Below are 72089 nucleotides of genomic sequence, written 5' to 3'. Positions count from 1 at the left end.
TAGTCGTTCTTGACTTCCCATGGGAGGTATGGAGAGATTATTAATTAATTAACTAATTATTGGTCAAGAACAAATCTATCATGTAACGAATTAATAGGTACTCCTACTTACGAACTATGTTTAAGTTTACGCACATCAGTTATTGAAATTTTAGAGCAAGCCCAAAGAAAAAGGGACCTATTTTTATTCTCACTAGGACATAATACAGACATTAGTTCAAAAAGAAAACGTAGAAATATTAATTTTTCTTTAATAGGGAAAATCGCGCGAACTATTTACGGATTATGTAACGTTAATTGTATTCAAAAATTTAATTCCGGTATACAACATTTTTTTAAAAATAGAAAAACTCAAGAAAAACGCAATAACGAACAATTGAAAACTATCGAACTTAAAACAGAAAAAGAATATATAATTAAAGATACGTATGAGGAACGTAATAATAAAACTTTAGGAACCATCGAACAAGAGCAATATAATTTTCTTTTTAAATTCTATACATCCATGAGTCTAATCATTACTCAATATTTAAACGAAATAGATACCTTATTTACTATTTTAGAAAATGCAAAAGTAGGTCAACTTCACCCTTACTTGATAGGACCACAAGAATTACTTGACCAATTTCAAGACATTAGATTATCTTTACCAGAAGATAGGGACCTACCTTATATCCCTACCTTGGACACGGTATATGACATTTTGAAACTATCAGATATTGTAGTATATTATTCAAATGATAACTTGGTATTTGTAATAACAATACATTTAGTACATAAGGATAATTTTATATTATATAATTTAATACCTAAACCTATATGTAAAAAAAATATGAATTGTATGTATGTCAAACCTAGTTATAATTTTATAGCCATAAGCAAAACTAAAGAACGTTATACTACTTATAATAATTCCCATTATGCTAAATGTAAGTATGCTAGAGATTTCCTTTTGTGTCCAGAAATCCAAACATTACATCCTAGAAACCTACGTCCTATTTGTGAAGTCCAATTACTACAAGAACCAAGAGAAGTACCTAACAACTACGAAATACGACAATTTCAACTAAGAACTAGTATTTTTCATAAACTTAAATATCAGAATAAGTGGTTATATGCTACCACTAGTAAAAATATAATTATCAACTGCGAAGATGATAAAGAATCAAGTACACATATTTTAGAAGGAGTTGGTATAATAACTCTTAACGAAATATGAAAGGATACGCTAACAGAGATTTACTAATACCTGGAAAAATCGAAGATCACAATGGATACGAAAATTTCGTACCAAGATCAAATATTAAGGAACAATTTAAAGACACTTCATCACTAAAAATAATTTAACTATACATAATTATTTATTATATTCTACGAACATAATAATAATTTGAATCATGATTATTGTTATTTCGCACCATTTTAATTCACAAAAAGAAGAACGAAAATCTTACAACGAACAAACTCAAGAAGAAGGGTTCAACAAGAAGAAATGGAATCTATAAGATTGGAAGACATAACAGCTACTACTACCACAACTTCAAAAGAAACCGCACCACAGGTACCTACTGCCATGGTTTACCCGACTTTGAGATTATATTAGTGAAAAGAAACCATAGGGTTTCTTTCTTACAGGGGAGGCATGTAGTAAACCACCGGGTAGCTAACATCCGCTAACATTATATCATGTATTGATACTAATGTGGCAAAACCAAAACGGAAACCAATATCAATACTTACTCGTATTGATATGTAGTTCCCACGGAACAGAGCCTATTTTCAATATCACAGAAACAAGCTTCCTTGTTCATATCCGACAGAATCCCCATCGACCTTACTCTTATCCTAAATGGCTGCCTATAAATACGGTATCCATTTACCCATAAATTTAGAATAGTAGAATGAATTAAACTAGTGTTAACTAATTACTCCGCTTACTGCACCGACGCTCATCTGGTCGTGAAGCCCGCGCGCTTTACATCGCCGCCAGCTCTGAGAGTCAATCTTTATTATTCTCGGGCAGAGCTTAATTACTCTGTCCTCACACTTTCAATTATAAATTACTATTTTATTTGTATTAACCACATATTATATATATTTTATTTTATTCATTATTATACATATCTGTATAACTTTAAACCATCATGTTTTGTCATTTAAACACCTTCCAACGACTCTACATCACAGACGTGAACCGTTCAAATATTTATTCATCAACGGTGTATTGCGCCGTCCTCTTGCAGAACGGCCCACTACAATAGCAAAATACAATTAAATTATTTATTTAGAATTTAGATTTTAGATTATATTGAGAAGTAACATTATATATTTTGATTAGATTAAATTTATATTAATGGGATGATTGCGCTTGAATATGACTGCATATGTTATCAATATCTGAAGTAAGGTTTGTTAATAAAAGTCTTAGTGTCGGCGTCACATTCAATCTATTTTGATATTTAGTCTTGGTTGCAGTGACTGCTGAGAATCCACTTTCACATAAGTATGTTGAAGGAAAAGGAAGTAGGACTCCTAACGCCTTTTCACTTAATACCTCATATTCGCTGTGAACTTCTATCCAAAATTTATCTAAAGATGAATTGTTTTTTAAGTTTTTCAACGTGATGTTCGAGGAACGATCTGCCAACATATCCTCTTCATTCGTAGAGTATTTGTTGAGCTATTGTCACTGAATGGATTCAAAATCTATAAGAAACCATCTCTTGGGTCTTGATTTGAAGGGAAATACTCTTCAAATTTAAGAGACAACATATTCAAATGATTAACAATAATCAGTTTAAGTTGAGTAATACTGTAATCTTCATTATTCTCGTTCACCCCACTCATGAACTCCATTAAGGTGCTGAACATTTCAAAACAGTTTTTTTCAATTCTTGTGATCCACAGCTTAAATTTTTTTTTTTTGTTGCCCTTCTATTTTACTGTAACTGTGAAACATGGTTTTCTGTGTTCCTTGAAGAAACAGGTTTAGCTCATTCAAAAGTTGAAATATGTCTGCAAGATAACATAATTTCATGTTCCAATCTATGTCTTTGAAGTACTGAACCAGGTCACAATTTTTGCTTGATAAAAGTATTATTATTTCTTCTCTAAGTTCACACAGTCTTTTTAATATCCGACCTCTCGAAAGCCAGCGAACTTCCGCATGCAATAATAGCGTTTTATGTGTGGATTCCATTTCATCACACAACATTGCAAACAGTCGTGAATTAAGAGAGCTGGACTTAATAAAATTTACTGTTTTGACAGCTGTTGTTAGTACTTGATTAAACTCGGCACTCATTCTTCTACTTGCTAACATTTCTCGGTGTATCAAACAATGTGTGCTTTGAATATTTGGAGCTACTTGTTCCATTTTTGCGACTAGTCCTGCATGCCTACCAGTCATATTAGCCGCGCCATCAGTACAAATTGAGATACAGTCTGACATCTTTAAATCTGTACTTAAGAAACAATCAGACAATGCAGAAAAAATTTCAGCGCCAGTTGTATGTTTCTTCAGTTCTAAGCAGTTCAAGAATTCTTTTTTGATTTCTTTTTCGTCCCAGTCCACATACCGAATATAAATAAGTATCAGTGCTTTATCAGTAATGTCAGTCGACTCATCTAATTGAAGAGCATAGAGTTTTGACCTTTTTATTTTTCTTATAAGTTGCTGATGAACATCATCGCTCATCATAGTTATGCGATTTGAAACTGTATCATTAGAAAGAGGTATTGTTTTTATTTTTTTAGCAGCTTTATCTCCAAAAAGTGTGAGGTTGGCATCGACCATACAAGGCATAATTAAGTCTTCTCCTATGGTAAAATTTTTTTTTGATTTTGCAATGCGAAGTGATATCAAAAATGACGCTTTAAGGGCTAACTCATTTTCAGTTCCCGTATTTCGAATTAGTGTCATCTGAGATTTCAATTCACTTTCTTTTCTTTTAGAAAAATCGATTGACTTACTCTTATACTGCTGGTGTTTTGTTTCCAAATGTCCAACTGTCAATAATGTAGAATAACTAGAGGAACATAAATTACTAGATGAATTTAATGAACCTTGATCCTCTAAAACACAACCGATAACATCCAAAACTTTCCTTTTGAATTGTCTTTTTTGTATGGGGTTCATTTGTTGTATATCCGGTAGTAAGCTCAACAAAAATTTTTGATCTGCACATTCTGGTGTGGTTGACATTTTTTTCTTTTTTTTTTCAAAGTATTCCATGAAACAATTATCAACATCACTTATTATACTATTTACTTTAATACTTTTTCCGCTATGTTCTATTTTATCGTGATCGTCTGCTATATCTCGATGACTGCTCAATAATTCAGATGATCCTGGTACTTAAACAGATTCTATTATTTCACCATTTGATTCCTCTTCGATATCTTCCATGTTAGTGTCCTTTTCCAATTCCGATGATATCGATATATTTCCTTGTTTTTTCTTGCCACTTTTAACAAATGGAATTATAAATTGCATGGCATCTTCTAAATAATATTTTTTTTTAAGACCACCCGATGATCTACTTGGTACTTTTTGTCGTAAATGATGTAGAAATACTGTTCTTATGTTTTTCCATCGTTCTTTACATGTTTGAACTAAAATCATTTAAAAAATAAATTGATAAGACCTTTACAATTTAAATACTTATACAATACATTAGGTCCGTGAAGTTGGACGCACAATGTGAATATTTGTGCTCCAAATTCTGTTACAATATTCTTAATTCATATTACAACTATTTATCATATTACTTTTTTTATTTATTTTAGATTTTTTATTTAAATTATATTTTAAAAAAAAAAATTGTTTATCAATAATATATTAAACTTTTTTTAGGTTTATGGCAACAGGCGAAAGTTATAGAGCTATGACATATCATTTTATGAGAGGACTTACAACAATTAGTACCATTATTTCAAACACAACTGAAAATATTTGGAATGTACTACAACCAAAGTATTTGGATTCGCCATTACAAGAAAAATGGTTACAAATTTCTGACAGATTTTTTGAGCTATGGAATATCCCGAATTGTGTGGGCACTATTGACGGTAAACATTTTCGAATAAAATGTTTACCGAACACAGGATCAACATATTTCAATTATAAAGGGTATATTTTTATTGTGCTCATGGCTTGTGTCGATGCCGATGGATTATTTACGACGATAGATGTTGGTGAAGTTGGAAGAAATAGTGATGGTGCTGTATTTCGAACTTCAAATCTTGGACGTGCTTTAAATTTAGACATATTACAATTACCTCCTCCTAGACCTTTACCTTCAAGTAATAATGAAAATAATTTTCCATTTTATTTTGTCGCCGATGAAGCTTTCCCTCTCACTAAATATTTAATGAGACCTTATCCAAAACGAAGTTTGGATAATAAAAAAAGGGTGTTTAATTATAGACTTTCTAGAGGCCGCAAAAGCGTCAAGTGTGCTTTTGGTATGTTGGTATCCAAGTTTCGTTTATTTGAAGGGCCAATTTGTTGCAAGGAAGAAACTATAAATAATATTATAAAAGCTGCCTGTGTCCTACATAATTATATTCGTATCAAACAAGGAATATTTTCTCATTCTAAAATATTTGACACACAACAAGAAAATCGACAAGTTCAGACTCAACAAAATCACGAGAGACAAGTAAGATCGTTATCAGAGGCACAACAAAACAGAGAAAAATTATGTGAATATTTTATGACACCCGCCGGTTCTATTCCATATCAATGGAATACTATAATTTAATTTAACTTAATTTAATATATATGTCTTATTTGTTATGTGATTATCATTACTTTTAATTTTACTTATTTAATAAATAATATGATAAATCTATTTAATATTGTATCTGTATGTACATTGTTTATACAAGATTAATTAGTAATTACGTTTTTGATTTTTTGACAACATTTTACTTACTAGAATTGTTCATTTTTTTTAAAATGTCGTTCCATGCTTTTTATTTTATGTCTTGTCGAGTGTAATTAGATGATGTTACATCATAAAGACATGGGTGACTTTCTATAAGTTGTACGAATGCCATATTTTCTTCTTGTTCATTTTCCATTTTAAATAAATTATTAACAAAATATGAAATTGATTATAAACCAGAGTAGGTAATAATCAAATAATTGAATTATTCACAAAATCGATAACAAAATCGAACTATTCACACTAGCAACTAGACAAAAGAGACTGACACGTCGAGTTGCTCAAAAATAGTTTTCAAACAGTTGCGTTGTTTTCCAGTCCTGTTGCGACCTGTGAGAACACGTCAATTTAATAATACATGTCGCGGTTGCGCTGCCGTCATCAGTTGCTTTTGGTGAGAACACGGTCATACAATATATGTGCACGTCTAACGGGTTTTCCCACTAGCTGCCTCTAGAATTCTAGCTTTTTTCTATTTTTAATATTTTGATAAAAACACAGCACAGCACTTTCGCGGAACCCTCAAGTGATCTTCACGGAACCCAGGTTAAGAAACACTGCATTAGATAGTATTAATTTTTTTGCTGGGTTAATTAGACGGCGAATATTGATAATTTGGTTATTGACGGTAATGTTTTGGTGGTTGGCTAGAAGATTATCGATTGTATTTTTGTTTGAGAGATATACACAGAAACGACCATTAGATACCCGGGAAGCATATGTAATGTCTTTCGGTGAAATTAATTTGGAAAGAGCGATAAGGTATAAAATTTATGGTATATTTTCGATAGTGTTGAATACTATGGCTAATTCTCTTTTTGGTAGTTGTTCGGAGGCTACTTTTGATGCGAAGCTTGGAGTATTTTTACTTTGTGTAAGTATGGATTGAGTGTTGGTTGACGGTTTATTATGATCGGCCATATTTTTTTTGTCGGGTGATTGAATAAGATTTGATTCAGACATAATACTTAGTTCACTTTTGTACGGATGTACGGTTATCGGGGTAATTATATTTTAATATATATCGTAATATGATAAAACATTATATTACCTGCGGTAGACGTCGGCGTAGAGTTGCGTAATGAATTTGCAGCGATTAGATAAGGGAACAACACTTGGAAGCACGTCTAATCGGTACGGTTGCACACGTAAAAGTAAGTAGTCATATTATAATTACAAATATATGATATTTTTCAGTGTTTTTGTCATTACATTATAATTATATTATTCAATGTGTCAAGTTCTGACAAAGAGTAACTTCTTCTTCTACTTATCCTTTAAAAAAAAAAAAAACGACGTTTGGTGCATGAAATAAACACGAAAAAAGAAACATTTGGCGAATACCATCGGCTTTGTATTGAACTCCAATCAAATGAAGATCGTTTTTTTCAATGTTTTCGCATGTCACGAGAATGTTTCGAGGAATTACATGATCTAGTAAAAGTAAATATTTCAAAATAAACTGCAGAAAACCAATCAGCTCAAGAAAAAGATTAGCTATTTGTTTGTGGTAAATATTAATACATTTATTATAAAATAGATAAAATAATAAAAACTAATTAATTAAACCTTATAAATTTATTAAACTACTTTAAGTTCAGCTTGTATTTGAGGGTGAAATTTTTTAAAAGTGTCCGTGTAACTTAAAAAACAAATGATCAGTACCGTCAAGTTGTATTATTTTTTTTTGTTTGCAAATAATCAATAACTTTTTCAACGTCATTAATTTCATGATGTGAATTCAGTTTTTTTCTGTTTGGGTAAAAGGGGTGGCATTTGTTTGGTACTTGGAGAAAAAATACTTTCTTGTATTTCTGAACTCTGGTGGTGTTTCTAGTCCAGAAGGTGATCCTATTGACATATCAGATATATTATTGTTTGGAGGACGAAATTTGAGAGTGTCATCCAAAAATTCCATTTGGCTACTCCATGGCCATTTATGGTATTTCTTAGCTTGCCCTGTTTCTCCTTTAACACTTTTTTTGAATCTCATATAAGAATCACGTAAATTTCCTATTTAGTTTTGGCCAATTCACTTGAAAAATATTAAAACAATACAAGGTTGCTTCATAATTCAAGGCTTGAAAAAAATTAGACTACATAGTTTGTGTAGTTGTATTGTTACGTCTTTTAACTTAGAAAGGTACAATATTGTGAATATATTATATGGTCTATTTTTATTTATATTTCATATGGTTTTCAAAAGTTTTAAAATATTATAAACAATTACAATAATTTATGATTATTGAAAAATAATGTTTAATGTATTTATCTAGTGTATTATATTAAATTATATGTAAATAATTTTATCGTTTTCTAAAAAAGTATTTTATGAATCTTAATTAATTTTTTAGATATTTGGCTACCGGTGACAGCCACCAAACTATTGCTTTTTCTTTTCGAGCGGGACGATCAACTGTTTCAAAAATTGTAAAAGAAGTCTGTCAAGAAATTTGGAACAGTCTACAGCTTACTTATTTACCTACACCTACTGAACAGATATGGAAAAAAGTTATGGTCGGATTTCCAGAAATTTGGGGATTGCCAGAAACTGCCTAGTAAGCATTGATGGAAAGCACATTAAATTAAAATGTCCTAGTAATAATGGATCAAGTTATTTTTGCTATAAATTTTTTTTTCCATCCTCCTCTTTGTGATAGTAGACCTGTATTACAAGTTTATGGCAGTTAATATTGGCAGCTATGGGCTTCATAGCAACAGCGCTATTTTTGAAAATTCTTCTTTCTTTCACCAGTACATTAATGGAAAAACTATTCTACCTTCGAAGCCACTACCAGGTACCGATAATCCAGTTCCCCATGTATTCATTGGTGACGAAAGTTTTGCTCTCCAAACTTATTTAATAAAACCTTACCCTAAACCACAATAATAAGTGATATAAAAAAGAAAAAGTTCAATATACGACTAAGCAGAGCACATCGTGTGGATGAAAATGCATTTGATATCTTAGCTATGAAGTGATGAGTATTCCTAAGATCAATAGAAACGGATGTTAAAACTACAGAATACATTGTGAAAGCTGCATGCTGCCTACATAACTACATTATGATCAAAAATAATAATGAAATTGAATGTGAGGAGCAAACTGAAACTATTCGAGCTTTATCGGACATGAGGTCGACTAATCGAAGGTCAAATAAGGCTGCATTTGAAATTTGAGAACAGTTTGCGAGTTATTTTAATAAATGAAATGCAAACTATGCTTTTAAATATTATAACTATAATATATTATTATTTAGTATTTTAGTATAGTGTTCTATATTTGTTTCTTTATCGGACATACACTGTTGTTCGGTAATATTATGTTAGATAAACTATTAATAAATTTGTCTTAAGAATATGTATACTGTTTTTATCATTAGCATGTAATAAAAGTAAATACCAAAATATCTTGTTTTTCAAAGCAAATAAAAATAAAAATATTTTAATATAATTGGAAGTACCTAATTGAACTTGGCAATATATAATACCTACTACCTAGTATATATCCTATACGAACATACTACAAAATTGATTAATTTATTTTGTGTACGTATTACTACAAGTAGATGAAAATACAATAAATAATTAGTGAATACCTATTACTTACAAATTACCATAAATACATCGAATATAAAATATAGAGGTATATTCTATTATATTTTACTTAGTTAACAAAAACTACATTTACTAGTTATTCCCAGTTCTTCCGATATCTTATTCCATGCTTCGGCTTTTTTACAATATTTTTGTAATACAAATGAGATGTATCAAATAAGAACACATATTTTTTGACTTCTTCGATTAGCATCTAGTTACCAACCAAGAAATAAACATAATTCTACGCTCAGCATCACCTTTCCGTAAATGTTGAACTAAATCAGGCCTATATGGATGAAATTTATGTTTTTTTAAAATTTTATGAACGGTATTATAAGAAATGCCTATTTCAAAGCCGACATGACGCGTACTAACTCTGGGATTTGCTCTTACGTACGCCAGCACTCGAAGCTCAATATCTTCCCTCAATGCATTAACTTGTATAGGTTGTTGGTTGGCTATAACTCTAGTGTTAGAAAAAGAACCAGTATTTCTTAAATTCCTTTCTAACTTATGGAAATAACTGTATAATGGGTGTTGCCTATCTGAATTTAGAAAAACGAAAAATTGTTTTATTATTTTGACCAACACGAAAAATTATTAAAAGTACTAATAAATAATAAATACATACTTGGGTAACGTTCAGCATAAGCACGTGCAGCCAGACGTGAATTTTTTTCACATTCCCAGTAAACAAAAAGCATATCAACTTTTTCTAAATTATTCATATTTTGTTTAAGTAACAAGCTATTTCAATTATGAAATTATTTATTGTAATTTCACTATCGTTTAATAAACACGCGTGAATTCGTAAAATATGACTGTAAAGCAAATACGAAACAATAGTAGTTGCACTGGCCTATTTGAAATAAAAACAGTCATTTGATCGTTTTTAAATTACCTAATATTCAGATAAGAACAGATATAAAATGATTTAGAAAACCCGTACCTATCACTTAATGGTTATTTAAAATATCCAATAATAGAAATAAAATTGACATGTTTAAATTGTAATGGAGAGAAGTTTGAACAATTCATAAGATAACGAATAAATGTAATTTTGCAATAATAAAAATAAAATAAATTAATATTGTTTTTTTTTTTAATCGCCTGAGATAAACTTAAAAAAAATAGTTGCTTTAGGGAAAGAGGATGTTTTCCAAAAGTAGGTACTAAAAATATCACTAGAAGATATCATGCGGTGCTAAAAGGATTAACTTAAAATTGATGAATAATTCAAAAAAGTCAAAAAATAATATCAATCACTGAAATACCCATAACTCAGCTATTTTTTAACGTAGGAAGTTGGTTTTACCACTAAAATTCATGAAAAAATAAGAGTAAAAATAACTAACCAAAAAATAGTGGGGTTGCCATTTAAAAAAAAAAAGTTGTTATGCGCATGCGCGAAATGAAATGGCATAAAAATTGTTTAATTACTTGATTAAGTTATAACAAACTTTGTTAAGCACCACAAACAAACAGAATTTAAATATCTTTAATATTTGTTAAGTTATAGAGTGTTTCCAACAACCGATTACACACTATATACATATCATTCATATCATTTTTATGACTTTCGTCAGATAATATAGTAACATATCATACTATGGGTCGGGAATTTTAGATTTTATTTCTATCACATCGCTTGTATAATAATCACCGTCTACCGATATCATTTTTATCATCACATTCGTCAGATAACATAATATAATACATATTATTTAGGCCGGACATTTTTTTCATTATATTAAACACTCTAGTTTACGAGGTACGCCAAGAATCATGGATGAAGTTATATTAAGTGAGAGAAATAAAACTATATTTTTAATTGACGGATACAAATTTCGTTTTCATAAGCATTTATCGAAAAACTACCAACGACTTGTTGCAAAAATAACTGTAAGTCATTTTTTAAATTAAATGAATTTAATACTATAGTTGAGAAATCTATATGTCATAACCATGAAAAACAGAGCGAATCTTTGATAAATAGACAGAAAATTAGCAATAGACTAAAACGCAAAGCATTAGATGATCCCGTTGAGAGACCATCAAAAATTATTCATAGAGATCTCAGATTTATTATCTCAGTTTTATTCAGCCCATCCCAACATTTACCAATTTATAAACATTTTGTTGAATATACAATGCGAAAAGTATATAAAAATTAGAAGTGTTCATATAATTAATTCAAGAAATTGTGTAAAAAAAAAGAAAAAGAAATCAGCCATCAAATGCAGCTGTTTCAATCGAACACAATAAGTAGATTTGAATATATACAGTGCTTATCCCATAAATTCTTACCAATATAAAAATGTTATTTTATCATTATCTTCATTTATTTAATTATACACAAATTATTCATATTATATTATACCCCTACATTATTATATATTTATATTATAAAATATTAAAAAAAAAACATTTTTAACCATACCTGTAGAATTTTTTGTTACAGACAGTCCTAAGTCTGTAAAAATGGGAAGGAAAATGTTTTTTTTTTTTAATTTTACGGAACTCAGTTAGTATTAAAACATGGACTCAATTGGTTTATACCCTAAAACAACCCGGGACTCAATTCGTCATAAAAGGTTATACTGGGACTCAGTTCGTAAGCAGCCACCATCAGAAGACAAGAGAAAATAGGTGTATTTGCCACGACGGCACGAACACAATAAATATAATGATTTTACATAACAAAAAAATACAAAAATAACGTTACATAACGAGCAATAATAATTTGTAATTAATTGGAATAATTCACACACGAATACGGGAAACAAAGGAAGTGCAGAACAGATACGATACTTGCGCCGCCGCGCCATTCATTTTATCGCATTATTGTCTTAACAATCAACACCATATAATATAGTTACATATTATAAGTACTGTATCTCCAATACCACTGAAGCAATTGGCGGATATTTTGGTAGAAAAATGGGATAAAATTTCGTTTGAAACTATTCAGGTCCTTTACGAATCTATTTCGCGAATGATTAAAGCTGTTTTAAAATCAAACGTTGGCCCAACACCTTATTTAGAAATCAATATGTAAATATAAATAAATTGCGTATATGTCAGGTATTCATATTATTTTTTCCAACCCCTTTATGTTAAGTATCTTATGATACCTATCTTAGGGTAAATTCAACAAATATAATTCTACAATATTTAATACCGAAGTTGAACGAATGAAAAAAGCATTATGGAAAAAATATTGTCAATAGCTTATTACAAATAAGATAATTTAAAATACATGTTCGTAAATTCCTGTTCTAGCAAGTTCCACCCCTGTATTCTTTAGATGGATAAAAAACAAAGCCAAGAAACTCAGAACGAGAGTTCCGGTAATAAGCTCTACGAAAAAAATCAAGAAAATTTTCAATAGTATCATCGGAAAAGTAGTGCATAGAAAAAAAAGGTGGTTTTTCCATATGGACAATAAAATTATGGTTACGTTGTACCATGTAATTAACGTTTGAAAAACCATTTCCATGAATATTTAATAACTGCGAAACATAAACTAATTTTGGCCGTGATAAATTATTCACATTGCAATGTTTACGATTAATTGTGTTACATATGGCGAATACGAGTATCACGTTGTGTTTGATGAATCCGATTTTATTTCTAATATTTGCTCGTCTGATACGCCGTTTGACGTTAACTAGTCATTCTAGTTCTATTAGACGTATAAATGTTTTTTTTTAATATAGAAAAACAAATGTGAAACTATTTAAGATTTCATAGGCATTTGATTTTTCAGATCGAAAAAATAATATTCTTCAAAGAATGTAACATACCAGGACAAAAAAAATCTTACCTACATGCGCTTCACGTTCCGATTAAATACATGAAAGTACTGATATTGTATATCCATTGCGCCGTGTTATATTACCTATGTGTTCAGCGAATGTAGTCTCTGTTTAAAGAAAGTATGATCCATCGCCGTTCTTATATGAAATCACGTCGTGTTTAAGTACAGAATATTTTAAAAGGCTCAAGAAAAGAAAAAAAAATACTTTGCAGATAACGAACTATATTCAATAAACATCGGACTGCGTTTAAATATCGTATTTATAGAACGTTTCGAAATGAAATTATTTTACTTCCGTCAATCTCAAAATATGTAACACACTTTTAAAAAATGTTTGATTAACTATATTAAAGGAAAAAAGAATGAAATATTAGAATAAGATACATGCTTTTTTTTTTTTTTTTATCAAATTAACATATAATATATTTGTTGTGGTAATAGTAAGAATACCGGAAAAATCTAGGATACACAAAAAAGTTCGGACAAACACCCGAATGATTTTTGTAACGGACTTCTGCAAACAAATTTTAATAAATCATAGGATAAACAATCAACGTTGGTAAAAGTCCAAAATAATTCACGAATTATTATGATATTTATGATATGATATTTTTTTCTTTATATACTTAATAAGTATAATTATATATTATATAAGTATAATAATAAGTATAATTACTATTATTTAAGTATATTAAATTGTCTACTTCCATGGCCTGATGCAATAAGTGCTTTATAAAAAATTTCATACAAATCATTATAAAGAACATAGTGATACATTTTTTTAGGGAAACCACTCATCGGAGCAATTAATTTATTTTTCCAACAATATTAACTATATCAAACCGTTTAAATCGCCGATAGTAAATTGATTTTTTAATATTGACAGATTTTGATTCATTCGCTATAAAACATTGAGTCCTAAATAATAGATGCATGTATATTATGATACATACTGATACATACAGGAGAAAAAAATAACTATATTTTCATCAATTGAATTCAATAACGATACTATTACAGGATTTAAACCAAAAAAATGTTGAAACTGAAGAGATATTTTAATTTTATCTAAATATTTTAATATATTTCCATATTTTTCCTAACTTGGGAAATTTTAGTTCTTGGTTAATATAATAATATAATTTATAATTATTTTGGTGGTTAAATAAGTGACTTAATATGAACGTAAGTATTATCTAAAATAAGTGCGATTCATGTGATTTATAAAACTACGAATCTAATTTCACATTAAGTATAAGTTAATAATACCATGTAAAATTTTTAGAAAGTTTAGAATAACATTTTATTTCAATGAAACAGAAAACGAAATGAACAATAAAGTGATTGAATTTTATGAAAATTAAACATTTTAAAATGATATATTAAAGAAATTACGAACAAAACACTGAATTAAATTGTCAGTTATGTACAACTTAAAAAGGTATTTTAAATAAGCAAAAATTAGATATTACAAAATAGATATAATAGAATTAAGCATGTACAAGACACTAGAAAACTTAAGGTTTTTTGTCAACAAATTTAAAAAAAATAGTAATTAAAATGAAATTATATTCTGTCGTAAAGTTAAAATTTAGAACTAAAAATCATAAGTTTGTGTCCTTTTTTTTTTAACTAAAATATGTTAATTGAAGCGTCATTTAAAACATTTAATTAACAATAATAACGTATTTTATTTAAATGTTAAAGAAATAAATATATGTAAAACAAATACTTAAATATCAAGTGCAAAAACAGAAAAAAAAATATTATTTTCATGGTTTTTAATAGCGAAGATATTTAATTTAAAAGACACATGAAACTTTCAAATTCTTATATTTTAAAATTTGATAGGTAAATAAGTTTCGAATACCTTCCAATTGGAATTTATTAAATATTACGGTAAAGAATATTCGGTTTTTATATCATGTTGATGTATATAATATAATAAATGAATTTAAAAAAAGTTTTTCTTCTGATTTTTGCGAACTGGCAAGATTTTATACAGTACTTTACGATAAATATTAATAAAAACTATTGGAAAATAATGTCCAAATCCAGATTATCATTTGCAGGATCAACGGCGAGGCTGACAGAATCAATTTAAAATCACTATAATTCCCTGTTTAATAATCTGTATAGAAATAATAAAATCGACAGCAGATTTTGCAACGGTACCACCAATTAGCTCACTCTATAAAAAGTAAAAATTAGATACTAATCAATATTAAAAGTACAATTGCTTATCAATAATATGCATGGATTTTAGTTTTTAAATCATATTCTAATTTATTACCTTGCTTATGAGTAATAAAATATGATAATAAAATGTAATAAACAGTCGTTAAATATGATTGTATGATAATTTAATTTGCAATATATTCAGAAATGAACGAAATAAAAACACGAATTATTTGAACAAATGGAAATGCTACTTGTACAAAAAATACGAGCCTTTTTCTTACCTTTCAGTACACGTTTACTGGCTCTTGAATAGTTATCCGTGTCATTGAACATACTAAAGTGACTCAAACCAATTTTTTATCGAAACACTTATTCTTTTAGACAAAATATATATTGCACTCTTTTTTATTTGTCATGGTAACTCGTTGAAGACTTTTCAGTTTTCAACTGTATACGCATAGTAAGAACGCCGCAGTTATCTCATTACTCGCTGATATTTTGCAGAGTGAAATTTTACTATGGTAATTTGAATACTACTTCGCAGATCACCAAAACGATATTAAAGACTTTAGATCAATTTTTCGCAAAAGACCAAAGAAATTATAATTAGACAAATGCATCGGGTGACAATAACTCTTGAGTTATAAGAAAATATTTTATACCCTATTATGAAATAGTGTATATTCAAGCTCAAGTAATCGTAACTCTAGTTATGACTAATTACAAACAATAATCTATGGTATTCAATTAATTACTAATGAATCAAAATATGTTACGCTCTTTGGCGATTCAAAACGAAGATTATAAAGTAAAATTTCTTATTCGAAAATTAAAACTTGATAATAACTAAATATTAAGTGAAAAAGTAAAAGAAGGCGTGGTATTTTTAAAAATGTATGAAAGAAAACTATGTTTAAATTAAAATACTGAAACCACGTTTTATCTCCAGAAATAATAACTATTCTATAGATAGCCAACCACTCTATAATAAGTAGAATATTTTATATGGCATTTCAAAGTATTTTCATATTAAATCTAAAACTCATGTAAATGTAGATCTATTATAAACGTCTAGATTAAAAATCTATGTCAAAACATTTAAAGACATTTTTAAAACTTTCTTTTCAAACTTTGGAAAAGTTAAAGAATATATTAATTTAGTTTGTTAACAATATTTTTTAAATAATTGGCTTTATAACTATAAACATGAAAAACAAAACAAAAAAAAGTGTTAAATAAGTATTTGTGTTTCGATACTTAAAATTATATTAAATATCGAATTGTTATGAAATTATTACACGAAGGTGGAGACTTCTAGGTCAATTATATAGTAGGCAAGATACAGAGATGGGTGAATGGTATTAATGTATTGGTCTTGTAAAATTAAAACCAATGTACCATTGCCTTAGAAAAAAAAACGATTTTGAGTGAAATAGGTTCAGTGGATCAATTTATACTTCTGATCGGTTTTGGGCGTAATCGATTATAATTTACGATTAAATTACGTAATCGATTACGATTAATTTATTAAATTATATTAGTTATAATCATTCAATAATTTTTTAATGTAATCAGTAATCATGATACATTTTCTTAATTGATAATCATTATCACCAAAAGTAACTACATTCTTGTATTAGGTAACATACTATATTTTATTAAAATAAGGGGTTTATAAATCGTCAACTACTCATACATTTTAGAGCCACTCATTACCTGCCGATAAGCTACATTTATATGCTTTATCAGAATTTATCTGTAATCTTATGATATTACATTATTTATAATTATTGATAAATTACTACTCTTGAGGTACCACCTATCTTAATTAATTAAATTTATTATAAAAAAAGTTATAAAAATAATACAGTTTTTTATTATTAATTGTTATTTTATTTCAAGTATCTGAAATTATAAGTGCATTTAAACAGCACAAACTTAATTGAAATATTTAAAAAATATGATATATCTAACTAAATAACAAATTTTGTTCAAAGAAAATTGGTCAAAATATTCAACTTCGTCCAAATTTTATTTTGCAACATGGGACATAATTTTTGCTAACATTTTCTGTAATTTTTTAATTTGATAAAAAAAAAAAAATTGTATGAAAAATCATGTATTCAATTTTCAAGTTTTAACTATAAAAATTGAATATTTCATATTTTTTTACTACAAAAAGTAAAATAGTATATATTTTTAATTACAAAAAGTAGCATAGTTTCGTAACTTTTATTGTTTGGTCAAAATTTAACATTTAAACTCATATATTTTTAATTTTATATTTAACTCATTTTTTATTTCTTTAATCAATAATAAATATAAATGTGGAATTTTGTATATAATTTCAATGACTCTTAGTCAAACTAAAATTATTTTTCGACGATTTTTAAAATAGATAAGAAAACATGAACATTTAAATGTTTTGTAATAGCTAAACAATTCTTTTGAAAATTATACCACCTATAGACAATTTTGACATCGGCATTCAGTGAAAATTTCATTTCTTTACGATAGTAAATTTTCTAGTTACAAAGAATTTGATTATGTCGAAATACTGGTATGCTGTTAATGTTGTTGAATTTCTATACATTTTATTCAGTCTTTTGCAATCGTTTGGAAATATTTTAAGAAATTCATAAAATAACCCTTTTTTACAGTAACAATAAGATCACATTACATAGAAAAAATCTCCTATTTTAAATTATGTACATAGTCACAAAAAAAAAAAAAATATATATTTAAAACAATGATTGTTTTATATAATATTTTTTTATAATTAATATTTTAAAAAAAAAAATAGTAATAGATTGAATATATAGGAATAAAACTGATTTTAGTTGTGGTTATATTATATTTTATTTATTATGATGAGCACTGATATTTAGAGTTGCGAAGAATTTCATTAATATCAATTATATCACGAATAATTTTCTCATATCAATGAAATTAAAAAAAAAAAGAAAAAAAAATAATTCAATGCAATATCAAAACCATGTATTGATGTGTCATATGCCGTAGAACGTTAGGTTAAAATAACGTTAATATAGTTACATTTAAATGAAAAAAAATTAGGTATAAGAAATAATTCCAAATTATTTTAATCTTTTAGAAGTGTATCGTTGCCATAGACGTTAACTTAGTAGTTCAATTGTTGAATATTAAAATTAATTATGTAATGCAACACGTATATTATATTATTTAGAAATGGTAATTTAGTAAATATTAGATGGCTCATCGGCCTTTAACATAAAAAGCAATCACTTTAGCTCTTTCCTGTTTTATATATATATATATATATATATATGTATGTGTGTTGTTATAAATCGTCCTTTCATTGATCGTTATTCACTCGTAATTATTTTCAACGAAAAGCTCTGATAAGAATTTATGAGTGACGTAAAAAGCTTCAACAATATTCAGCATAATTAGCATAATTTATAAAAAATACCAAACATAATACTTACGGTGTATTTAACTTTTTCCCAGGCCCTAGTGAGAGAATATTGACCGTTCAAAATATTCCATTTGTTTAATCCGATTATATAAAACACACATGAAGTTACTGAACAATATGTTCGTATTGTTCAATGTGTTCAATGTGCGTAATGTTCCCGACTGTCTCACGTATTACACATAATATACCTCAAATTCCTGTTTTCATGAAATTCTTTTCTATTCAATTTTGACGATAATACCTAATTTAATAGTGAAACAAGATAAAATGTTTGTATTATCAGGTTAATATGTATGTAATAGGTATGTATATGTATATGTATGTATGTATGTGTATGTGTGATTCTCATTAATATACTTGTTTTTAGATGGTTAACGTTAGTGGAAAAAATATATTTTGACAGTCGAATTCTACGGAAAAATATAAAGAAATTACTTTATAAGTTAATTCTAAAGTCTCTAAGGCAACTATATTCAGGCTCATACATAAAAAATTTTATTGTTAATATTATTATTATTATTATTATTATAAAAATAATAGAAATGTTAATAAAATGACATTATATATATATATATATATATATTATATATTGTATATTTTACTATCTTAAATTAAGCGACAAAATACATTTTTAATCAAGTTAAATACTAAACTCTCTTATTTAAGTGTTATTTTAATTTTTTAAATATCGCTTTATATTTCAGATTTTTTAATTTGACCGATTTTAAAAGGAACAATTAAATGACAATTCGTTTTCCGTGGGTAAATTTTATCAGATCAGTTAACCCTTGATATATATCCATGATATTGATAAAGATAACATTTTCTTCTGAGGGAGAGGGGTTTAAATATTTGTTTATAAAAAATTTATATTTTATTAAGAAAATCTGAAACCTAACCGCCGAACTGTCTATCATATGAAAATATAAAAATATTACTGTGTTCTTATCGTTCGAATCTATGTATTTTTTTCAAAACACGATTTCAGTGCTTTTGAATAAAGTGATTCAAACGAATTCGGATTATTTAAAAACTATTTTGAATACAGGATTCGGAATACTGCCCAAGTGATGATTGGCATATCGAGACAAAACAATACGACAGTGATGCGTTTAAATTGCAGGTTAGCGAGTGTGGTACACTGACACTCTTTTGGCTGTGATTTAATTTCATTAATAATAACGATGGTGGGCCATAGATTTCTGGCTTTCAAACTTTTAATGACACGAAAACCGTTGTTTTGAGCGTGACGCAGAAATAGAAAATAAACAATATGTGCGCACGAAATAATTGACGAACCGTAAAATCGAATTCATCAGTCATTTGAGTAATTTCAAATCAGTCAGACTGTCAATTCTAGGGTAAACTAAATTAATTACTATTGGACTCGCGTGTAGCGAATCGTACAAATTGACCGAACTTTTCCACCTATGCGTGTCAAATAAAAAGCATAAAAAATAATCAAAACATGCTGTTGCCGATCGATCTCGAAACGATTATATAATATCCGCTTATTGTTTTTTTTTTACAAAAAAAATATTTATCACCCGAATTTTTTTTTTATACATGTTATGTTATAAACCAACACAAAACTATGTTGATCGATTAGTTATTAAATTTGATTTTTTTTATTACTATTATTATTATTTACTGCGTTGTATCGCTGTTTGAGCCCTCTTGGCGATAACATGATTATTGCTTGATACTCGACTCACGTAGTATTATAGGCAAATCCCTAGAAAATACAATATTTCAGCGATCGTGTTTGTATAACAACGATTTATAAAATGCACTAAAAACTGCCCCGTATAAATTTACTCGTATGTCATCGATTATAGAATATAATATATTATTGGAAATTCGTCATCAATTATCCGTTGAGAAAGGCAATAACTTTTGTTATTATTATATGATATGATATTTAGATAATATAATGAGAAAATAATATAATGAGAATATAATAATGCATAATAATTGTTATAGATTATATTTATTATATACGAGTAGCTATCAAACTATAACATTATAAAATAATACTATTTGCAGTAAGTTCTTTTAATGCTTAAGAAAGAAGGAAAGATAAGGGGAATAATTATTTAGTTTAATTATGATATAAAACTTGAAAGAGTGTCGGCGATTTCGTGTTTCATGTGTGAGTTTTAAATTTTGATGGCCACCTTGTAAACTTAATATCATTTGAAGTTAGCAGACGATCCTTGGTGCAGAGATTTGATAAGACTATTGTGGTATTTGCAGCATTTGTTAGTGGGATGGTTTCACCGCATGTAACGCTTTTAGGTTCGTCGAGGTGGCAATTATTTCGTATGTGTCCGTCGAATTCACATTTGTGACATTGTTAAGGACAATATCTCTTCTGATGTGGGTTTTCAATTAATATTTTAGTAATCAGTAGCGGCGTGATATTGAGGATTTCCTTGTTATTAAAATCATGTTAAATTATCCATAAAGAGGACATTTATTTTAATTTTTGGCGTTGTATATGTGTTTAACTAAGTGTTCCATCCGAACTAGAGTACAAGTCATTGTATAATATGGAAAAGTGTAGGTTTCTAATGACGATCGAGTATTTGTGATTGTGACAAGAGGTACATAAATGAAAACTGGCGTTAGTTTCATGTAACTAATCAATCATTTTATAAAAATGTAGACGATGTACAGGTTATATGATGAAGTGTAACAACAATGACCTCAGGAGCGGACGTAGAAAAAAATTTCGGGGGAGGTTTTGAAAAAATAAGAATAATTACCATCAAGTATTTAAAAATTTGGCACCCCCGGGCATATTATTTATGCGCCCCTCCTCCCGAAAAAAATAAATAATAATAATAAAACACTTATTATTTCGTCTATAATCGAGATTCTTTAATATTAAAATATAACTTATAAATGAAAATTGTTTAATACTTTTTTTAATTAACAAATTAAACAAATTATAACATAATAAAACATACTATTTTCTTTTTTTTTTTCATTAGGTACATCATTTTTAAAATTAATTTTGCTAAAATATTTTGCCGCCCCTGAGACTTGACACCCCCGGACATGTGCCTACCCGTTCCCCCTTTAAATACGCCTGATTACCGTTATTTTGAAATAATTGATTATTGACTATAGATTGACTTTTGTTGATTATTATCACATGACCATACAACACAAAATTTAGGGAAACCGTCAATCATAATGTACCATAGTAAATAATATATCGATTATGTATATTTACTTATTTTACTTACTGATAATAAGCGACTTACAAACACGCATTATTTATACGAAGTATTGCCATCAACGAATTTCAAAAATTTAATTTTTAAGTATCAATACCTTTTAGAACGTTTGGAAAATTACAAATTATTACAAATTCACTTTTTTTAACAAAACATTTATTTTCTAACATATTTTAATCGTATTTTGGACAATTTATTTTTTTAAGGTACATAAGGTATAACTATGTTTGAAATTAATCATCCATTCATTTCGGGGGAGGGAGGGGTAAATCCCCAAAACCCCACCCTGCGTCCGTCACTGATTGAACTATAGATAAAGCCATTCGAGTTGGTAATGTTAGTTAAGACCGTATTCAACGCTGAGTAATTTGAAAAGTATTTGATGAAGATGGGTGGAGCTGGTAGCTCAATTTCGTGATCTGTTTGAGGTGAGCTCACAAGATTATCATTGAAGTTGGTTTAGGGCAATGTAGTTTTTATATCCTTTGTGTCATTAATGAAGAAAAAGGTTTTTGTAAAACGTAAGCTTTGGATTTTTTGTCATTTTGACTGGACGACATTGATGAAGTTTATTTAAAAAATAAAAATTTGTTTTCATAGATTTTGTTGTAAATAGCAAAACGAGGCAGTTTTTTGAACTGTGTTTAACATAATGACGTTTTTAATTGAAACTGATAGATAATATTAACCATGTTAATTATTAATGAGCGCGCACAGCGATAACGGAGCGAAAACAGTACAGAACAATCTACATCAACGGTTCCCAACCTGGGGGTGATTACCCCCCAAGGATAAAGATTAAACCATTTATTTTAATTTTAAGAACTTATTATCTATTTAGTCATGTGTACTATGACTCTATATCAGGGGCGGCCAAACGGTGGATCGCGATCGACTGGTCGATCGCTGACGATTTCAGAGCCAATCTTGTTAGAATTTATTTTTAGGCCACATGCAAGAAAATTAATCGTGGTGGTTATGAATAAATTATCGATAAATTTTATCTATATAGTTTTTATCTTTTATTCTGGTTTATAAAAAAATTTTTCAAGAAAGTCGATCTTCAAAGATGAAGTATATTTTTAGTAAATCATGGCCGAAAAAAGTTTGGCTGCCTCTGCTCCATAAGTAATTGTATTAATATAATATAGTTTTGGGGAATACCTTATCGTATGTCCTAATGACACTGATAATATTATTAACTTCAAATTATACTTCTAATATTACATTATCTTGAATTTCTTGGAATTTTTTTTGTTGTATAATTCTCTACACATTATATATTCTATTAATATAAAATTATATCGATATTTAATTTAATGGTTTTAAGCTTTTAACCATCAGTCAGTCGTTCGCCATTTATTTATTAGTATACTTATATGTGCCGTTCACTACTTATCGGTTCTTATAATTTTCCGTTGAATCAGTAATCATGTCATAGGGAAGAAAACGGTCATACAAAGAAGCTTTTCTACGATGGGGTTTTACTAAGTTTGTTGATAAAAGTGTTGAGTAGTCAAATGTGTTCTGTGAAACAAAGTGCTCACAACAGAAAGTATGAAACCAAGCAAATTAAAAGAACATTTTGAGAGATACATGAAAAATACTTGATAAAAGAAGATACCTATAAATTATGATTATTTCAAAAATAAATAAAATTAAATATAATAAAAATTAAAATATAAGCATTTTTTAAAGTATGAAACAAAAAATATATATATTTTGAACAATATATTATTAATAAACAATAATCAGAAAAAAAATACAAAAAACTACATTTATTACAAATTTAATCAGATTTTATTTTTATATTATACTCTATATTTGTTAAGAACAAGTCAACGCTCAATTCTCTCCTAGTAAATTGTTTACATAATGTTATTAGAAGGATTTGCAATATATGCCCTTTATGTGGTCACTTATAAGTTGATTGCCCGATTTCACTCATTATTAATTTCACTTTATCAGCAACCACTTCATTTTTCATATTTTTCAATAATTTCCAAATTGGTGAATATTTATGCCCAACCAAAATTCTAAACCTATTATTTCACCCCTCATACACGTTGTTGATTCTTTTACTATCCAGTATGGTACTTTGGTGTATATTCTACATTGAAGGCGGGAATTGAGGAGGAAGTCGACAAAACCGAATACTTAAATCATCATCAGTTCCTATTCTATTTGTTATTTTATAAACGCGTATAATTGTTTGTTTAAATAAGTACGGTATAAACAACTCATGTCTATTAGATAAAGTAATAATATAATTTTTATAACGTTTATATCGTAAATTGCCGTTTGAAATTAACGGGGATTTTTTTCCGGGGACTTTTTTTCTTGGGACTATCTTTCCGTTTACCGTTCAAAGATACATTTATCTATTCCTGCTTTTAAGTAATTTTTATTAATCGCGTAATGATCCTTTAGCATAAATATATATTTTGTTTTTCTCTATCCTGACTATATGCCATTTTTATAATTATGTATTTCTGTGTTAATTCGTGATAACTATTTCCCATATACAGAATTGTTAATTTACTTATGCGACTAACATTGTCTTTCATAACGAATAAGCCCCATAAACGACGTTAATGTTATTTTAAACAACAGTGTAATATCAGTTTAAATATCATACTCTTTTAACTATAATAAAATGCATAAACTACAATTTACATAGAAGAAAACAAAATGCTATCGTTATTATTATAATAATTTATAAAAATGTATGTAATATTCTATGATTCACTACAATTAATTTTTGGTAACAAAATCACGCAGGATATTGAGTTATTTCTGCTACAAACGTCCTTATCTGCATCGGCGTCAACATAATGTGTTTGGGGTCGAGTACTAACTTAATGTTTGTTTCTGTTTGAGTCGGTCGATCTCTGTCTGTTGAACGGTTATTCTCTGTCATCCAAGTTAATTTACTATTCTCCGATAACCATTGATTACCGCCCAATATGGTCTCCTTTAATGAAACTATACGGAATTTCGTGAACAAATCCTAAAAAAATTATTACGAATATAAATTTCAATTAAACACATGCTCGCAGAGTCTAAATATTATATTAACATGTTGAATAAACGTGTTCAATATAACTTATCAAAATTTAAAATCTTTGAAGTGCGTTATATGCATTGTTTATTATGCTACTGGAAGTTTTTTAAATGTGAAAACTTAATTTATAGGTATATCTGATTAACAATTAAAAAATAACACACATTTTTTTTTTTTAAGTAAAACAATAATAAAATAATTCGAAGTATTAGTGTTAATAATATTTATGTTTTACGTAAATAGAAGTTTTTGTTTTACACGCAGCGTAGAACATGATTTTAATAAACTAATGAAAATAAATATTTCATTTATGTACTGTGAAACAGTTTGGTAAATATTTTGTAGAAAATTAAATGTTCATAAAGGATTATATCCACCTAAGTTTTTAGTGTTTCATTTCTTGTATTCAAAAAGGATTAGCTGGACAAAATAAATTCTACAATATTTTTAAACAAACCTATAAAAAAAAAAATCTTTAAAAAAATTTTATTCCATAAACGAACGAAAATAACTGTTCAAAATTATGAAAACCCGTAATTTTATAATTTATACAGAATATCATTCGAAATTCTTTGACGCGTTTATTTATTTAATATTAGTATAACATTAATATCGCTTATTTATTCTATATTTTTATTATTTCATTTATCGTGGAAAAACACATAATATACAACTAAAGATATGTAATGATAAAAAAATTATAATTACCTATTCTAACAGTGACAAATAAACAATTTAATAGTTTTGATAGTAAAATAGTAATCATAAAAATGAGAAATTATGACTCTTTGTTGGCAAAAATCATCATCCTACAAACTAGCTCAATATTTAAGTTATTCGTAATATAAAATGTAATTGAAAAGGAATAAAAACGGTGAAGGTTTGCGAGTTAATAACTCTAGAACAGCATTTCCCAATCTACGGGGGGTCGCGACCTAACATTGGGTAGCAAAATATTTTTATTGGACCGCTGTTCGTAAACTAATGACAAGACAATATCCTAGTTATCAAAATATAATTATATGTATTGAAATTCAGTTTTTGCAAAAATTAGTTAAAGTATATAATAAAATTCCTTATAATAAAATTATTTATTTATTTTTGGTATTCAACCCTTAGGGTTAGTTTTGCAATTGAATATTTGCTCTCCACTCTTCTATGTTCTCAGCTAACCTTTTCAGTTCAGTGTAATTTGTTAGTCCAGCCTCAGAGATCATTTGTTTGACAAATGAAGTCCTCGGACGTCTTCTGTCACTTTTACCTTCAATTATCCATTCTATTATTCAATGGGTTAGTTCATTTTCGTGTCTCAATATATGAGCCATCATGTTCCATCGTCTTGTTCTAATGGCTTTGAGTATCTATCTTCGTTCATCTATTTCACTGAGTATTTTTTCATTAGTACGGTGTTCTATCCAACTGACTCTCAACATCCTTCTACAACACCACATTTCGAAGCTTTTGAATGTTCATTGTTCCGCCTTATTAATATCCATGTTTCGCAACCATAGAGGGCCACACTCCATACATATACTTTTATGAAATGTTTTCTCATCTTAATACTCATGTTATTGGAGCATAACAGTTTTTCTTTTTCATAAATGCTGACTTTGCCTGTGCGATTTCGGACTTATTTCTATGATCCATCATCCGTCTTGGCTGATTATACTCCCTAGGTATTTATAATGTTCTACTTGTTCAAGCAGCTTGTTCCCTGTTTGGATATTTATTCTATGGATTCGTTTTTCTTTTTGGCACATCATGACTTTAGTTTCTTGCCAGTTAATAATCAAATGATATTTTTGGAAGTATTTCATCATTTCTTCCAGTGCTTTTTCCAAATCATGCTCTTTATTTGTTAGTAGTATAATATCGTCAGCGAATTTTAAGAAGTATATCATTTCGCCGCCTACTTTTATGCCTATATTATTTTTGTACAGTTTTTCTCTTATTTATTTAATATGCTGTTCAATATAGATATTAAATAGAATTGGTGAGAGTGGACAATATGTCTTACAACCGCTTATCGCTGTCTTTTTTTTGCCCGTTACTTTTATTGTAGCTAATTGATCTTTGTAAAATGTATATAAATTATTCTTCTATTTCTTAAGTCAGCTTTTATTCCTTATAAATTATAGAATAGTCAAATAGGATCAAATAGGATTACTGTATCGGAAAACATTTAAATATTTTATTTCCCACCGTAACTACACGGTGTTTCAAAAGTCTTCATCCGATTACGAACTGATATAGTTCGGCAACAGTTAATCGCAGATTAATGACCGATGTATTAATGGAAAGATTATATAACTAAGTTTATTTTAAGTTATTTAGTTGATAAATTTGGCACCGTAATGGTTAGTGAACTAGGAACCGTTAGTTTGTTTCGTTATGACGACTCCACAACAGAAAGCGTTTTACGTCCTACGTTTCAATAAGTGCGAGTCGGCATTAACCATTCAACGTGATTTTCGAAGAACTTAGGGAACTGAAGCTCCTACTACTCAAAGGATTCGACGTTGGCACTAAACGTTCCAAGAAAGTGGTTGTCTGTGTGCACAGAAACGCTCAGGTCGACCTCGTTTCTCTGACGGAAACATCGAGCATGTTCGACAGTTTTGTTCGAAGTTCATCCCTGGTCATCACGTTTCCCTGACCTCACAGTGTGTGATTTTTTTTTATGGGGCTACATAAAAGATAAAGTGTATGTACCACCATTACCTACAACCTTGGAAGAGCTTAAAATTAGAATCAAAGATGCAGTTCATGCCGCGATATCAGATATGATCAGCAACGTTTGGGAAGAATTTGATTACCGTATAGATGTGTGTCGGGCAGCCGGTGGGGGTCATATTAAACATTTGTAACCAAATTAAATAAAACTTGACTATTTTAAGAATATATTTTACTTTATTTTACCCTTATATCTTCATTTTTAATATAAATATAAATTTTTGAAATTGGATGAAGACTTTTGATACACCGTGTATTTGATTGTTTATTTTTTGGACTTGTAAAATTTTTTCGAAATTGTTTTTAATCTTAAGTATTATTATAAATAAATTTAAGCTCAAAGTATTGTTGCTATTTGAAAATTGTTGATTTTCCAGTTAGCAACGTCTATTTTTATTGAATTCGAACTTTCGAAAGTTTCAATTTCTATCAGAATCTCCCTTTTTTGTCTAAAAAATACATCTAGAGGACTCGTTTCTTAACGGAGAGGGTTGATACTACTATAATAAGAAAGGGAACCGCCGTGGACACGTTTCTTGAAAAAAATGAAAGACTTAGATAGATAAGATAAGAGTGGTGGCTAAATAACTTTGGAAGTTCTTTGATTTACTTCGTTAATTTTTCGTCATGGTTTAAGTTTGTTATCCTTAGTCCGATATTCTTGAATCCTTCACAGGTGCGTACTGCTTTGTAAGACGAATCTTTTGGTACCTTGAGCGTAATAAGCTATCAATTTTTATGCGGTGGAAAGAGTTAACGCGGGAGCTCGAAAAACAGGTGCATTAGCAATGAATGTTCGAATATAATAAAATACATATAATAAATCGATAATAATAAATAATCAAATACAATATAATACAATTTTTAGTTATGTTATTATTTTAACATATACTAAGTTTTTATTTTATTTTTATTTTTGGGTGGATCATCCAATGCAAAAGAAATTTATGTATCACCTAAACATAAAGGTTAGGAAATACTATACTAGAACATCTATACCAGATTTATTATTTTGACAGGCGGTTGTAAATTCCACCCGAAGTGAACAGATAAAAATAAGGTCTATGGTGAATTCCACCCCGAAAAATATAAAGGTACAAAATTTAATATCAAAATTCCGCCTGTCCGGAAAAAAAATTTTTTTAGGGCCCGAGATGGTTTTAGATTACTTTTAAGTTTTTTTTAATAAGTTCTAAACTAAATTACCTAAGATTAACACAATCTCAGATTATTTATCATATATTTATAATAGTAATGACGCAATTTGTCCTCCAAATATATGAGCTGCTGCTACAGCATATTTGAATAGAACTATTAATGTTTGGGAGTCATTTAATTTCCATTTTAATAAACGTTTTAACTATAATCATCCTCATATTTTTATATTTTTAGACTAATTAAACTAAATTTAATTGGAAAATTGGATAAAAATAAATAGTATAAATTAACCATATGAATATAGAAATTAAAAAAAAAAAAAAAATATGCAAAATATAATAAGAAAATAAAAAATGATATTTAATGACCTATTGATAACTAGCTGAATTACCCGTCGTTGCCGGGTTTAAGTATATAAATGTATGTAACCTGCCAAGATTAAATTTTGTTAAATCTATTGAAATTTAAATTAATTAAGATTTTTGAAATAATATTTTATACATATTAATTTAGTTTTTAAGATAATGATTATTATCATAACCTATTCGATAAGTTATAGCTTACAACTACCTGAACCTCTCTACAGTTTGGTATTCTGTTGAATACATATAGCATCTCACTTCTCCGAATATCTTACCTTTTGTCAATAAGTTCATGGTCTTTTTGACTTTTAACCGAAACACTCTTGCAATTATATCATGTCGATCATATGATCTTTGACCGGGAAGTAAGAGCTCTTTTATCTCGTCCCAGCGAAGATTACATGTAAAAGTAATAAAAAGGTCAGGACGACCGTAATGTCTAACGTAGGTCATAGCATCTTGTGTTCTTTCGTGCATGTACCTTGGCCCACCAGTAAAAGTTGACGGGAATATAATCATTTAGTCTAACTGATTATATTCTATGTCTCGTCGTCCAATCGCATCTTTTAAATGAATATAACTATCTGCACGCAATTTGACTTGGTTGTTTTTGATGTAATTTAGTCATTCAGTTTCAATTTTGGCGTATTCATCTACCAAATATTGACTGAAAAGAGAACGATAATTAACTAAATAGTTGTCTTCCCCTTCTCTGACCATTATTCTATATGAGTAAAAACTTGATGCAGAGACAGTTTTTTTAAGCGGTAACTTGGTTTTTGGATCGCGTTGTGGTATATTGATTGCATACCCATCATCCCCCAACAAAACATTAAAGGATACTGCAGTGCGTCGTATGCTCGATGTATCTCACTGATACGGTGAAGTGAGTTACTTCGGTTTTCGAGGATGATGTCTCTTCAATCAAACTGCTGATCTACTAACACTAAAGCAACTTCATTTGCCGTTGGTGCATTATACCTGCCTCTATGTTCTTCTGGTGGTTTTTTATCTGCATGTATTACAACTTTAAATGACTCTGAAGGAGGTATTTTATCGATGGTAAATTGTAATGATCAATTGTAAATTATGCGGTGGCATGCCTAGTAAATCCAATGAATACAGCAAACTGTATCTAGATTTGTATGACACCAAGTTTTCTGGTAACAAATTTTGTACCTTGAGATTCAATTCGTTGACCTCCACATTTTTTGCTACTAAAATTGCTCTTTCTGCCAGCCACTCATGATTTGTGTATTGTCTGTGTACACTGGGACATAACTGGTCAATGAGAGCATCTTGCAAATAAATGATTGTGCAGAAATCGTTCGGTAATTTTATACATCTTGTTTCATCTGTAGTAACTTTCCCATCTCCAATATCTAACAATTGTTTTGAGAATCTTTTGCACGCAGCTTTTTTTGATTGAATCGAAATCGAAGTATCGAAATCGTTCGCTATCTATCTTTATATATATTTCGACCATGAATTGTTGACAAAGCTTATGCATCGTAAAATAACTTAGTCCTGATCGCGTCTAATCATCAACCGATATGCATAATAATTTTTTGAACTAACATTCTTATTTGTTTTGGCACCTGTTGCGGGATCTTTTTGTTTAATATTTATGCAATACCCGTAATTTACTACATTAATTAAAAATAGTTTTTAATAGTTTTTTAATAATTTTTTAATAGCATAATAATAGCATTTTACCATAGCAATAAAGCTCAAATTGACTACGTTTTAGTTACAAATCATTTGTATTAGAAAAAGAAAAGGGCTATTTTTAGGGTTTTTCCAGCAATAATTCTAATTTTTCTCGCCGTAAAAACCATCCTTGAACTTCAACGAACATTTGAAAAAAAGATTTGGCAAAATTGGTCCAGGCGTTGTTGAGTTATGCGCTTACCAACACATTTTGCGATTCATTTTTATATTATAGATTATATAGAAAACATGGCTCATTTTGGAAATTTTGAAAAAAATTAATATACATATTAATGTACATGTGTTCATTAATTATAATTTTTTTCGGGTGGAATTAATCCTGGTTACATGTATTTTTTCCTACCTGCGTTTTTTTTTCGTGCAGAATTTATATGTGCTTTAAATAAATGTCTTAAATTATCATGCGTAATTTAACGAATTTAACGAATAATATGCTATAATATTAGTGATTCGCTTTAATAATATTTCAAAATAATTAAAAACTGAATCGTATGTGTTTAAATAATATAAATTAGATACATTGGTAGATTAATTGTAACTATAACTATATTGATCAATTGTAAATGAAAATATTAATGGAGTTTATTCGTTATTGATGGACTCATTATTTATAGAATATGTATTATTTTACCACATTATATCATAATATTTGTTAAATAACATATTATTTATGTTAGGATTTATTATGAACACATATACAGATATAGAAGTTCAGTTTATAATTTGAAGTTTAACATGGAAAAATCTTAGTCTTCTGTTAAAAGAAGAACAACTGTAAATTGTATACCAGTGAATATACTGAATATTATATAAAGAGGATAGCATAAACTTACCAATTGATTATAAAAACTAACCTGTATATCTATAACAACGGGTATGGATAAATCTTTATCTTCGTTATACTCGAATATGTGTTCAAATCTTAGTAGCACCGATCCATCTTTCCATGGTTCCATGGTAAGTAGCTGCACGTTCTTCGGTAAAGGAGTTTTCAAACCGGAATACTAAAAAAATAGTTGTTCACAAGTATAAAAAATCAAAAATAAATTAATAACAAATTATTTATGTCATACAATTGATTAAAATAAATTGTATTTTTTAATTCAAATAATTTACAAAGATTATAAAAGTTTTATAATTCCAATCCGTCTATTTACATTTTATCGGGTGAAAATTTACATTAATAAAATATATTAATTTCAATAATAATAATTAAAATTAATAATCAATGGTGATATAAATATTTAATATATATTTTATTTCATTTCATCTTTATGAATTGCATTATCTATTGAAATACACATGTTGATCATAATTATTTATTGTTTGTTCGATTTTAATAAAAAACTTTTACTTAATTTGTTATGGTTATTATTTAATGATAAATAAATAAATGGATAGAAATTAAAGATAGTTAGATGAATATTGTTGAAAAATTCAACATTTATATTTATTTCAGATTTTTTTTTTTTTTTAACACAGAACTTTATCATAATAAGAATTATTTGAGTGGTGATTTTTCGTCAGTCGGTCAAGAATATTGGCGTTGTTATTATTCATAATACAATGAATCATTCCTGAAAGAGGACTAGAAGTTTGTATGTTTTTAAATAATCATCAAAAATATAGCTAATTAATATAGAAAATTTGTTTTATAGCAATACAAGTTAAAGTAAAAAACACTGATCCCTCATATCCATTTATTACAGGTAAAACGCGAATAGAACGATTCGTCGGAGCCATTTCAATGTGGTTGTTTCGCCGTGGTCAAAAAATTGTTTATACACTCAAATATTATATGTTATATTATTATTATGATTATTGGATTTTCCTTATTTATCTTTTCTTAAAATATATCAGGTACACATCACTCATGACAAAAATATTTAATGTTCACGATGAAATTACATCGACGAAATTTTGACATAAACCAACGTTAACCATAATTAAGCCCGATTCACACTGGTACGACACATCACGACACATGACATCAAAAATTGTCTGTCGGACATATATAATCCACATACGACCGACAGACGCGTACTTAGGTAATTCACAACAAACAAAAATACAAACAGTACGAAGACAATTTTCGTTTATAGAAGTCAGCCGTTATCTGCAAAAATGTTTAAAACCTTTTCAATGACTGATTTGGCAATAATTGCAGTATTGCTTGATGAATCTTAAAAATATAAATCCAAAAATGCGTATATGGGTTCATGACATATTAAAAAAAAAAAAAAGTAGACGGAGAACACGTAACATTTATTTTTGTCTTTCAAGCCTCTTCTATTTTTTATAATTATTTTAGCTAATAAAAATAAAATAATTTTAAATTAATATCTAGTCCTAAGTATAAAATTAAATACCTAAAAGTGTTCAATAATAATATTAATAGTAATATTTTTATTTTATTGATAATTTATATTTTAGTTGCATAAAGTAATGTTTGATTCAACAAATCATATTTCTGACAGAATTCCAATAGAAATTTGTCGGTTGCCTATTCACATTAAACCAACAATGAGTGAACCGGCACAGACAATCACCGACGGACCGACAAAACATTCTTCTTGGGAATGGTCGGTCGGTCGTTTCGGTATGAATATCATCATGGAAATACATATTACAATATTTTGTCGTGTTGTGTCGTGTTTTGACATATCGTACCAGTGTGAATTGGGCTTTATTCGAATCGCCACCGTACGATTTGTACTCCGTGTATAAGAAAAAAGTCATAAATAGGAACATTTTTGGAAAATATTCTAATTTTAAGCAACAATAATTAAAATTTAAGAACGTCTAATGGAGTTTTGTATGATTTATGTATTCGAACATGCTGGGTGGGATGAAGTATAATACACAAACATAATTAAAAAAGGAATTAATTAGACATTGTTCATTATAAGTTGCATCATACGTTTTCATATAAACTATAATCACAAAACCTACTCTTAACTATCCAATGAACTTGGTTCGAAAAAATAGGTTAAAAATAATTATAAATAATTATTGTTGAAATATTCAGATCTCATTAATATTATTATAACAGTATAACATTTTTAATACAAATAGCAGTATACTTTGTGTTATTGTTAAAGTTTTAAAATCAAGAAAATATGTCTTTCCCGTAATTTTGGAATTATATTTATCAATATCCACTTGTATAGTGAAATAAGTCTACCGGAAAGTTTAATTTCGTATTGTCAGAAATAACATTATAAATCATTTTACACATATCCGGTCCTCTAATTGAAATATAATATTACGTTATAATAATCGAATATTGATTTTAGCTTGTTAATAACATACATTTCTTTGTGTGCAATAGTGCGTTTATCTAAAAGCGTTTTGAAAAAGCGAATATATCAAATATAAGGATCGAATTGCATGCGGTGATACGCATCCCATCCTCTGTGAATAATGCCGGTTTATTTATTAGTGGCATGAGCAATCTCCTCAGTCAAATGACGGTTTCACAGTGCGTATGACACACAATATCATTCTATTCGATAATTGAATTGAACAGTCAAAGCGTAATTGATAACAAAATAATAATAATAATAATAGAAATTTATGCGAATAATATAGTATGTTTTTCCAAAGAGTTGAGCTATCAGAAACTTATGGCATATTGATGTACCAACTGACCCGGTTTCTATTTTGACATATGTGCTTCATTCATTGGAAGAAGAAAAGAATCGAAACGGAGCAGTGGATATATTGCCATGATAGGCGAGATGACACTGAAAATATCATGGTCAGAGATGTTTGATATGGGAATGGCGGAGAAGGAAAGCAGAGATCAAGATTGGTAAACGAATAGCAGCGGATAACATCATTGAACTAATGTTAAGAAAAGAAGAGGACCGGAGAACCTTGGCCGAATTCATTACTCACATCATAGCTGAAAAGGAGCGCCATGGGAGGAAAATGCAAAACAAAACTCATAGTTAAGAAATTATTGTCAGTCAACGACCAAAACAGTAGGATAGAGCCTCCAATAAATTTTACCACAATATGGTACAACAATATTATTGTTGCATTAGAAAACCCTGTAAATTTGATTGTGTAATTGTAACAATAAACTATGTACAAAAGGGGAGGCAGTAATGTGTGAAATCTATCTCCCCTGTGAACGATAATAAAAAAAAAAAAGTTTACTTGTAGTAAATTCGTTTTCTTCAGATCATCGTGGGACGTGACGCTTTGTTTCCTCGTGTAGAAATATTGCGGTCTGATGAGCTTCCTCTGCGCCAACAGTCTTTCGACCGCAAACTGTTTGTTGACCGGTCCCATAGTTAAATAATGTTGCCCTCTGGCCACCAGGCCCATGCCGAAAGCGGTTTCGTTTAATGCTTCGTCGACACCGAATGCGTCGTCAAAAAATAATCTTCTATGCACCTGAGAACAGCATAACATCATATGAGCGTCAAGACATACGGAGTTATACCGATGATATGTAGCGAACGCATGAAAAAATTCGGGGAGGGGGGTTAAGAATATGTAAGATTTTGATAAATAGCATACTTTATTATTCGTTTTATAATAAATATTTTTATATATTTTATTTGCAAGTCTTACGAAAAATTTTGAAACAACTATTAATTTTGTAGTTTAGGTCTTTTTTTTATAAAATTTTTTCTCATATTTCTGGGGGGACTCGAACCCTAATCCACTCCCGTGCATTTTCTTTTAGATGTAATGTCATCGATTTTACGGATAAATGTACCATAAGTTCGATTTGTCCATTCTGAAGACTGGTGCCTCCTTGAGACCGGTCATTGAGAACGGAGAACCTCGTCCGGTTGTCGGTTAACGTTATGCGAGAAGTGATCGGATAATAGTTTCCCGATACGTTCTCCAAATTATCTTTTAACGAGAACGAGGGCCTATAGTTCAACACGCGTTTCAACATCTCCCGTCCGTTCGAGTCCGTGTAAAACGTTTGGTTATTCTGGTAAAACGGAATGTGAAAACGTGTTATCACCTCCTTGCCGATCGAGCTGGGTGGAAAAAAAAAAGAAAAAAAAGCACATTATCAAACCTATCGCGTGGAAACAAACGGTAAAGTTATGTCAATACTCGTCCGGTATAGGTCCCACGAGCCATTCGAATTCAATGTGATCTTCATCGGCGTACTTTCTCACTACCTGGCTCACCCATTCATTGCACTCCTGATGGATTTCTTGCACCACGGGTCCCGAAATTGGGCAATCCATTAATATCGTGTATCGTACGCCAAACCGGTCTTGTCGATCCAACCCGAAAAAACGTTTAGGCTTCTTCTGCGCATCGCAAACCGGAACGGGGTCGCCGTCTGGTCGGAATATGTACGCCCCTGACGCTCGCCGGTTGTCTCGTTTGTTATCGCCTTCCATGCTCTTGTAGTAAAGAAATTCCTGGACCAACGGGTACTCCTCGCCGTCGGCGTACAGCACGAAACGTCTCGAGTCTTTATCGTCGAGTTTCAAACCCAAACGCTGAAAACCGCACGTGCGCAGTGACGAAACGAAAAACGTGTAAAAAAAAATAAAATATTATAACTATAACGAACAAAAATATCCCGCTCGCAAGACTACGGTTGAGTTGAAGAGCACACGACGCCGACATCTCAGTCCACCGACAAATAACTCGTCTGAATATCGTCTCGAAAACTTTTCCATTTCGCCAACATTCTCGTTCGTCGATGATTGTACCGGTTTCGTTAACTTTAAATAATGTTCCCGATTCCATCAACCATCGACAAGGCCGACAATAACGTTTGGTAGGTTCTTACATGCATTCTATTCCAATGATATATGGTGTTAAAAAAAATATATATAAAAAAAAATTAAACGCCGGCTTGTGGTAATTATTTTTATGACGACAGAATGGAAAAAAAGAATAGAACTGTTCGGGGAACGTGTGCCTTAGCACTGATGCCTGTCGGTGGAATGTAAAACAACCTCCTGCCGGGTGGCGAACTGATATGTCGGGGTGACGTGGCGCAGTCGCGGCAGGGTTCGGCCGTACGTGACAGATCGTCGACTCGTACGCAATTGGTACGTACGCTGTCGCCGAGGTCCGCGGACGATTCGCCGGCCGTCGGTTCCTCGACGGCCGACCACCGTTTGTTTCGCTTCGGCCCGTCCGTTTGCCGCGTGATCAGGTACGACTTGTAGCCCAGCGGCGGCAAACCGTCCGCCCGGAACACCAGCTCCGCCGTGGCCGACGACCGACGGCCGGGCACGCGCACCACCGGCATTGGCAGCCGCACGAACTGCACCGCGACCGACCGACCATCGGGGTCCACCACGGTGTAGGCTGTGTCACCGGGCACGGGTAGCCGCACGTGCTCCACCACCGGTCGGCTCAGCGGATTGTACAGGGTGAGCACGTACTGCTCTTCACGCTCCGATATCTCGCACTGGCTGATGTTGGTCAGGGGGCACGTGTCCATTCCCGTCATCTCCCAGCCGGCCAGCGATCTGAAAGCAAAAACAAACGTTATCGGTTCTCCCAGTCCCTCCCGGAGCGCTATCGCCGAGTCGCGTTCGCATTACGTGAGTATCTCGTGCGACGTCTCTTCGCACTCCGCTATCGCTTCGCTCAGCAGTCGCGCGTAGTCGTTGGCCACGTGCTGTTTCGCCGTGCCCGTGATCGCGTCATGATGTTGCATCACCCCCATCGTCTCCCGCAGCGCCGTGATGTTGACCTCGTACCTAGCGCCCGCGAGACTTTGCACGGCCAGCTGTTTACACGTCTGCGGACAGAACGGTCGCACGGGACGATATCAAATGTTGCGCTCTTTGTATGGGAACGGGAGAGATCTCTCAAATAGATCAGTACAGACGGGTAACAATGATGTATATCGTAAACTGTGCGTCTAAATATATGATCGATTCATAAATAGGTTGTCGGACGAATATGAGAAAGTGCACGTTGGGAAACATTTCGAGACGCTGAGATATAGTCTCCTATGGTGATGGTGACACATAACACGACGTCTGTTGAAATGCGTCGATGGTGAAGGATATTTGGGAAGAGGGTACGGCCGGAGGCGATCGAAAGCTGAGGATAAGGCTCTTTAAGAATATTTGATAAAACGATATAGCGATATTCTCTTATAAGGTTACTCGGTTGTATGGTTACCGAACGACCGAACAAGGATGATCTAGATCAGGGGTCACCAACCTTTTTAAACAATTGAGCTACATCTGACATTTAAGTCCCTGGTGATCGACATCCAGGAGAATTTAGGTCTTTAGGAAGAGATTTGTTTGATGAGCAAAAAAAAAAAAAAGGTCTAAGCTCCAAAGAATAATTATTTATTGTATTTTCATAATAATAATCTAATGTTCCCATTATCCGATTAATCTGATTATTTTAAGCGATCGACCGATAGTGGTAAAATTAAATTTTACAACGATCGACCTATATTCCTAAAAAGATCGACCAGTTGATCGCGATCGACTGGTTGGCGATCCCTGATCTAGATGGAAAAGGGACAGTTGTTTTTATGACATATTTTATGCACCTAAACTCTACAAATACGCGCAACTTATTATTTCATCAAAAGAATTGTATCGAAATTTTAATCAATTTAATTTAATTTAATTCATTAATTTATTTTTTTTAAATTAATGCTGACACATGGAGCCAATATGTTATGTCAAGAACGTTACAATAATATACACACACATACCTGTAGGTAATTGTTGCCCCTTCGTTCGTAATATTTTTGTGTAGGTCTGGATGTGAAATATCCGGTCCAATATGAATGCCTATCACTTTTGTACGGGAAGAAATCGTCCTGTTTTGTCGGGAACGTGATTTGTTTATCGTTAACAGCTTTCAGGTAACACGATGGTGTAGAGTAAATTGCATTAATCTTACTTCCAAAAGCTTGTTTCGAATTTATATGCCTACAAATAACCTATTAGTTACCTATTAGTTATACCTATTATACCTATTAGTTTGTAGTCAGAGCTCGTGTTAGTTCTTATCAATAGCAAAGGAATGATATTTACATGATATTATTTCGCAGTTGTAAATGATTAAAATATTAACTTGTTAAAATCAAACCACCATGTTAAATAATTATTAAAAAACGTTTTACAATGATATAATACAATATTATGTACAATTATTAAAAATTATTTTATTCCCAGCGAACAAAATATGCAGTTTAATATGATCCCACAAACGGTTTTCTTGTAAAAATCTAAACTATTGTTTTTATTTGCAAAACGAAACATTAATAATATCCAAGGCTCGGAACTTTAGGCATTTGCATATTTGTCTAGAAAGTGCATATTGAAATTCTGATTGGATACAAATTCGATTTATAGTATGTATATTTCAGGTATGAACATTTTTATTGCATAATTTTGCATATTTTGTTACTTTTTGTACCAATTCGCATATTTTGGATTTAAGAACATTTATATACATATTTCATGGATTTAACAACATTTTTTAAAATGTGTATTGTTTAATAATAAAATATTAAATAAATGACAACCAAAATTCTAAGTTTTATATCGTTTAACAAAATAAATTAATTCATCAACGGCTATTATTTTTATTGCTCGGGCTCCCAATGCACTTAACAATAATATTATAATCTTCATAGTACCGAGAACTCTTAATAGTGACCACCACCGGCCCGTATTTATTTTTATACAAATTCACCACTGTTTTAATATTTTGTAACATGACATAAACAAATCGTATAACCATAGGTAATTCGTAAACAATTATGTTTAACCATAAGGTTATCAGCTTATACACAATATTATTTCTGTTCGTTATAATACTGGATACATCTGCATGCAAGCAATTTTATTGTACATTGTACACTAGTCAGGAGTCAGTTTATTATTTTTTAAGCAATTATTTTCCAATTTTTTACTGTATATTATACCGCATATTTTAATGATTTTTAACGCATATGTGTGCGCATATTTTAGTACTTTTTAGCGCATAAAATTCCGAGCCTTGATAATATCCAACCACCACGCTTTAATTTTCAAAAATAAATAACAATCTGCGAAAAGGATAGTTAGTCAATAATTTGGTTTATTTTTATAATAAGTATGCAGATTACACGAAAATAAAAGAAATATTGCTGTCTATCAAAAACACATATTATGATACAGTTACCTGATGTATGTTGTATTAAAACCTCTTTTTTTTCTGAAGTTAACGTAATATAGATATTTTTGATACGCAAACTCCAATGTTTTTGTATAACAAATAAACATATTTTAAATTAATTTTACTATTTTTTTTCGTATAATATGATTTAATTTAAGAACACATTACTTAAAATCAAATATTAAATACAGTCGCATTGTAATAATATATTGTCTACGTTTCTGTTTGAAATAAAATTATAATTTAAAACCGAAAAATTTGCATAAATAAATTATCATGTTTTTAATGATTTATCGACGATAAATTATTATTGTACTAACTTAATTACTTTATCCATGCTATAAAAATTTACAGTCGCATCTGTGTATTGAAAATCGTCACCCATTGTTAGTATAATATTATTAGTCTGATAGTGAGAAGATTGATTAATCGCATATTCCATTAGTCTCTGGGCCTGAAAATATTTATAATTATAAATAATAATATATATTAATATATTATATTATATTTATAATTTATTTCATTGTTCAATAATAAAAAGCTATAAATAAATATTATATTACTACTAATGTATATAAAGCAATACATATTATTTTTATAAACAGTCATAAAATATTTACCATTATTTGCTATAAATAGGTATTATGGATTTCAAAAATTGTAATATTTTTATTTAAGTACAACCCCAGAAAATTTTTTTATTTTTAATTATTATTATTTATTTTCTAAAAAAAAATAATTTTATATTTAATTATTACAAGAAATTAAGAAAACTAAATCTAAAGATTAAAACAAAAAATTTTCAACAGTGTATATATTTAAGAATATATATGTAAATATTTTTCAGACAATCATTGTTTTTGGCGAAATAGAGTAGAAAAAATACATTTTTTTTGTTTATAAAATATTATTTCTCATTTTGTTTTTACTTTTCATTCGTTGTTAAAAAAAAATAACTCTACTTGTTTTTTTAAGGATTATTTTTATGGTTTTTATATTTTTAACGTATAAAAAACGAAAAATATCACATTTCAATTTAGACATGTATAGAAATGTATACATACATTAAGTAAGAACAAAAATATTTGAAATTATTATTCTACAAATAAGTTACAACTGATTTATTACTAAAAGCATCTTAAAATGGACTCCCTTTCGATACTAATTAAGTAAAGTGATTTAAATTGATTTGAATATGATATAAACTTTAATAATCTAAATATCAAGAATACTTAGTTGTAGAATAGGAGTTATAGAATAATATTAATTTATAGTTTGTAATAAATTTAAGTTTTTTCACGGCAACGAAAAAAATGAAATATTATACAAACAGTCATATCATTAAGAATTGAGTAGATCATATAGTATTAATATGGTATTAAGACAACTTTCAGAAAATTGTAATTAGAATAATTATTTAAGTATTTATTATTATTATTTTTTTTTTTTTAAGTCGCAATTAGTTTTAAATATAACAACTTACTATAGCATATACACTTTAGAAAAAATTTAATTCAATGTAATATAAAATATCAACATAAAATGCATTTGGCAAAATTAATGTATTTATGACGAAATTATTTTGAATAAATAAATCTATCTGAAAATTTTATGAACATTTAATAAATATTCATAACGTTAAAACGGTATGCTATTCACTAGAGAAAGATAAAAATTTATAAAATATGAGACATGTATTATTTTTTATTGGTGAAGTTATTATTTCATACTGAAAAAGCATCTAGCGTATTTTTTTCCACCATCGGTTTTGCAATAATACTCGATTAAACGCACACAGTGTGCATTCGATTTGAAGTTCAAATTTTGGACATACCTCCGCCAATTAAGATTATGAAATAATGAAAATATATTAAATTGTGATGGCGCATGTTAACACATCGTAGGTCGTGTAATAACATAATCTCATGTATACAGCACGGTGTTTGTGTGTTTATGTCTGCATGTAAAACATGCGCTGCTTAACACTATTAAATGATTAATAAATATTTCAATGCGTGTAAATGAAATGAAGTAAAGCCAACAAATGATTTATAAAAGTCATTGTTCACTACATACTACACTATGTACTAACTTAATAAGTTTGTCCATACTACGAAAGTTAATAGCAGCGGAAGTGTAGTGGAAGTCTTCACCCATTGTTAATATCACATTGTTAGAACAGTATTGAGAACCTTGTTTTTCAACGTACCCAATCAACCGGTTCGTTTTTACATATGCATATACACACACATATTGTATTATATCGAATAACAGTAGTGGTTTACTTGATTAATTTGTCTAGGGATTTGTAATAATAATGAGCGTCCTGGTACGTAAAGTCTCCGCCCATCGTCAAGATCACGTTGCCGTGCGTCTGGTACGCCTTTTCTTGATACCGCAAATAATCGATCAAATAATTCGCCTATTATTTTATAACGTGACGTACATATGGTTTTTTTTTCGTCTTATTATTATTATCACAATCCGTGTTTACGTCACTGCTCACGACGACGCATCACTCGTATAGTGCTAGACATCTCGTGTGCAGCGCATAAACTTAGACCAGGAAAAAACCGGGACATGGCGGTAAACGAGTGGTACCTACATATACTCCGATCAATCATTTTTACCTTGTCCTCCACATTGTACTCGGGGCTTTTCTTATCGTCCACGATTGGATCCACACCGCACACGATGTCGAAACAATACCCGTCGGGTGCGCTATAATAATTGTAAAGGACTTGTGTGTAAAGATCCGCCGACGAACCTAAATGAAAAATAAAAAAATAATGATAATGACGTGATTGTGGAAAACTGCGGCGGAAGGTAAAATGCAGCTGCGTAGTGAACTTATCAAATCACTTCTTTTAATCTCAGAGCGTCTTATACTTTAAATATTTAATTAAATAAATTAAAACATTCTGTGAGAAGCTCGGTTTACCACCGCATCATAGAAAGTTATTTTAATTTGCATATCAAGTAGGTACTCATAAAACGAATACTTGTATTTAGAATGTGAAAAATTAAGCTACTGTAAAGAATACGATTTTATGGAAACTAACAAAATATTTAAATATAAAATGCATTTAAAAATTAAGTTCAATATTTGGTTTTTAGTTGAATTCCTACATCGTGAAATAATATCATCTTTTATGAATGTTTCATTTTTAAAAAAAGATTTTAGTTAATATAACAGTTTATAAATATATAATTTTATAGTTATGATTGTAAATTTAAATATCCCGTAGAGTTTAAGTAATTTAATGTGTAATGAGTTTGCGGGTTTTTTTTTACCAAAATGTATAAAAAATGTGAAGAAATATATTAAAAATAAAATATATATGAACAAATCTTGAGCTTATAGCCTACAGGACTGATATAAAAAAACATTTCAAAAAAATAATTTTTAATATTAGTTTCATCTGAAAATTATACTACACACCCAAAGCAAAATAATAATACTTAACAGTGAGTTCATATATTTTGTTGAAAAATAATTCTTTCGAAGATATTTTGCTAAAACTTTTTCAACACCTTCACACCGTAAGTTATAACTTAATTATAATGAATATTTTTAATAATATGCCGTCTAAAATTAATTTCCTTTTTTCATTGATTTACTAAAAGTAAAAAATATGCTAAAATTTCAAACGGAAACATTACTGAATTCAAATATAAACATATATATATATATATATTAATTCAGAATTCTAATGATGTAATAACTCGATGAATGAAACAAATTGAAGTGTAGAGTATGAAGATAAAAATTGTAGAGAATACATTTAGAAATACTCGTATTTACATTTGAATGGTATTTTATTTTTTATCTATTAACATTTTTTAACTTTAAATATGCGAAATTGTATTATAATGCTAACCACGAAACAGTATGGATCAAATGAAAGCATTAACAAGAGAAGTAGTTGTTTAAATTTCAACAAAAAAAAAAAAAAAATTAAAACAATATAATTTTTCACGAATGTCAAGGAGAAAACGATATGTAGTATAGTAAACGAGATTATTGTGTTGTATATTTAAATTTAAAATCAATATTTTACAAATTGATGTAAATGTAACTTTGTGGAAAATGTGATACGCGTGGTAAATTAATTTTGTCAGATAAAACGTGTAATGGTACGAAGGGGAGTGTATAATAATATAAAGGTCGATGTACGATAAAAGTATTTCAAATTTAATTAGGAAGAGAGACTAGGTATAATATAATATACTTACTATTATGTGAATTTGAATATATGTATATAAATATGTATGGTATACGATGAAAATACGAACATGAGGGAAAAAACTAGTGTTATGAAATTAGATAGAAAATTAAAAATGTGCGTACAAAAGATAGAATATATACTTTAGACGTTGCCGCTTTTGTAAGCAAAATATGAGAATGTGTGCGCGGGGAAAATGCCTTTGTTATGTGCGTACGTCACAAGAGGATATTATTTCGTGATTAATTTCGGGAGATGGAATGGTGTGCGAGATTGTATAGGAAAAATGTAATCGAAAAATTATATGAAAACAAACGTATCATATTACTGCTATAAACATAAAGATAATAAAAATACTAATTAGATATAGGCGTTGGTCGGAGTTTAATTTTTAGATAATGTTTGCGTCGTTGATCATAAACTCGACGAACATACGATTGAAGTCGAATAATGCTCATATTAAATTTAAAGCATTGCCTATACGCAGTACCGCAACTGTGAACTTTGAGGCCTGTGTGCAAGGGTTTATTTTGACACTCCCATTTTTTTACTTGATATTTTTATTACTACAACAATTAATAGGTACCTCTAGAATTTTAACTTGTATTTAATCAATTATGATCTAATACGTCTAATATAGATTAAAAGAAAATAAGATTACTTTCAACATTACGAGTAACATAAAAAATGAATATATTAATATATTAATATGAAACCAATGGTATTACTAATTCCAACACATACATTATAATTTTTTTTTTTAGAATCTTTGTGAGATAAGAAATTTAATAGTTTTATAGTTTTATCATAACGTATTATTATTTTTTCCGTATATGTTTGATTACACAATATAAACCAAAATTATTGCAATGATCATCACCAAATAAAAAGTAAAATAGTAAATGGTTTTTAGTTGATAACCTAGAAGAACGTGGAAGCAAAAAATAGAATAAAAATATTTGCAACAGATAATTTTCAATTTTATCTTTTGGTTTTGGAGACCACTCAAAACTCTTTACCCATGTGTATTGAATCCCTAAGATTATGACACTGGTTATCTAATCCAATACTTTGCAAAAAATTAAAACATTAAAATTTTACATTTATGCTTCTCTTTTTATACGATTTATTTTAGACTATAATAACATTAAGTTACAGATAATATTTTAATCTAATTGCATTATTACCTAAACAAATCGAATTGGCCGATGATATGGTATTGATTTTTAACAATCAACCGATATCTACCAGTTTTCATATTTATGTGGAAGAAAACAAATAACGTCAATTTCACAAATTTACAAATGAATGCTATCATAATTAGTAATAATAACATGTTATTTTTAAATCATTTTATAGATTTTCTTTGCATTAATTACATTAATTACACGTTTATTATTGTTTCAAATATTTTCTATTATTTGGTTATGAAATTTAATTATCACACATTTATCACGCCCAAACTCGACGTTTTATGTTTTTAAAATAAAAAATGAAATACAAATGAATAAGTAATTAAACTTATGACTTTACATTACCAATGTTAGGACTGGATTGCCATATCATTTCTGCCGTTTTGTTCAACAACCTTTGTTTTTTTTCCTCGTAGTCCAATCGTCCAAAAAACAAACCGTCGTAACCAAACTGTGAAAACAATGTGGCCATTTGTCTGGAGTGGCCAAACGGATCGATTTGCCACCCAATGTGAGGTCTTCCACATTCCCCAAAAGTATCGTTTAATTTTCTATAAACAAATTGGTTGTTAAAATTGTATTAATCTATGCATTATAACAATTTTAATATTTCTTACATTTTTAAAATAAGTACACAGCTATAGTTATTTAATATAAGCTATTTTGTACTCTGTAAATAAAATTTTTAAATATTCATTCTATAAATCAAATTATTATTCATGTTCGAATCATATTCGTTACTAAAAAATGTTAGAAGTCTAGTTATAAATGTTCATGTCAAAAATGTTCACGAAATAAAATTCCATATAAAAAATTTCCAAGTACCAAAAGTGTCCACACATCTATACATAATGTATATTTATTTTTTTGGAAAAGATTAATTATCCCATAATTAACTTTTAAAACATATTTAATAAAATGTAAGTAATTTAGTAAGTAAAATAAAATTATGTTAGTCTGAAGAATGTTAAACTACGACTCGCTGTATTCCAGCTGGTTTTCATATTAATCACCTGATCCGACACCCAAATGTTAAACACAGTGGAGTAATTTTGTGAAGTATGGGTGGAAAGATTAGATTGATCTGAGTATTTTAGATTTAGAGATGCCACTGTTGCGGGCTTTTCTATTTCCCGTTACACATACCAAAATCCATTTTTCTTAGTATGGTAAATACAAGTATAATATATAGTACCTATACCTCTGATTCTTACACACTCCGTAACTCATAGAATAGTTTTAGGATCTTTGTTATTTATAATTTATATTCATAATTCATTAAATTTAAATATTAAAGGAAAATAATATTTTATGCAAATGATACCCTAGTTTTATTAAAAGAAAAATCAAATGAGTTAATGTTCAAATTAGCTAATACATCAGTTAAATTATAAAGTTATAGTTTGATAATAATTACATAGCAATACATTTTTATAAATACAGTTTTCTAAAATTTAATATCTTTGAAAATAATATTATAAGTATTTAAAATTATAAGTAATTTTTTCATAATGATAATTGTGAAAAAATGAATGATTGTAATTGCATTAAAATAAAATAACTATCAAAAATATTTGAAATTAACCTTAAATTATTTGAAAAACAAACTTTTAAATTAACAATTTGTTTTAATATTGTTCAGTACAATCTCTTCTGAGATATTTGCAAGATTTAGTTGCAGAAAAACGCGTCGCAGCTCTTTGTCAAATGAAAACCGACAGTTTTATAAAAAAAAAAAAAAAATAAATAAATAAAAACCCTATAAATATATTTATATATTATTTCATGATGTATGTCAAATATATGTTTCTATGTATTTCTAAATAATATAATTCAAATATAATAATAAAAATTGTATTAATTTTTTTTATAATATACATGATTATATTAATATTAAATACATTACATTTGATATGTAACATTTACATAATATGTTTATCAAAATAATTTCCAATAACCGAAGTTTCGCGTATCCGAACTAGATGCGGTCTTGATTAGTTCAAATAATCGAAATTCTACTGTATACACATCTTATTAATAAACCAGAACACAAATTTAGTATTAGATTTAAGGAAAAATGTAATGTAAATATCCCTGTATGTATCAGATTATTTAATATGATGTTACCTTTAAATATTGGTTTACTTTTTTGAGTAATAAGATTATTAATATTGATTAATTTCTAACATTTAATAAATTTAAGAATATATTTTCAAGATTTCATATGTACATAAAAATTTTTAATTAATTCTATGCATAAATAATAGGTATTTAGTATTTGGTTTTAATGTTATTTAATGAAAATTCACGATCATATTGTTTAATGACTTGTCGTTATTAATATTTCTTTGTTAATACTTATCCTACCTAAAAGAAATATACTTATAGATTGGCCCGAAAGAACTTTATTTAAAAATTATAAATGTATATTGGTGTTTCTAAATAGGCGTTGGGAAAGTGGCGTCCCCATCGCCCAGTGCCCTTCATTGAGTGCTGCGATAGTCTCTGGCCCTCCTGGTTGGGGGTTGAGCGTCAGGTTAACAATCCGACCTTGTAAAAAAAACTTTTGTTCAGGACACATACATAAAGCCTCGGAGTAGATTCATCAAGGGCGGCCGCAGGGGGGGCAAGTAGGGGCATCTGCCCCCCCTTGGTTTTTTCATGGGTCAATTATCATAACCATTATATAGTATAAAATATCATAAAATAAATATTTTTTAATTTAAAAACATTTTTTGAAACGTTGAGTGCCACATAGTCGACAAATGTTATGTGGATTTTTATGGGTGTATTATGTCATCGGTTTTCGATGCACTGTTTCGACTATTATATGTGAATATTAAATATTTAATAGGATCTCGTGATTTCATTGGTATCATTGAATATAAATACTAAAATACTACAAGTATTTAATATTTATAATCATTAATCAATTTTGGTATATTTGGATTTTGCGTAGCTATTTTTAGTGGGTATTAATTATTTTTTCCGAATAACGACGACGGTGACGGCGATGTGTCGAACAACGCAGCGGTGCTATTTCCGGTAATAATATAATATTATCTCGACAAATAATTGACCGTCGGCGCGGCGTCGCGGGTCAATTTTAGCATGGAAACTAACTATATAGGATATACCCATCATAAATACTGTGGCACTCAGCGTATTAACATATACTCAGCTGAAATTTTATGACTTTTAATGTAATTTATGAATATACCTAGTGTCTTAGTGAGTAGTTTCATAATTGATAATGTTTAGTATTTTTAATATTAAAAAAAAGGGTAATAATAATTCTAAACAAGATGGTCAAGATGAGCAAAATCAAACCTGTAAGATTTATAATGAAGATGGTGAACCAAGTGATAAATCAAGTAATGATATTTTTAATAATTCTTTTGAAGAACAACCAGTTACAGAATTACATTCGATACCGACGACATCATCGTCATTAAAGTCATCTAATTCAAATTTATCGAATTCTAGTAATTTAGGTAATAATAGATTTAGTAGACTAGATATTGGGAACTTTGTTAATCTTCCATGTACATTAGTTATTGATGAAAAAACAAAACATGAATTATTAACCAATATCTGGACACCAGAAATTAAGTATAGTTTCAAGAAAGATAGTACGTCAGTTGCTCGTTGTTTTCGGCATGAATGGTTAAGTACATATTCACCATGGTTATCTTATTCTCAAAAAATGAAAGGTCCATTTTGTGTGTTCTGTGTTCTATTTCATTCATCTAGTGGTCATGGTAATTCTTATAAACAAATTCAGTTTGTAAAAAAACCATGTATTAAGTATAAAGATTTTCACAAAAAAGCATGCAAACACAAAGTTTCCAAGACACACTTACAATGCACAGAAAATGCAGTTAATTTTATTAAGGTTTTTTCTAACAAAGCTTCAACTGTTTTTGATAAAATTAACACTTCTCATAAGTTACTGATTGATAATAATAGGAAAAAAATTTTTCCTATTATTTCAAGTATACTATTTTGTGGTACTCAAGAAATTGCTTTGCGTGGAAAAACATCAAATGAAGGAAATTTCAATTCTTTAATTAACTTTAGAATTGAAGCTGGTGATAAAATTTTACAAAGTCATTTAGAATCAAGCCCCAAAAATTCCAAATATATTTCAGCTAGAGTTCAAAATGAAATAATTAATATTACAGGAAAAATAATCTTGAGCAGAATAACAAATTATTTAGTGAAATCGCGATCATTTTTTTCTATACTCGCTGATGAAACTGCTGATATTTCTGGTACCGAACAGTTATCCATAGGCATAAGATATATCTCATTTAAATCAGAAAACCCTGTAGTTAAAGAAGAATTTTTAGGTTTTGTTGCATTAACAGATATGCATCCTAAAACTGTAGCAAAATCTATAATACATTTTTTGAGACACTCTGGTCTTAATTTAAACAATTTAATAGGACAAGGATATGATGGTTGTAGTGCTATGTCAGGTATTCATAATGGTGTCCAAGCAATTATTAAAAATGAATTTCCTAAAGCTGTATTTGTACACTGTTCATCACATAGACTAAATTTAGTAATAAATGATTTGAATAAACTTCAGCATATTCAAAATTGTGCTGGAATTATCAAGTCGATTATTAAATTTTTTAAGTTAAGTCCTAAAGGAAGAAAAAGAATAGAAAAAATCCCTTTATTTTGCGAGACTAGATGGTCAGAAAAATATAAAACTATAAGAATTTTTAGTGAACATTTTGTTGGAATAGTTGAACAATTAGAAATAATATCTATGGAAACATGCTTTGATTCACAAATAAAAAGTCAAGCATTTCAGTTACACAGTGCAGCAACTAAATCAAATTTTATAGTGTGTTTATTCATAATGGCAACATTTTCTGCTCAACTAGAACCTATAACGAATGCATTACAAGCAATACAGTTAGATTTATCTCAAGCTAGAAAATATATTACTGAAATCATTGAAGTTTTTAACAACCTGGATGCGAAAAATTATTTTCATTAGATTTTTAAAAAGGCTCAAAATGTTGCAAATGAGCTTGGAGAAGAAATTGAAATTCCTCGTATTGTTTTTAACCAAAAGCATCGTTTAAATCATCCAATAAATACTCCTGAAGATTATTTTAGAGTTTCCTTATACCAACCATATGTAGATTCCTTAATAATGCAATTAAAACTAAGATTTTCTAATGAAAACAGTGCTGCTCATTCCTTATTAAATTTACATCCGAATAATATGAAAAAAATACAACATGATGAATTTAAAAACATGATAGTAGAAATAAATAATTTTTATGAAATTGATAATTTGGTTGAGGAGTATATATTATGGTATAATGTATGGAAAAATAGAAACACAAGTCAAAGTGAAATGAAAAATATAAGTTTCATAAGTCTATTAGATGAAGTAAATTTATATCCAGCAATTTATATTGCACTAACTATCGCATTAACTCTGCCAGTTACTACTTGTTCAGTAGAAAGAACTTTTAGTACACTACGTAGAGTAAAAACTTGGACAAGAAATACTATTGGTGATAATCGACTTAATGGTTTATGCATGATAGCTGTCCATAAAGAGTTTGTCAAAAATCATAAATTAGAACTAATTGAAGAAATTATAAATGAATTTGGTTTACTACCACGCAGAATGGAACTATTATTCAATGATTGAATAGTTATTATTTATAATTATTTGTTAATATTTTTATATTATTTTTTCTAAGAATCCCAAGTTGTGTGAGGTAATACGTATATTAAGTTTGATCTTTATGATGTTTCTTTTTTATTTTATTATGTATAGGCCTTTAGCGTATATACTCGTATTTTATTTTAGAATATTAAAATTTAAAAGTTTTTATTATTTATATAATTTAATATGTATTAATACATATTTTTTTAATAATTTATTTTAATCAAAGTTATTTACTATAATATTATAATATAGCTCTAAGCAGAGTATAAGCTATGGTAGTTTTTAATTAAAAGAATAAATAAGTTATTTTCAAATAGTTTTTTATTTATTTTATAGAAGCTAGAAACATTTAATTTTATAAGTAATCTAAAATTACCAAATCAATGATTACATTTTATTTGTATAAAAAAATACATTTGTTAATTTAAAGTTGCACATTAATTAATTAACATTAATACTGTAAGATTAAGTTTTAATGTTCTAATTATATACATGATTAATAATTTAATTTTTACGTTCCCTACTTATATGATAGAAAACACGTCGAAAATAATAAGGTACATTATCACTAATCAGATAATGAAACAAAAATTAAAATATCTTGCCCCCCCCCTTGACACATTCCTGCGGACGCCCTTGAGATTCATTGGAAAAAAAACTGGAAATAGGAAATTGGATTTCATTATTGGTACCTGGAATGTACGGACCCTTTACAAGCCAGGAGCGGTTACGGATTTAGTTAAAGAGGTAGAGAGGTATAATATGAAGTATGTAGCATTACAAAAAGTGAAATGGGATGATTCTACAACAACCAAAATATCAAAAACAACAATATTCAGTGGCAAGTGTGAACAAAATCATCAGAATTGGTTTCGCAGTACACGAATCTATCATACATGTAGTAAGATAATTTAAGAATATAGACCCAAGAATATCGACCATAACTCTAAGAACAGATAATATGGATGCAGTACTAATAAATGTCCACGCACCAACTGATGAAAAAGATGAAAAAGAAAAAGAGCTCTTCTATACCATATTGGAAGACATGTATGAGTCTGCAAAGGGAAACATTATTCTAGTTTTGGGTGACTTCAATGCAAATGTAGGACGAGAAAAATATTACCGGGACATAATTGGAAATCATAGCCTACACGAGTTATCGAATGACAATGGTACTAAGCTAGTAAATTTCGCGGCTAGAAAGGGCCTAGTTGTTAAAAGCACGATGTTTCCACGGAAAGATATACACAAGTATACCAAATGGGCTTTATAAAACCAGATAGATCACATACTTATAAATAACCGTTATAAGAATAGCATAAAGAATATAAGAATATAAAGAGGAGCTGACTCAGACTCTGATCACTTGCTGTTAGGATGCTGGAAGAAAGTAAAATTTAAGAAAAAGAAAAACTGCAAACCAACAAGGAGGAATAACTATAATATTGATAAATTTAGTGAAAAAAGGATATGTGAAGAATATAAGAGCAAGAAAGACAATATTCTAAAAAGAAAGCAAAGTGCTAATGAATCTGTAAATGAGACATGGGAACATATAAAGGTAATTGTAAATGATGTGTCTATGAGAGTTATTGGTAGGACGAAGTCAACATCTAAACCTTGGTTTAACAAATTATGTAAAGAAGCAATTAAGAGGAGGAAATTGGTAAGACAAAAATGGCTAGAGGACATAAATAATAACTAAACCTTAGAAAAGTATAGACACCGTCGGAGGGAAACTAGTAAAATTTTAAGATGTAAAAAGAGGAAATACGTAAAAGGAATGATTGATGGCACAGAGATGGAATATAGAAGCAATAGAACAATTGATCTGTATTAAAGAGTAAAAAACCTTAAAGGAAACTACAGAAAAAAGTTGAGATTTTTAAAAACGATGATGGATCATTGATAACCATAGAGGAAGAATTGGCCACAATATGGGCAAATTTCTTTGACAAGCTTTTAAACTGCGAAGAGCCAAGCCAAATTTTCTCTCCCAGCCGGAACACCAGCGATAATCAACAATGCCTAAGTCCGTCTTTAGAAGAAATCAAGTACCAGATACAAAATTTAAAGAATCACAAATCACCTGGAGAGGACAGGATAGTAGTAGAATTGATAAAGAATGGTGGAGAGGAACTGATTCAAAGAATATGGAAAATCATCACTTAAGTATGGGGAACAGAAGAAATACCTGAAGACTGGAAAACGACGATGATGTGTCCCATATATAAGAAGGAAGATAGAAAGGACTGCAACAGTTACCGGGGAATAGCACTCTTTAATGTAGCATATAAAATATTTACTAGCTGCATTCTATCAAGGATGAAAGAGACATCTGAAAATGTAGTTGAATATCAAAGTGGTTTTAGGCCAGGTAGATCGACAACTGACCAAATATTCATTGTCAGAAAACTTTTACAAAAAATATAGAAATGTATATACTTTTTGTCAATTTCCAAAAAGCATATACTAGCCTACACCGAGAAAGTCTAATTAGTACTTTAACGTGTTAGGCACATTTCTAATCAAATAACTATCCATGAGTATATATTTGATAATACTTTCTTTATTACTTTCAATGAAACTTATAAATGGTAAGAGTAATATTACATTTAAATTAAAATGTTGACTTAAGCTTGTAAAATATGTTTTATAAATTTTAATTTATGTTTCAAGTACTTTAACTTTATTAAGCATAAATTAATTTCTCTCATTAATTTTATTTATGTACTGTCAGCGACCTAAATAGAGCGTCAGGATAAATATTACACCAAAGTTATGTAAAGAAATAGTATATATTTAACAACAAAAAATAATTTATAAAATTTAATACACGGCGGTATTTACGAACGAGCACAGCGTCGCGCACACGACTGCGGAAAATAAAAGGAAAGAGCATGTGTGGTTGTCTTATCTCTAGCGACGGCGGAGGGTAGGGTAGGTAGCACAGCAGTACTAACTAAATCATTCTGTCCTGCATGAAAAATATTTTATTATTTTGAATAAAAGCAATTACTATTTCGATATATATATAAAAAAAAAAATGTAGGCTGCAAAAAACGTCAAAGATATTTATTTGTAAAATATTGATTTACATCCACCACAATTGATAAAATCAATATATCATACAAAATAAAATATTTTTTAATTATTTAAAAAGTGAAAAATTGTATCCATCTAACCCAAAGCCAAACATTTTATCGAACTTTTAATGTGTTTTTCGAAAAATCCTTTCTTAGTTATTAATAATAACAATTATTATTAGTGCACAAATATATCCAGTAATAAATATATTATATTTTATATAAATTATATTAATTTAACATTTCAAATGAATCAGTTTTGGCTTTAAACAGACAACAATGAGTAAGTAATAGTTAAATTTTTTGTACAGAATATTCTGAGTCTCGATCGATTCAAAACTTTTATACTTCGAATTAATAACTTAGTCTCTTGAAAAACCTATAGTATTTGAAGAAATCATATGTATTTCAGTTTCTTTTATAAATGAAAATTTATAAATTATGAGACAGCAGATAAACACTTCACCAATTTTTATATTTTTAACCGGAATCTCTATAATTCGAATTTAATATAAATTAATTAATCTTGATCAAAATTAATATAAGTTCAAATATATTTAAGTATATAATAAATCTCACGACTTTTTGAATTCGCACCGAGCAAATTGTATATAACTATTTCCTGTTTCCGTTACTCGACGTTGAAAGCGTGGCCGCGGCGTGTTTCGCCACTATTACAGTGGACAATATTTTGATCACCAGATTATTAGTAATCTCACGGAAAATCTCCCATAGTTATTCGAGTACTCGAGACTACATTTGGTCGTGCGCGTGGTTGCAATTCGACAACGATAACGTCGAAAACGCAACGGAGTGCGTAAGCAAAATAGACAACTACTTCGCGAGACGCTATTTTGTCGCACATTAATATACGAAGACTTGTGGTGATAGAGAGAGGAGGGAGCCGTTTACGATTACCCTCGATAAGACTATAACAGTTAATGTAACCATATACATGGAGCTCGGTTAAATGTCGTCGTGTTAGACGCAGAATTTTTGCCATAGCAGTAAATAAACAATACTAGTTCGAAAGTATTTTACAAGTTTTTTTTTTTCTAATTTTATCAACGAATATTTTGCGAGTTTACTCTGTCTTACGAAAAAAATAAATAAAAGTTATAACCAATGTCAATGAAAATGTTAACCTACAAATCGCAACGAACAAATTCACTACTTTATATAAAAAAAATGTCGATTTGTAAAACAATGTTTTCTCGTGAAAACACTGAATTTAATCGTTATAAATTTATGAATTTTCAATTAAATAAATTATATTTGATTGGAAGCGAGGCTTATAGATTGATTTTGATTTTAGAAAATTAAATTTAACGTGGTTGATGTTGGTCTTACAACAACTTGATTAGTGGATTTTATCGTACTATTATTATTAGAAAAAACATAACCGCTAAAAACCCATTTAGTATATTGAACAAATAGTTCTGTATGTAACCGAAGTCATGTTTTTCGGCTAAGAATTCATTTGATAATAAAATAATTAAAGACCCATAATACGGTTTTCCGTAAGTAATACGGTTTACCGTAAGTTTCAAAATAATCTCAGTTTATATCTCATAATCACGAATCAAATTTTAAGACCATCACGATAAAAACAAAACTCTGTGTCTCTATATATTATTATATTTTCCAATGATTAAATTAACTTAAAGTGATTCTTAGCACATCATTACCTTAAGCCCCAAGTGAATTGATCTACAATCGATAAATAATTAGAAGCAGCTTCGTCGTTCATACTCCAAGCACCTCCAATGAACTCCAATCGTCCAGATCTTACAAGATCTCTGACGATATCCTGCGTTTCCTCAGATTGATCAACCCACCATTTCCAGAAAAACGCAGTCTCTACATAGATAAACCTAATGTGACATATGAAATGTTATAAGTTTCATTCAATATTTCTAAATGTCTTATTTTGTGTACCTCTTGTTCGGGTCTTTAGACAGTTCGGAAACCACGGAGTCTAAGATAAACTGCACGCCAGCCAATTGAATGGAATTATTTGCTGAAATAATAAGTAATATAAAATGCAAATATATCAATAATTTAAATATTTAAATGTTTTAAATTCGTATAAACTTATAATCTTATTAATTATAACTTTTATAATTGAGTCCTAAACTACTATAATTTAAATTAAATTTGGACCATAACTTTTGAATTTAACAACTATATTGATTGTTCCAACTATCCCTCACCGTCCATGGTTCAACGACTTGGGGCTATCTAGAAAATCGATTGTCGCTTTCATTCGCCTTCGAATAGGACACAGTCTTCTTCCCCACCATGCCTTTAAGCTTTCTTTAAACTCTTCTCCTCTTTGTACGTGACATCATGTTGACACCGTCTGCGACTTTAATCATATCATCTTTCAATGCCCATCCCTACTTCCCAACTGACTTCTCCTTTTCTCACTCCTATCTTCTTTTGGTTATATCACTCCCGACGCCAATCTTCTACTTAATTCCCGTTCCATATCTGTTATCCACTCCATCATAAATTTCATTTACTCCGCTGGCTTCTCAATCTAATTAAATTGTTCTACATATATTTTATAGGTAAGATTGTTAATATTATTATTATTCACTAATTAATACCTTTGTTATTTTCGTTATGTAATCGCTTTGCTGTAATGTGCAAACAAAGGCAAATTAAAAAAAAAAAAAAAAAAAAAAAAAAAAAACTATATTAGCTGAGCATAATGTAATCTAAAACCTAAACTAAATATTAACTTTATGTCTCTCGATATTTATTTGAGAATAAATTTTCATTTTAAACCCTTAAATTGAAATTTATAGAATTTAATTTTTAAAAAAATAATTTTTCAAACCAAAACTTAAAATATTAGTTTAATAAATTGAATATTATATTTTATTTTATGCTAATTTTAAAGTTTATGTAACATTTATTTAAAATTCAATAGTATAACACAAATATACATAGTACTTACATGTAGCACTTAAAAAATACATTGAACATTTAAAATGTCTCATGTATAATTTTACAAATTTAAAGTTTAAATTATTCAATTTTTTTATAAATTTCATATATTCGAAATATTCGACATTTTTTTTGTATCAAAAATTCATAAAACTTAAAAATCATAAAATAGTTTATCAAGAATTTAGTTATTTATTATTCATAAAAAAAAAATTATCTTCATATATTCAAAATGTATAAAATAATGAATTATTTAATTATAATTATTATTATAATATATATATATATATATATATATATATATATATTATTTATATTATATAATTATTCAATTATTTAATTAAATATATTTCAAATTACACAGTTCATGTATCACTCAAATACATTAAATCTATTAAACCATCTACAATATAACTTGAAATTGAAAGTTAAATCGTTTTATTCGTTGAAACAGACCAAAGTTTTCAGATTTCTTAAATAAGCAAAACAAATTTATTTTAAATTCATAATTACTGCCAAAATAATATTGATCGATGGTTTTCAGCCAACCAACATCGTCGTGTGAATGCGGTATAAAGTGCACGTTGAGATAGCCGTCCTTCACCGGATGACAAGACTGAAAAATATAAATTCATAAAATAGTAAAATATTCATCCAGTTAAATATATGTTCACCGTTATGTTGTTAAACATATATAAATCGTAGCGCGCGTCATTGTTTGTCTATTGAAGAATTCTAGGAATTCGCGTGTACCGCGGTTTCTATGAAGTACTAAAAGACGGGATTTCGCAAATTCTACATCTCACCAAAATTACGACAAATTAATTGGTTCATTATAAACTATATTTTTTTTAGTATTATAAAGTTTTAAAAGCTTATCCGTTAATGTTTCACTTGCTATTAAATGTATGAGTGCAAATATAACTAAACCATACGTATAACGGTCTGTGTAACACTAAAACAGTTACGATCGCTTAATTTTTATGACAAATACAACGTTTAACGGTCCAAATCATCGATAAAACATCGTAACCATAAACAGATCATGAAACACTATTATATGGTTTGTAAATTATACGCAACACAAGTATTGAAGGATGTGAACTCTTCCATTTTCAAATCGATTGTAACAATATATACTCGTACGAGTACACTATAAATATAATCAAAGGGAACCTGTTCTTTTCGATTCACAATTATTTATCGTAAATTATACGTTGCGAATCTGAACCTAATATCTCCTGCTTTTAAAGTATACATTTATTCGTATAGATTTGGGTTAAAACATTAATCTAAAATTTACCGTTTCAAACACTGTATTTAAAACGTGATCCGTGCGCTGTGTGGCCTGTTGCACATATAAGAGGAAAAGTAATAAAAATAATATATATGTTAGGCACAGATACAAGGGGAAGGAGCTTATGGGAGCTGAAGCTTCCCCCTCCCTTAGACATTAAGTAGAACCATATCGGACATAGGTATTTAAAATATTAAAAAATTAGACCTATTAATGGACTTTGTATAAATCGAAATGCTCAACGAATTATGGCAGTAACTCCCTTTACTATCCCCCCTCCTTTTTTTAATTTCTAGATCCACGACTGATATTAGTGAATTTTGTTAGAAGTAGATCGTCTAGGCATCGACTGACTGAAATTAATTAATATCGTACTGCAAACGTAGAGAACTATATTGCATCGGAAATCGAAAGAAAACTTATTGGTATAAAATATTAGAATAACGAATTCCATAATATAAACTACATCCATTTAAGATAAAAACTATCTGAACATTGATGAATATAAATGGTTAATATATTTATCATTTGTAGTACGTATTGAATTTCGCGTCTTTTTTCTCTCTGTATTAGAGGAGTAATGAAAGAACGTCTAACGTAATTGCATTATTTTAAAAACTCAAAACGGTGAATAAAAAATTTTATATCTTATTAGACTATTGAACGGCTACTACAAAATTGTTATCGTGGACAGTAATAAACGGGTATCGACTTAATACGATATTTTATAATATTTCTATGGAGAAATTCAATATTTATATGATCATAATATTCTTATTGTGATTGAAAATCATATGAAAATGTATATTCGTCTATATTACAGTTTTTAATAAAATTCTGAAATGCACACAATTTTCTTAAATAGTTTTTCAATGTTTAATAACAAGAATAAAATAACAATAATATACGAAATCGGTACTAATAAAATATATATTATTATTATTGATTATATTGTACATTATACGAGTATAGTGTAATATATGTCCAAGGTGCAAGATCTATTATAAAATACTTTACGATTTCGATAACCTATTCCAAACATAAGTTTCAAATACACTTTTAAGATTAAAATACTTGTTATCAGTATTTGATATAATTTAATAATATAATAATAATATAATCATATAACTTGATAATAATTTGTTCTAATGGAACATGAACTATAAATTGAAAACGATGATGTTTTTATAATATTGTATAGTTAAAATTGTTAACTATAACGTATACGTTATCGTTTAACGTATGCATCCAACATGTGATAACAAATTAACGTATTTTAAAGTTTCAACAATTTGAATCATTACGGATTTTACGGAAAACAATCGTTAATAATCGATACATTTTATATCGATCTTTGCCGTAATATCAGAAGGTAAACTATGTATTAATACATAGATATATAACAATTAACCCTACGTCTAAACCCGTCTAGAATGCGATGGACTCGTAGCATAATACACATTTGTGACTTAATTATACATACTATGAACTTAATTATTTACAATTGATTTTAAATGTTGTGTTGTTAAATTCTATACCAAGCGTACAGACGCGCACGACAATTGTGTGACTCCCTTAATGGATGGTCAAAACTTTTGTGCTAAGACCGAACGAGTGTAAAATTATTTATAATTTTTATAATACAACTAGAAAATAAACTTGAAAAACATCTCGTTTTTAGCAGTAATAACGGAGTGTATTCACTACGAATAATAATAATTTTCGGTAATTATACTGTACCCAAAGATTGTGCACATTTTAAGAAAAGAAAATAATACAATTAACGTCGTTGTAAAATAATCATAGTTGTATTAAAATAAATGAGCAAGAATACATATTTTTAAATTTAAATATTTGTCACGGAGACGTGACACATGATTGAATTGGTACGATGTCCAGTGGCGTATTTTCGAGGTAAGGGAGGACGGGGGTCTTGCTACGAAGAAATAGAGCAGTGGTTCTTAACCGGTGTTCCGCGGAACACAGGTGTTCCGTGGACTTCGTATAAGTGTTCCGCCAAAATTTTAAAATCAGTGAAAAAAAAATTTCTTTCAAAAATAGAATCATTTTAGGTTTTGTTGGTTTATTTTTGTACACAAAAACGTTATCGTTAACTTTCGAATAATATAATGTGTCAGTATACTACTATACTATATAATATATTAATATACATTATTATTATTATATTATACGATAATCTCCACCATACTGCGATAACATACGTATAGATATTGACAATTTTATTTTCTGCACTAATAAAAGTTATAAAATACATTAGTATTAGTACGTTGCCCACGGTTATCAACGTTAGACGCGTGTACAACTTCGTAAATAAGGATTCTGTTATTTTTTTAAGTAAGCACAATTTGAAATTTATTTAGTTAATTAATTTAATTTGTAACGACCATTTTAATAACAAAATGGACAAATTTCTTAAACGGAAACATGATTCTGGTACTGATAGTGCAAGTACAAATACAAGCAATGTCAATGATGAGAATAAAATAAAAAAGGTCAATAGACAATATTGCAACGATTATTTAAATTTTGGGTTCACTTATGTTGACGAAAATGATTGTCAAATTCCCCTTTGTGTGGTTTATGGGGAAAAGTTGTCTAATAGCGCAATGGCGCCAGCGAAATTAAAACGGCATTTTTCATCTAAGCACGCCAATCTCCAGTCTAAAGAAAAAAATTATTTTGAAAGGTTGTTGAATAATCAAATGAATCAAAGAAAACATTTTAAAAAAATTGTAACAATATCTGATAAAGCACAAATCGCATCTTATAAAGTTGCCGAAATAATTGCAAAACAGTTAAAACCACACACCATAGCAGAGAGTTTGATTTTACCGGCATGTTCAGAAATAGTTCAAATTATGTTTGGCGATGATGCAAAAAAAGAAATTATGAAAATTCTGCATTCAGACGATACAATAAAAAGCAGAATTATACACATGTCAGATGATATTGAGAAAACTGTCACTAACAAGCTTACTACTAATAAACTATATTTCGCTTTGCAAATTGACGAGTCTACTGATATCAGTGGTATAGCTCACGTACTAGGATTTGTTCGTTTCATTGATGAAAATAAAATTGTGAATCAATTTTTATGCTGTAAACAACTTACTGAACATACTACAGGACAGAATGTTTTTGATTCAATTTCGTCATATTTAGATAAATTTAATATAACATGGGACCAATGTGTAGGAATCTGCACCGATGGAGCTCCTTCAATGGTTGGTTCTATTAAAGGATTTACAACATTAGCGAAGAAAAAAAATCCTAATATCATATCTACACATTGTTTTTTACACCGAGAATCACTTATTTCGAAAACATTACCTATTACATTAAAGTCTGTATTGGATAAAATTGTAAGCATGGTTAACTACATAAAATCGTGTCCATTACAATCACGCCTATTTAAAAAACTGTGTGAATCAATGGAAGCTCAGCACGTATGTTTACTTTTACATTGTGAAGTAAGATGGTTATCGCGAGGTAAAGTTCTAAATCGAATTCTGGAACTTAAGAATGAATTGTTGATGTTTTTTCAAAACGAAGGTAACACTGTTTTTATATCTTTTCTTACAGACGATATTTGGTGTGTTAAAATGGCATATTTAGCTGATATTTTTAATTATTTAAATAGCGTAAATGCTGGTATGCAAGGTAAAAACGAAAATATTCTTACATCCATGGATAAACTATTAACATTTAAAAAAAATAAATCTTTTTGGAGAACGCGTATAATTCAAAAAAATACGGTAGACATGTTTCCTTCAATTAAAAATAATAATGAAATAATTCCTATTATAACAGAACATTTAGCATTATTAGAAGAAAAAATCACGAAATACTTTCCTGAATTAAATATTGAAAAGTATGATTGGATACGAAATCCATTTTCTACCATCAACACGTCAAGTTATGGATTTACGTTAGAAGAAGAGGAAGAATTCATAACGCTCACAACAGATCGAACTCTAAAAATAAAATTTTCCGAAATAACAGTAGAAGAATTTTGGATTTTAGTTCAAACCGAATTTAAAAAAATTTCTGAAAAAGCAATTTCAATATTATTACAATTTTCAACCTCATACTTATGTGAGCTTGGATTTTCAACACTGACGAATATCAAAACAAAGAAACGAGAAAGGCTGACAAATATTGAAGAGGAAATGAGAGTAGCAATATCGTACATACGGCCAGATATTGAAAATATCTGTAAAAATCATCAGGCACAAATATCTCATACAAAGTATTCAATTTCAAATTTTTAAATTTTTTTTAACTTTTTTTATTATTTTATTATTTTTTAGTGACTAACACTAACATGTATGGCATGCAAACAATTTTATGCTATACATTCATTGTTTAATATATTAAAAAATTAAAAATGTATGTACTACTATTTTATTTTACGGTTGTGTTCCGCGAAAATCTTGTAAAATGTTAAGTGTTCCGTCATTCGAAAAAGGTTAAGAACCACTGAAATAGAGGAAGAAAGATAATTATTTCATATGATTATAATGTTTTTTTTTTACAAATATTTGTATAATATTATAATTATTAATTTATACTTTACATGTATTTTTTAAAGTATTATAAAATCATTCAATTTTAAAAAAATTATATACCCTCCTTCAAAAAAAAAAAAACAATTTAAAATACGCCACTGACGATAACATATGAAAAAGTTTTTGCGTTATTTGCGTTATGGGTGGACTAAAGTAAATAAAAAAAAATCTCTAATAATATTTCTATAACACGTATAAAATTCAACGGAGTTTAAGTTATTGTCGAGATTAAATCTTGATTTTTTAGAGTGATAATACGTATATTTCATTAACATTATCAAGAAAAACATATTTTTAATACTTTTTTATATTACTAAAATTATTATTATAAAATGTCAGGTTTCTTAGGTTTTTTGGCTAGTTTGTTAATAATTTCATTGACTTTTCTTTAATTCAATATGGCTTTAAAGAAAAATGGTTTTAGTGTACGATATATTTAATTCATTACCTAACATCTTCATTATTCACCGTTTCTTTATTTTCTTCCACTAATTTTCTCTTCAAATGATTACATCGTATAGAAAAAAAATATTTTTTAATAGCTAATCCCGAAGACATTGCTTACAAATGGTGAACATTTAACCACAGTAAAATTAAAAACAAATACATATAACAGAAAAAACGTTGAAATATTTTGTAAAGACAACAGGCTAAAATGATTTGAACTGTTAACCTTTATCGCTTAGAGACCAAAATCATTTTCATCCACAAATATTTTATACAGGGCCACGGTTTGAGTTATAATATTCTATTGTACGTTATTATCTTGGGTATTTTTTACATTAGCGGCTCTCGTTATAAAATTAAAGCCGACAACAACCGTATTAATTATAAGTACCAATCGGGGTTGTAAAGTACTGTTTCGAACAAACGAGAAAAAAAATGTTCGTGCGAGGAGCAGTGGTAATGGGTCCTCCGACCACGACGACCGGACCGAAAAGACATGTTTCGAAAATACTACTGTACCTCGTATCCGCATTTATCGCCGGGTTCAGGTTTTCTCCAGGGCGACGCGTACGCAGTGGCCGCGCAGACGGCGAGCAACAGCAGTGGTGCCGCGCCGACGGCCGGGGAACGGCGGCGACGCATGACGTTCCGAACGAGGTCGGGGTAGGTGAAAGATCGCGCGAAAAACCGACGTCGGACACGGTTCGGCGAATACCCAGTTAAAGACTAACGTAGTTCGCGTTCATCGGCTGCTGCAACGACGTTAAGGCTGATGCCAGGCCGTCTACGGTGGTCGACTGATCCGGGGACCGGACGTTCAGACCGGTATTATAGTGCGCTCGTCCACCGGTTCTCGTCGCTCCCCCCCCCCCCCCGTCACGGCACAGTTAACGCGCTCGGCGCGCGTCATGTCGGCTCCGCCGCGCGACCTTTGACTTCGACCCGTTCTCCGCGCCAGCGTTCGGAAACGATTAAACCATAACCACCGTTGCACACGACACTGTATCGTATATTGCGACTGCCAGAAAGGAGAAAAAATAAAAAAGACGTCCAAATAGTAAAAAACAATCGGACTTCTAATGAATGCGTGTGCCGTACGCGCGATTATTGCTCAATATTGTGGTATTGTATACAAGGCAGGACGGCAGTCGGCGAGAACGCAACAAGTACGTCCCTAATTATTATCTCGGACGTTTTGCGCGCAATTTTCTACTCTCCCCCTCCACATGATCCTTGCTCGCGGCATCGCTTTATTCCGCCTGGTCGAGGAACAACGGACGCGCTGCCATTGGAAAAGCTCGGAATTCGTAATAGAAACGTTTCACCGTAATTAGCACGTTATTTGTCCGTAGACGAAATACCTGCAGGTGGGGTCCTACGACCAGCGGCGGATTTCGAATGGTTAAAAGTGGAAATCGTTTAAAAGCATAGTATACAACGTTCCCTCGCGTCTGCTCGCGCGTTATTCGTTTACCCAATGTACACCGAACGAAAACGCGATTTTTGCATATGAATACTTCAATGCTACAATAATATGTGCGCCATTGTCACTATACTTTCGGATTCGAGTACACCGTCAAGTTTTTAAATATAAAACGCGCGCTCGGTTTTATTTGTTCCATCTAACGGTTCGCTCATTTGAACGAATAAACAAAAACTAATATTACTTTTAAAACGCTAAAATCTCTCTTCGCTCTTTGTTTGAATTTCTTTCGTTCATGAAAATCTTACATCATATATGTTGTACGTGTCGTGTGATTCGAAAAATACGAAAGTAAAGAACTTTGAAATAAATACTGTGCATTTAAAGGGTTTAATCATTTTTAAGAATTTTTTTTTTTATGTAGAATTATACATATGTAACATATACATAAATGTTACATATGTATGATTCTACATAATAGTATTCGTTATAACATATACATAAATGTTATAACTAATACTATTGTTTAATTGCAATTCGTGTCGTACATTTTTTATAGTATAAAAAAACAGTAGATTTAAAATAAGTTACTAAATTAATAGTAATTGCTTGGTTCCTTTTTTTTTTTTTTTTAATTACTAAACAACGATTCCATCTCGTCATAAATGGCATAGAACAACGGTTCTCAAACTGTGGTACGCGAAAGAATATAAGGTGATACGCGGAAGGCCGTGGTAGAATAGAAATTCAAATTTTGATATTTAACTCTTGTATTAATTTAAAAACAATAATACATTTTTATAAATAAATAAATAATAATTTTACTGTAATATTTTACTGCCTTTATGTTTAAAATAAATGTATTTTATTATGTAAAGTTTGTATGGTTCTATATATTAGTGGTACGTTACTGATTGATAATATATTCAAGTGGTACGCAAAAAAAAAAAGTTTGAGAACCGCTGGCATAGAATATTCTTAAATCGAATGCTTATAATTTTATTAAATTTACTATTTGAATAAAATCCTGAAAAGCTATATCAAGTTCTGGTTGAATTGTTTGTGCTGCATAATTTCTTTCTTTAATTCCTACTACATTCAAAGGATATTATTATAAAAGAAACTGTATTTATCATAAAATAATATTAATTTCTAAATAAAAAATTATACGAACAAGGAAACAGTATAAACTTTAAGGCCACGCCTAGGTCAGTTAAAAATTAGTGAAAAAAGTATTTTATAGCTATGTCTACCTTATTTATTTATTTTTTGGTGAAAACTGAAGGATAGTAAGGTATTTTTTTATAGTTCTGGTATTGTTTATTTAAATACTTTAAAATCCAAAGAGACTTCATAGTTGGAATATTCGTGTAAATTAAAATTACTATTTAACGACTTCTGGTTTCTATGATCCGATTAAAGCGAAATATTCGAATAAGTATAATATTAATTGACCACGTTAAAAGTCGTAAATTAGTTGGTAAAATTAAAGTAATAAAAAAATATTTGCAGCTCAATATTTTCGTACAAGACTAATATAATATAACGCTAGTAAATTAATATAATCCAAATGAAGTTTGGTCGATTGGTTTTATTGATTTTGTCCTAGTAATTTAAACTTGTAACCATGTCATGCGTTCAATATATAAGATTAGTTTATTTTATAAAAATAATACACTTAAGAACCCGAAACAAAGAAGTTATTAATTTGTAGTTTCCAGGTGCTGCCTAAGACTTATTTTTAATATTATTTTTAATTATTTTAAATGGCCTTATTCTACTGTATGCTCGTAACACTATTATATTATGTTATTAGGAAATTAGAAGAAATAAAAATCAACTACAATTGTATTCTAAATTGAATTATGTAGTACAACGAAAAAAATTAATCGAGACAAAAATTGTAAAATGCACGAACAAGAATAAAATAGATTATACTTAAACGAATTAAAAAAAGTTTCGGTTCATAAGTATGAGTTTATTTATGCGTAACCTTATATGTATAAAATAATCATTCAATTAATTTCATTTTGTATTATTTTGTGTATAATGATTAGAGGTCAGATTTTATGAATTTACATATTAATTTCTATTCTATACAGTTAAATAGAAGTTCACAATTCACAGAAAAAAAATGCATAAAAAAAAACCATATTTTAGGGCTTAGGAAATACATTTGAGAATATTTTATAAACATTTTTATTTTTGAAGGTTTTATTTTAATTAATAATAATAATTAAAATATTTTTTAAAAAAAAATAATTTACTTTACCTATTATTTATCTGCACATCCATGCACGTATTACGTACATCGGCATTTTGATAATATTGATCAACAAATACAATATTCACAATATGAGTTATTTTTATATCCTTCTAGGTTATTTTGATATAGAAATACGACATCATTGTGCATCACTAGATATCAGAGGTAATCCACGTACAGTCACAATTTGCATTAAAACCGTAAAAAAAAATTATTGTAAATCAAAATAATAATAAAATTTAGTAATTGATAAATTTAAACCAAGTAATGCAATTTTTTTTTTTTTTTTACTGAATATTGAAAGAATATTTGTATTTTTAAAGACATAAATTTGGTATTTTTAAAGAATATTTAGAGAATTTATTGCCTTTTTTAAACGACATATAAACATCATATTTTAAGGATTTTAAGAGAATATTAATCCGATCTCCAGTAATAGTAAACCATGTCTCATATTATTTTCGTTGAACTGAACCCAAAAATATTGAATTATTGAATTACTTTTATATATGTTCTGTACTCGCTATGTATCTGTGAAGTAAACAAATATGTTAAAATAAAAATATTAAATAAAATATATTTTTTCTTCGTTTTGTACATCACTAGTAACACATAATGTATTTTTATATATGTTACGAGCAATATCGGAAAATGTACACATTGCTCGACCAATTTGAACCTTGAGTATAAATAAATAATTACAAAGTACAAAGTTTCTTGAAAAGCACGAAAACTCGACTAGTTAATTAAATTACTGATTGTTAAGTATAGGAACACAAATGAATATTAATTTTCTTACCATTTCTTGGGAGAGAATTTGAACCCGTTGTATACGAACTTGTGTTTATGAAATCAAAAATCAAATGATTCACACGTGCGATTCATTATTGATTCATGATTACGGCAATATGAAAAAACAGCTGTAGTCAATTTCCACCAAAATTGATCCATAATATATAAAAGATGTGTAATTTGCACCAAAATCTTTGAAATGCAATTGTAATTTGCCTCAAAATAAGCATATGTAATTTGTACCACCCGATTGTAAGAAATTGGAATTTTAATTTGTACCGAAATTAAAATCTATTATTTTTTCAATATTATCTCGATAGTACCATCGTACACATTTCTAGATTTCGAAATATAAGAAGCTAATAACACAGAATTTTAGGTTTTAGATTCTGAACCGTTACTTAATTTACTTACACCGAGGTATATACGGTATTTCAGTATTAATCTCAAAGCTAACTTATAAGAATAGTCAATAATTTATGATAACAGGATAATAATATCATAGTCTTAGGCAAAATATACAATTTTAAAAGACAGTGTAGTCAGTATTCTACAATATTTTTCCTAACCATTCTATAGTAACTTGGCGTCACGGTTTCATAGGTGTAAGCAACTTACCTGTGTTCTGTTTGGGTTTGGTTTTAATTGATTTCTGTCATAATAGTTGGTCATGACTTTAAGTACATTTGTTTATTATTTTTCTAGATTATCGAAAGTTGTATCTTGAGCCGTGATTACTAGATCTACTGCATATAAAAAGTGTACGTTGACATAAATATAATATACTATGGACAGATTGATTATTTCCGATTTAATATTTCTGTTTTATTTATTTTTTTTTTTCTGAAAACGCAGTTCAAACAGTAGCGTTTATTCATACATACGTTATACACATGTACATGTATATGCGTATAATATTGTATTCGCAAATATGAATTCGGACTTTTGAAACTAGCCACAGATTTGTCGAGGAAAAAAAACAGTTGACTGTAAAAAATATATTACCTGAGTGTATCATATGTGTAATCATTATACAACGTTGAAGCACTACGACATTATTATTACTATTAATAATGACCGTCCGTGTTAGTCATACAAAACTGTGTTCCGTGAAAATTCCAATACCGTAAAAACGGTGAACAATACGATTAGACAAAAGACGAATTAACGTTTTGGATTTGAATGCAGACCACTGTAATTAATTTAGTTTTAATGTCAGCACCGCCTGGTGTCAAGCAGTCGTTAAGCTACAACACACAGGACGGTACAACGCTACGCTTTATTCCATACGAATGTCTACGTAGGATTTATAACAAAGTATATCTAATGCAGATATTATATCATTATTATTATTACTATTATTATGTTTTCGGATTTATCCGTAAGATTAATAAAGTGCGGCCGCATTCAGAGGGCTACAGTCTCCCTCTCTTCAAAATATTAGGAAATCTTAAATAACATAAAATACATAAAAAAACATAAATAACTGATTATTTAATGGATAATGAATAATATTTTATTTTAAATAGTTTTAATTTCGAATAAAAAATAAAAACTAATTTAAATATTTCAATTTGTGAATAAATTGATTATTCTGAATAAATGAATTAAATAAATAGTGAATAATGTTCACAATATAATAAAGCGTGGTGTGCGATTAAATAGCATGTTGATAGCGAGTGCTTACCCTGTTAGATTAGCTCCTCGTCTATAACAATATAATCTATAACATTTTCGATAGCAGATAATATTTTTAAACACGAAACGCACAGATTTCAATTTTCAATGAAGTTGGAATTTTAAGTTATCTACGAATTATTTGAGATAAACACAATTATGTGAAATATTGAATAGTTGTAAAAATTAAAAGAAAGAATACAAATAAATTATAATAATCAAATGAAAAATAAATAAATAAAGAATAATTTTTTATTTTAATAATTTATCGAATAATTTTTTATTCGACTAATGTTCGACTCTGATTATAGTTACCATACACTATTTCCATGTAACTAAACCTTATCGTACAAAACGTGATTTATTCTTTCAAATATAATTTTTTCTTTTTTAAATACAGTAGTTACCGCTACATATTGGACTTATATTGAAACCATGCCATTTGAGTCAATTAACCGTATGAGTCAATAAGGTGATAGACGTGCGAAAAAAATCCACAATATATTTTCAAAAAATATAATTAAATTACAAATCTTAATTGAGATTTCAGCTTAGTAAAATGAAAATTTTCTATTTACTTCTTTTTAATGCATAAACATAACCATAACATGATGTTTTAAAAAAAATAGAAAACATTCACTGACGAGAAAAAAGATAAGAAAATAAGTACCTCTTTTCACTGAGCATTTGCTCCACAATGTTCGAATGTCGCGGTTACAATAGCTGTAATACCTATACCTAAATAATCGTTGATGGGAATCCATCTCATTGTTAATTGTCTAGTTGTCGGATGATTCCATACACCAGTTGTGTGGTGAGTTACACGAACGAATTTGTTTCTACTGGTATTAGGTACGTGCAAATCGGCGCAGCCTGATATGAGTTCAATTAGCGCACGAATGGATCAATAAACGCGGCATCCGTTATACTTCTTTTGCAGTTATTACAAAGATTTTTTTCGTAACGCTATACTGTATTGTGAAAAAATATATAGTATTTGAATAATCAAACTTTCCCGAACGAAAACATTTTTTGCTACCCCGCTAGGCCCCGTAGCGACGAGAGTAAATTGTGTTTAGTTTTTTAAAACTTTTTCGCCGACACTTTTAGTTTTCGGTATTTCATCGCGATGCATATAATTTATACTTTATCAAAACCTCATCGTTGATGCAGACAAATAACTTTTAATTTGTATTCGTTTAACGCCTAGTCGTATCACTATAACATATGCAACAGTACTACACTTGTACACAGTGTAATGTACACACTCGTTATTTTATTTGCTTTATAAATCTTAATATAATTCTGTTCTTGGAAGATTAGTTTTGAACCGAACGATTATTACGTTCTAAAAATATTAATAATTGATATTGATTTATATGTTTTCGCTCGGTAGGGATATTTTAAAAACATTTCAGAAAATAATATTTTATTATAAAATAATTTCATAATTTTTGACTTTAGGGCGGGTTTTGAACCTAAAGTTCAAATTAATTAAGTTAAAAATGCATACATTAATTGATTTATTTTTTTCTCATTGGTTTATTTACAATTTATTGAAGTTGTTATGAAATAAATTAACTTACAATTACAAACAAACCAATAGAATTATATAAAAATTTCACGATTTAGTGTTTGATAATCATTCATGGACAACTTAAGTGTTTATTGAAGTAAGGTAATATTTTCGATATAAAAAATTTGAATTCAAATTTTTATAATATTTATTATTGACATTTTATACACTATATACTGAATATTTTATACTAAAACGAAAGTGGAACATAAAGAAGTATTTCATTAAATTTGATTGTTGAACTACTTAAAACAAACTTCTTTATTGTTAAATTTTTCATTTGATAAATATTGTCGGATTTACCTAGAGTAATAGCATTACAATATGTGTTAAATAATCACAAGATACGGAAAATTTGAATTTTTTTTCTCTTTAATTTTCACTATTAAGTAATCATTTCGTTGATTTTATAC

The 72089-nt window shown here is 29.1% G+C and overlaps 3 protein-coding genes across 4 annotated transcripts; 1 reads left to right on the top strand and 2 right to left on the bottom strand.

The window, feature by feature from the left end:
* Nucleotides 1–2349: 2349 nt before the first annotated feature.
* LOC112685670 (protein FAM200A-like) lies at nt 2350–2649 on the bottom strand. The gene has a single exon (XM_025557607.1). It carries the CDS (start codon nt 2647–2649, stop codon nt 2350–2352), a length of 300 nt encoding a protein of 99 aa, XP_025413392.1.
* Nucleotides 2650–4873: 2224 nt separating this feature from the next.
* LOC112685669 (protein ALP1-like) lies at nt 4874–5764 on the top strand. The gene has a single exon (XM_025557606.1). It carries the CDS (start codon nt 4886–4888, stop codon nt 5762–5764), a length of 879 nt encoding a protein of 292 aa, XP_025413391.1. The 5' UTR covers nt 4874–4885.
* A 19109-nt stretch (nt 5765–24873) lies between these two features.
* LOC112685676 (lysosomal alpha-mannosidase-like) lies at nt 24874–64761 on the bottom strand. 2 transcript variants are annotated; one of them, XM_025557615.1, is made up of 16 exons: nt 64462–64761; nt 58123–58225; nt 56593–56674; nt 56343–56528; nt 46207–46412; nt 43073–43209; nt 40763–40896; nt 38989–39208; nt 37847–38046; nt 37354–37771; nt 36573–36784; nt 36387–36509; nt 36034–36307; nt 35466–35705; nt 32156–32305; nt 24874–25263 (listed from the first exon to the last, which is right to left on the bottom strand). In XM_025557615.1, exons 1-16 carry the CDS (start codon nt 64582–64584, stop codon nt 25027–25029), a joined length of 3045 nt encoding a protein of 1014 aa, XP_025413400.1. In that variant the 5' UTR covers nt 64585–64761; the 3' UTR covers nt 24874–25026. The 2 variants fall into 2 exon arrangements, with proteins under 2 accessions (XP_025413400.1, XP_025413399.1); XM_025557614.1 differs by lacking the exon at nt 40763–40896 and adding an exon at nt 42728–42864 and having other exon boundaries at nt 36387–36784.
* Between the last annotated feature and the right edge of the window lie 7328 nt (nt 64762–72089).

Source organism: Sipha flava, unplaced genomic scaffold (assembly GCF_003268045.1).
Source record: "Sipha flava isolate LNK unplaced genomic scaffold, YSA_version1 286_pilon_pilon, whole genome shotgun sequence".
Taxonomy (NCBI): domain Eukaryota; kingdom Metazoa; phylum Arthropoda; class Insecta; order Hemiptera; family Aphididae; genus Sipha; species Sipha flava.
This window is presented reverse-complemented; position numbering and strand designations above follow the sequence as displayed.

Bases quoted from the DNA above. Each gene is read 5' to 3' on its own strand.
- LOC112685676 (XM_025557614.1), bottom strand. From the start codon at position 64,584: ATGCGTCGCCGCCGTTCCCCGGCCGTCGGCGCGGCACCACTGCTGTTG. The intron at 58,226-64,461 runs GTACAGTAGTAT...TATATTTTTCAG, and splicing joins GCGATAAATGCGGATACGAG to TCTTGTCATCCGGTGAAGGA. The intron at 32,306-35,465 runs GTAAACTTTTTT...CTATTTTTTTAG, and splicing joins AGAAAACGAATTTACTACAA to TATTCCGGTTTGAAAACTCC.
- LOC112685670 (XM_025557607.1), bottom strand. From the start codon at position 2,649: ATGTTGGCAGATCGTTCCTCGAACATCACGTTGAAAAACTTAAAAAAC.
- LOC112685669 (XM_025557606.1), top strand. From the start codon at position 4,886: ATGACATATCATTTTATGAGAGGACTTACAACAATTAGTACCATTATT.